Consider the following 72,089-nt stretch of genomic DNA (forward strand, 5'->3'; position numbering starts at 1 on the left):
AGGTATTTATTAAGATGCATGGTGAGGTTTTTGATGTCATTTTTTTCCCACAATTCTTTGCAAAATAAAAATATATATATATATATATTTTTTTTTTCACAAAATTGTCATTGTAATAGGTTATTTCTCTCACATGGCACGTGTATACCACAAATGACATACATTCTACTACTCTTCCCGAGTATGGCGATACCACGTGTGGGACTTTTCCACAGCCTAGCCACTTAGAGAGGCCCAACATGCAGGGAGCACCGTCACGTGTTCTAGGAGCATAAATTACAACTAACTTCTTCACTACCTATTACACTTTTGAAGGCCCTGGAGCACCAGGACAATGACATGTGGCACTGATGACAGATGCCACTGATACATGGCACTAATATGTGGCACTGACAGATGGCACTAATATGTGGCACTAGATGGCAGCGGGGACAGATGGCACTGGCACAGACAGTGGAGACATGTGGGCACTTCATTTTTCATTCTTTTTTTTACTTACGCTGCAGCATTCATCTCTCCCTCCGTCTCTGTGTGAGGCGGGAGAGCCGGCTATGAGAGATGATCTCATATGTTTACGTATGAGATAATCTCTCATTGGACACGCCGATAGCGCTGTAAGCGCCCGCTATGATTGGCCATTTACTGCAATCTGTGACTGGCTGTGTGTGTGTGTGTGTGTGTGTGTGTGTGTGTATATATATATATATAAATAAATCTAGCTCTCTATCTATTCAAACACATCCATATACACTGACCCAAATGCTTTTATGCATATTTTAGTCAGATTTCTCTAACATTTTAAGACCTTCTTGGCATGGTTTTTATGCTTTTTTTTGTGTCCTTTGAGAAGGGGCATACTGAGATGCCAATATGTGTTTGGCATTTCAAGAAAATTTTACAAAGATATTTCACTTGGTCATTGACTTTTTATTCAAACACTTTCAGTTTTTCTTCAGTTACCATTGTAGCCAAAAGGTTCCCAAACACATTACAGGTCCCAGTTTAAGAGCAGCATACTTTATCCATTTACAATAAGGGGAAAAAAGTATTTGTTCTACTGCCGATTTTGTATGCTTGCCCACTGACAAAGAAATGATCAGTCTATAATTTTAATGGTAGGTTTATTTGAACGAGGAGAAACAGAATAAAAAGAACATCCAGATAAATGCATATAAAAAAAAAAAAAAAAAAAAAAAAGTTATAAATTCATTTGCATTTTAACCACTTGCCAACCAGGTCACATCGATATACGTAAGTAGAATGGCTCTCCTGTACATCAGTCCATAAAAGCAGGATAGCGGACTCGATGTCCGCCAGTGGCCCACGATTGCGGCAAGGAGAGGCAGAATGAGTTACTGACCATGTAAACAAGGCATTTCCCTGTTCTGCCTAGTGACATGACAGGGATCTACTGCTCCCAGTGATCGGAAACAGTGATCTCTGTCATGTTTCAGTAAGCCCATTACCTCCAACGTTGGAACACACTTAACCCCTTGATCGCCCCCTAGCTTTAACCCCTTGCCTGCCAGTGTCATTTTTACATTGATCAGTGCATTTTTATAGTGATCAATATCACTGGTCCCCAAAAAGTTTAATTTGGGGTCAGATTTGTCCGCCGCAATGTTGCAATCCCAAAGAAAAAAAATTAATAAATAATAATAATATCCCAGATCACCGCCATTACCAGTAAAAACGAAAAAATAAACAAAAGTCCCTAAATCGATACCGTAGTTTGTAGACGTGATAACTTTTGCGCAAACCAATCAATATACATCTATTGTGATTTTTGTTTTACCAAAAATATGTAGAATATATAAAATCTGCCTAAACTGATGAATACATTTTTTTTATATATTTTTTTTGGATATGTATTATAGCAAAAAAATATTTTGTCAAATTTGATGCTTTTTTGTTTATAGCACAAAAAAAAAAAAAAAAATGTAATACCACAGAGGCGATCAAATACCACCAAAAGAAAAAAAAAAAAAAATTGTGGGAAGAAAAGGACTTCAATTTTGTTTGGTTACAGCTTCGCACAACCACGCAATGGTCATTTAAAGCGACGCAATGCCGTATCTCAAAAAAAATGTATCTTTTTTTTTTTTTTTCCATCGTACTTAGCTATGTGAATGCAGAATCAGACTGGGATGATGCACTGCCGAGACTGATGGCAGCGACGTCAGCATAGAGCGGATCTCTGCTGAAAATGGGTCACAGGAGCACAAAAACGAATTGCACTCCTGTGACCCAGAGGAGAAGCCCAGCTTAAAAAGCTCAGGCTGGACTTCTCCTTTAAAGGGGGCAAATTCTTCCGGGACTGAAGTGGTTAATGAGTATTGGACCCCCTTCGCAATACATTACTTAGTATTTGGTGGCAAAACCCTTGTTAACAAATCACAGAGGTCAGATGTTTCTTGTAGTTGGCCACCAGGTTTGCACACATCTCAGGAAAAATTGTCCCACTCCTCTATGCAGATCATCTCCAAGTCATTAAGGTTTTGAGGCTGACGTTTGGCAAGTCGAACCTTCCGCTCCCTCCGCATATTTTCTATGGAATAAAGATCTGGAGACTGGCTAGGCCACTTCAGGACCTTAAGGTGCTTCTTCTTGAGCCACTCCTTTGTTGCCTTGGCTGTTTGTTTTGGGTCAAAAAAAATAATAATCTGAATCTCAGTATATGGAGGACATGCACAAAAGGCTGGAAGTCAAGTATTTTTATTTACTTGTCCCCTCTTCCTAATGAGTGCCTTCTGTGCCTGTTTGTTAACTCTTGTCACTTCTGGTCAATTGCTCATATTTGATTTACATTTTCTAGGAGCAGATCTGTAATTTATTATGCTCTTACATTGGCCAAATATACATAGTAATGATGGCACATGTATATATTTTTTTCCTTCTTCCTTTTATTTTGGAAGAATAATGCTCAACATCTCATGCAATAAATTTCCATAATTTTTTTTTCCCCACACTTTTTTCTATTTTTGGCTTAAAATTTGAAATCCCTTTTCTTTTTTGGCACAGGTGTAGTCACCATCCACTTTAATAATGTGGTATCAATTAAATATGGCAATTGTTTAAAACAGGGATGTCCAAACTTTTTTCAAAGAGGGCCAGATTTGATGATCTGAACATATGCGAGGGCCGACCATTTTGCCTGACATTCTTTGAACCATTAAAATTTGGTCTAAGTGTGTTCGTCCAAGCACTAATACACTGCCCAACAAGAATTCTCTTGCCTTTATGGCTGTGTGTGGTGAAGAGATGAACTCAAGTGTATTATTTGGATACACCGTATTTATTGGCATATAACACGCACCTTCACTTTAAGAGGGAAGCTTCAGGAAAAAAAAATAATTTAAATTTTAAATAAAGAACTGAAGCAAAATAATGGTCAGTGCCCATCTGCAGACCCACAATTGCCAGGAACGCAGCGCCCACCATTGATAGGAATGCAGCGCCCACCATTGCCAGGAAGGCAGCCACCATTGCCAGGAAGGCAGCCACGGAGGGCAGGACGAGCGCCAAAGACATCCTACAGGAGAATTTCCTGTTTACACAACGGCCTCTTTAAGAGAAAGTCCCGCCTCCTCTGATGGACAGAACAGAACAGTCATCCAATGGCAGAGATGGGACTTCCTATTACAGCTGCCGTGTAAAAAGGAAATTCTCCTCCTGTGTGCACAGCACTCGTCCCGCCTCCTCCCTCCGAGGCAGCCGGATTATATATATCTTTTGCGATCTGCCAGCGTCGGGGGCCACAAAAGATGTATATGTTTAAATAACCAGGCGGGCCGTTCAAAACCGGACCGCGGGCCGGACTTTGGACATGCCTGGTTTAAAAAAGGTGGAATTTTTTTTTTCTTTTATATATAAATTAAAAAAAAAAAAAAAACAACACACACACCAAAAAACACAAAAAACAAAACAAAAAAAAAACAAAAAAAAAACAAAAAAAAAAAAAAAAGGGACAAGTTACTTACCGGTAACTGTCTTTCTGGGAAATCTTCCTGGACGGCACACCTGAGAGATGAGAGGCTCCTCCCTACAGGAAACACAATCAATCGACAGCTGTTTTAAGTCCCCACCCTTCCCCTTGATCCTCAGTTTGTAGAGAAGTAACTCCTGAACCAGGTTCACAAGGGAAATCATTCCTCATAGGTACTCACCTTCTAGTGTTCTAGAATTTTCCCTCCTCCAACGGGCGGGAAGTAGGCCTGCCGACCTGGAAGATTTCCCAGAAAGACAGTTACCGGTAAGTAACTGGTACCTTTCTCAAGTCATCTTCCAGGACGGCACACCTGAGAGGATAAACAAGTACCTCAGGCCTACCTTAGGGTGGGGCCACTGCAAGACCCTCTAGGCCACCCTTGGTTCTGCAGTGAGCTTTACCTCCACTCCATATGCTCATATGCTTGATGAAGGCATCTTAGCTGGATCATGCGGCTGATCTGCAGGTCTGCTCCACAGATGTTCCTGCCTTTTCCGCTTCGGATGCAGTATCTAGGTGAAATGGGCTCTTAAAAATGGAATCAGAAAACATGTTAAACTTGTAGGTTAGCAATGTTGCCTATCTCACACATCTAACAACCATGGCCTATTGTGCCTGTAGGTGCTACTTAGAACCACTAAAAAGATAAATAAGAGACCTGTGTAAGACAAAGACACTACATTAATCAATAAGAGGGCCTGTCTTAACACTACCCTGTTGAGGGAAATAAAACTGCAAAAAAAGGGGGGGCCCCCCCGACAGACAACTTTATTTTTTATTTTTATTTATTTTTGTTCCTTTTTATCTTTATGTCAGCAAAAGACTAAAGGGAAGCCTACTTAAGGGAAATAGATTAACAGAAGCTTGAACCCTGGGTTTAAAGCATGCCCAATCTATGTCCTTACTTACCCCTGAGAGCCTACTTCAGGAGATTAAAGTCCCTAGCAGGAGTAGACTACCCATATTGCTACGTCTAGTTTTGCTAAAAGGGCGAAATGAAGGCCATGCACCGAGCCGAAACCTATTCGATCGGGTATACATCTTTATACTTCATCCTCAGGCCCTAATACTCCTCTGAACAGAACTCTCCAAGTTCTTACTAAACAGGGCGATTCATTATCCCCTTTCTCCAGTGTCCCATAACCCTACAGGGCTTTAACCCTAGGAAATGGTTCTGGCATCCCTGAATGTAAGTGGTCAAGGTTTTCTGACATGTGGCATCTGCAGCCCGAACTCCTGGCCCCTCCATGGAAAAGAAGGCTGAAATACAAAAAGGTGATACATGTATTATTAATATCACAAATAAAATGATCATAGATTGTGGGCACGGCACAATAGATTTAGACAGAAAGGACACAAGCATAGGACAACAATGTTGTGTGCCTGAGTGTGACTAGCTAAACCAATATATCAAATATGGGAAGAGACCCAAATCTGAACCTCAATGTAGACAAACAGTCCTCACAGTCTGGTTTTCTAATGTGCTGCCAAGACGTAAAAACATTAAGACACAAGCAAACCCTAAATGCTGCGTATTTCTTTAGTGCAGCTAGCTAGGTCATAACTGATATATAAATACAGAAAGGACAGGAACCCCCTTTACTGTTGTGTTTTTTTTTTTTTTCCATTCAAAATTTTTATTAGGAAAAGAAAATGGTTACAATAACAGGGCACGTAACGTGCGTGTAAAATCAGTACAGTCCAACACGTAGTACATATTAGAACATAGTACAATTAATCTGCGTCTGAGTATAACATATTTCCATGCTGAAATTCCGATGCAGAACCTACTCACAACATGGGAAGGTTAAACCTCCCGCTATCATGTAATAAACATCTCTTGCCATTCCTTCCAAACAGCTGTCGTAATGCGTTTAACAGGTCGCATTGGAACGGTCTAAGTAAGGGAACGTCTGTTTAGTCTAAGAAATAAAGTAGGGTTCTGTACCCGAGCAAGTCGGTTATCTTACACGTAGTCATTTGTGGGCAAATTGGTAGACCGTCCAAATGAATGTAGTCTATTGGTAGTGAAAGATGAGTAGTTGAGTACGTATGAAGGGTTATCTACACAGGTAGAAGAGAGGAGGGGGGGGGTAAAGAAACAAAGGGGTAAATGAGGGGGGAAGGATGTAGGGAATATGATTGCCTCTCCGGCTTCCGCCGCCCGCGATGTGTGGGCCCAGTTTATCTGGGTCTCTGTATTGTTTGCGCCGTGAATGGGATCTAGTAGATCCCAAACTTTCCTAGTCTAGGAAGAGGAGGGGTAATGTCCATGTGGTTACCTATTAATAGCGTCAGGGTCACCAGAAACTGTCCGTTAATGTGTTTGGTATCTCTCTGAGTTTATGAAATCTCTCCATTGTCCCCAGGTTGTGTTTTACCTATGTACAGCAAAACAAGGCTATAAACATAAAGACAGAAAGATCCAAACTTCTATGTTGTGCATTTCTGACAAACCACCAAATACAGTTATAAAAGAATAATATGAACACCAACTCCCGTGTTGTGCATTTCTGCTATGCCACAGGGAAAAATATGGAACACAAGACAATCCTTTCCGTCACGCACTTCTGTAGTGTAGTTCAGATAGAACCAACACTGAGAAAGGACACAAGCAACCTGCAGCATTGTGTTTTTCTGAAACAGAAAGCACCAACAAGCTTCAATCTTGAGTATTTCTGCTGTGCAACAACATAAAAGCAGACACTGAGGAAAAAGACAGACAGCCTTTACAGCTGCAATCTTCCTGGTCTGCTGAAAATAAAATAACGCCATGATGAGTATTCCTGCTGTGTAGCAAAACCTCAATCAGAAGGGACAGATAAGTTTAGGGTTCCCACACCCGTGCGACCCAACCTGCGACTTGGGACTGCAAGACGCATGAGAAGTCATATACTATGGCTTCCAATGGGTACCATTTGTGTCTGTGCGACACCAGCAGTCCCCGATTCCTGGATCCACAGACCTCAAAATTACACAGGTCGCAGGGAAAAAAAATTGCAATTCTCAGGTCGAACAAGTAAGGGGTCCCCAATGCTGTGACTCCCTGGAGGATTGCAGCCAACAAACCCCTGCTGTGTATCCCTAAGATGCAGAAAGGTAGATCCATGAGAAACACTGCTCACTGCTGTGCCTGATATACAAACGATAAGGCAGTAAATATAGGACATACAGGACACAAACATTCAATCTTTGTGTATGTCTGATGTGTAGCAATATACCAATACTGAGCAGAGATGCCACCATCCTCAATGGGTCTCTCAGCTGAGCAGCAAAAACAAAATCAGAAAAAGACAAGCAACCTTCACTGCTGTGTCCTTTCTGATATGCAGCCAATAAGGCAGTATATGCAAGACATAAAAAGGACAGACAACCTTCAATCTTGTATATGTCTGATGTGCAACAATATAACAATTCTGAATAGAGATAGCACATCCATATTGAAGCGATTTGGCTTTGCGACTAAACATGTCAAATCGCATGGCTAAAATCAGCACACCACCACTTTGTGGTGCTACACGGATTACCAAAGGCAGTATATGTACTACACCTGGCAGGGGTTCAATTTGTATTTCTGTTATGTAGCCCAACAAATTCGAACCATCAATTTTCACTGCTGCCTTTCTGATAAGGCAGTAATACAGGACACAAAACCTCACAGACCTTAATGCTGTATATATCTGATGTGCAACAATAAAACACTCTGAATAGAGATAGCACATCCATATTGAAATGATTTGTCATGCGACTCAACATGTCAAATCCCATGTTTAAACTCGGCAGCCATTGCCGTTCATAGCACAACGCCACGCAAATCAGGACCATCAGACTTCACTGCTGCCTTTCTGATAAGTAACCAACAAGGCAGTAAAACAGGACACAAAGCCCCACAGACAGACCTCAATCTTGTGTATGTCTGATGTGCAGCAATATAACCATGAGCAGAAATGTCACCAGACTCAATGATGTGCATTTCTGCTGTGCAGCACAAAACCAGAAAGTACAGATCACCTTCACTGTTGTACTTTTCTGATCCGTAGCCAAACAAAGCAGTACCTTTAGTATATAAAGGACAGCAAACAAGCTTCAGTGCAGTACATTTCTGATGTACAGCAATACACCCCTTATAAGCAGAGATGTCACAAATCTCAATGTGTATTTCTGCTGTGCCACAAAAACATCCCAGCAAGGACAAACTTTCACTACTGATCTACTGGTGTGCAGCCAATGAGGAGTCATGGTCTATCCCTTTATGAAATAACCAACAGGCAATTTATTTCATAGGCATAGCCTGGGCTGTAGATACTAAACCTCACCACCAGTGAAGGAACAAATCCTAAAATGGTTGGACACCCTACTATTGGTAGTTGTTGTCCTACCTTACCTCCATAGACTGAGAAAACGCTAGCCAGCTCAAACCCAGGTGGTGCTGATTAGCAACTAAAGTCTCAATGAGCCCAGCCCTAGAGACCAATTTAAGACAGCCTCTAGAAGAGGGGGGTTACCAATTTAGCCTGGGGGGGGGGGGGTAAATAGCTATTTGCAGGCTTCAAACAAGCAATTATGTAGCTCTTGCATAGGTTTGCACAGAAAATCCTCAATTAAAAGGATGTAGGAAGCGATCTATGGTGAATTGCCTTTAGATCTGCCACTGAGTGGATTGTAGCCCAAACCAATAAAAAAAAAGTTTCTTCTTACCTCCTACACTATAATATAACCAGTGTAAAGGTGGAGTGGGAGGTTGGAGCTTATGAAAGTTAACTATAGCAAGCAACCCCCAAAAGGAGGATCTGTCATAAGGGAACCCCTACTGTGCCACACAGTAGCTTGGTCTCTGCCCATCCTTGAATGTTAGGTCAGCTTTTAAACATCGTGAAGCAACTTCAGATTCCTAGCAGCTGGGTTAATAGGGCCGGTAACCTAGTGCACCTGCTGACCAGGGGAGCTTCTGAATCCACCAACCACTGCCCAATTAATAACTTGTTCAGTGGTATACCTGGCCTGTAAGTAACTTTGTATCTACCAGGTCCCCTCTGTATGCTATATTCATCCCTACTAATGTACCACAACTGGGCATGTAGGGAGAGGCTGGCAACCTACTGCTGCGATAACCACAGTGTCTCTGCTGTAAGAGGGAGCTGTGGCTGGTGGTTTTAGCAGTGGTGTCTGCGCTATTTGTATCCCGACCCCAGGTTCTGCACTGCACCAGTCAGTATATACACAGGGAAGGGGGGGGGCAATGGCCTACCTACCTCTCTCATCTGAGGTGGTTTAGGCACACTCGTTCCTCTGTACCACCTGTCCACCATACAGCGTCTCTGATGTAAGAGGGAGCTGCAGCTGGTGTTTTTAGCAGAAGCTTAAGGGCTATTTGAATCCAGACCCCAGGTGAGATCTCAAATGCCCAGAAACCCTCTGGCTGGAATTGGGGATTTTGCAGCTAAATTCCCACGGCAAAAGGAAAGTATTCACCGTTGTCGTCTTCCTTTTTGCCACAGCCAGCGGGCTTGCTTTTCCATCCTTATGGTCCACACGCAAGGAGGATAGCCGCCAAGGTGCTCCCCCCCCCCCCCCCCCCCCCCAACTGCTGTCCCCATAAGGAGGTGCCAGGTTAGGCTGTGTCCTGCACTGTACCAGTCAGTCTATATACATGGGGGGGGGCAATGCCTTTTGTTCCTCATTCCCATCTTCCCATCTGAGGTGGTTAAGGCAGACATCCACCGTAGTAAACTGGTGCCTCCTCGCTCTACAGAAAGGAGGATGTGGGCACCTGCTCCTACTGACTCTCAGCCTTCCCTCCTGGGTAAGAACGCCGCCGCCATTTTCCCGAAGTTTGAAAATGACACGGGTGCTTGTTGCCACGCCCTCTCCGGCAGCCCACGCGAGCTACCGGGGACCCAGGAGTCCGGGACATTATCCCCCTGGAAAGAACCGATGGCCAGCACCCCCGTCTAAACAGCCACCTTTACAGGTAAGGAGGGGAGACAGGATAATGGCCCCTGAAGTTCTGGGTACACCACTGTACCCAGGGTCCTTCAGCTCTCAGGGGGGCTCTTCCAATTTCTGCTGCCCCCCCTGAGGAAAAAGATAGGGGAACCCCCCAGGAAGGACAAGAATATCCTACCAGACCCAGAGGCTTCCCAAGCTTGTGGTCCGGCTCCCAGGGGGAGACCACCAGCCCCTGGGAGCCAACTGTTTCGCTGTGTAGGGAGAAACACAATCAAAAACTGAGGATCAAGGGGAAGGGTGGGGACTTAAAACAGCTGTCGATTGATTGTGTTTCCTGTAGGGAGGACCCTCTCATCTCTCAGGTGTGCCGTCCTGGAAGATGACTTGAGAGAAAGAAAAAAAAAAAAAAAAAAAAAACACACCCTCTCTCTTGCCGTATCGGTTTTTAACTAGCTACGACTAAGGCTTCTGCCAAAACATGTCATCACTATTGTTTTATTGTCACTCTAATGTACCAATAAACTACACTTCAAGGATTTCAATGTTGCCAGCTCTTTCTACCGTTTATGACTTTGGCGTGTAATAGGATACATCGAGCACAGGCACCTTCGTGTGGATCTGGTTTATGGATTGTGTTGCCCCTGCAGAAAGCACTGTTACCTTTCTATGTTTTGGGTTATTGTCATGCTGAAATACCCATCCACAACCCATTTTCAATGCCTTGGCTGAGGGGAGGAGGTTCTCACCCAAGATTTGACAGTACATGGCCCTGTCCATCATCCCTTTTAATGCGGCGAAGTGATCATGTCCCCTTAGCAGAAAAACACCCCCAAAAGCATGTTTCCACCTCCATGTTTGACGATGGGGGATGTTGTTCTTGGGGTCATAGGCAGCATTCCTCCTCCTCCAAACATGGTGAGCTGAGCTAATGCCAAAGAACTTGATTTTGGTATCATCTGACCACAACACTTTCACCCAGATCACCTCTGAATCATTCAGATGTTCATTAGCAAACATCAGATGGCCTTTACATGTGCTTTCTTGAGCAGGGGGACCTTGCGGGCACTGCAGGACTTCAGTCCGTCATGGCATAGTGTGTGTAACCACTTGTTTTCTTGGCAACTATAGTCCCAGCTGCCTTGAGATCATTGACAAGATTCTCCCGTGTAGTTCTGGGCTTATTCCTCACCGGTCTCATGACCATTGAAACTCCACGAGGTGAGATCTTGCATGGCGCCCCAGACCGAGGGAGATTGAAAGTTATTTTGAGTTTATTCCATTTGCAATAATCGTACCAACTGTTTTCACCCTCTCACCAAGCTGCTTTGCGATGGTCGTGTAGCCCAGTGTAGGTCTACAATGTTGTCCTTGACATGCTTGGACAGCTCTTTGGTCTTGGCCATGGTGGAGAGATTGGAATGCGATTGATTGCTTCTGTGGACAGGTGTGTTTTTTTACAGATCACAAGCTGAGATTAGGAGCACTCTTAAAAAAGGTAGTGCTCCTAATCTCAGCTCATTACCTGTATAGAAGACAGCTGGGAGCCAGAAATCTTGCTGATTGATAAGAATTTGCTCCCCTATTTGACTCATTAAAATGCAAAATCGATTTATAACTTTTGAAATGTGTTTTTCTGGATATTTTTGTTGTTATTCTGGCTCTCACTGTTCAAATAAACCTACCATTACAATTATAGACTGATAATTTATTTGTCAGCGGGCAGACATACAAAATCAGCAGGGGGGATGAAATACTTTTTTCCTTCACTGTATTAATATTTCACCATAACTTTCCCCTTCATTGACCAGATAAAGCCATTGAGAGTCATGTCCCGATCATTACTTTTGGTAACTTGAATAAGCAAGATGATAGAGGGAAAATAAAATGAATCCAGATGTAATTGCATTATAAATCCAATAAGCAGGTAACTTTGTCTTTACTCAATCACCATACAGGACTGGAAGCTTGAGGACCAAATGTTTTATTCACATACTATATAAAAAGGTTGCATTGAAAAAATAAAGTTTGTTACAAAATATCCTGCACAGGCTACTACAATGAGATGCATATTAATAGCTTCTGCCAGAACTCCTTGGCAAAATGATACAAGATCAAGTTAAAAAGAGAAAAAAAAAAAAAATAAAAAAAAAAAAAATCAGCAAAAGTCCATATTGTGTAAATTGAATGCGTTTTGTGCAAATGTCAGAGAACCATAAGTGCCCTTTATTGTTTTTGTTTTTTTTTAAATTAGCTTTTATCCTCCCAAGAGGTGGCACTCTTGAATTAGTACAATGCAGTTCACATATACTCATGTCCACTCAAAACACAGACCTTGCAGGAATCAGCCTGTGCCATCACAAGGACAGAAGGCTGGGAAGTTGTTAGTAGGCCACGAGGCACAAAGATGTCACTAATCACCTGTCAACAAAAAATTTTTTTTTTTAGAAAACTGCAATGTGAAGTTTTTCCAAATTCCTTAAAAACTGCTAGTGCTTACCTTCTTATGTTTCGGGATTCAAAAATTTTCTCTTCATCACTCTCCATAGATCCCAGCTCCATGTTTTCATCATAGTCCGAAAGAAGTCCATATTTCTTCCTTTGTGGTTTCTTTTTTATACTGTAGAAAGAAATTGTTAAAAAGGCATGCTAAACCCCAAATGTTGTCAAAATAACAAAACAGAAAAATCAGTACAAAAAAGGACATAACTTACAGTCAGTAGGATGTGTCACGTGTGCTGATGCCTTCTCCATATTTATAGAAGTAAGGGGCCCATCACAGACTATCAAGAGTGCACAACTATACCCGATTTTTCTGCCCAGCTCCTCCTTTCATGAATGCTGTACTACAGCACTGGTAGATTATGGTGGAGGGGGTGGGGGGGCTTGGACAAGGAGGATTTCTCCTAAAAGAGGCATCAGCACATCTGACCCATTTGGTTGCACTTAGGCTTTAAAACGTTCCTAACTGCACCTTGTGTTTTTTTTTTTTTTTTTTACTGCATAAGATTTGAATTGATCATGTAGTTTCACTGTGTCATTGTGTTCCTGCAGCACAGCCTATAGAGTAAATCTTCACCTTCTTGTGTGAGCAATTTCTGTGTGTGCTGAAACATGAGGCATAGCAATGCATGAAAGTGGTCTGTAGTCCGAGACCTAACACTTCCTTTGAAGAAACCATATATCCCACAATCCCTGGGGGATCTCAGTCTAGTGCACATGCTGGTGACAGCTACACAGTAAATAGACCTGACACAGACAAGCATACACAGGCTCACAGGGAGCGTACACATGCAGCTGGGAGATGCGTTTCATCATATTAGCACTTCTACATTTGTGTTACAAGACAGAGGGGATGGCTAGGCATACACTATTCTGTGTGCCTCAAACAGGACATTGTCCTGTCCCCTTTGCACAGAAGGACAGGCTAGCTGCAGAAATACATGAACAATGGAATCGATCAGCCATGACACTATAGCCACATGCAAGCTCATTATTGCAAGGTAACTTTTAGGCGATTCCTGGAAAATCTTCTGTTCAGAGAAGCCTATTCTGCCTCCGCCTAACAATTTTTAGTTTCTCCATCAGCACATCCCCCAGTTATTACCTTTTCTATCACTTGACCCTCCCCTTTAGATTGTAGGCTCTAAACGAGCAGGGCCCCCCGATTCCTTCCGTATTGCAGCAATACTGTCTGCCCTCACATTTTAAAGTTGGCACTCTATAAATCCTGAATAATAATAATAATAATAATAATAATAATAATAATAAACGCAAACATCACAGGACTAGAACTAAACTAGTACCTAGTTAAAGCGGGACTGCACTGCGGAAATTATTTTATTTTTTTTTAAAAGCCAGCAGCTACAAATACTGCAGCTGCTGACTTAATAAATGGACACTCACCTGTCCCGGGGTCCAGCGATGCCGGCAGCGGAGGCTGATCGATCGCTCGGCTGCTGCCGCCACCATTCTAGGTGAGGGAATCAGGAAGTGAAGCGAAGCGGCTTCACTTCCCGGTTCCCTACTGCGCATGCGCGAGTGGCGCAGCACAATAGGAATTGTCCACACTGTCTCTGGGACCCGTGTGTGTCCCAGCAGACAGCTCTCAGGAACAGGAAGAGGCATAGACTCCCGTGGGAGTCAATGCATGGAAGTGGGTGTAAATACCTGTCTGACAGGTATCTGCACCCCCTCCCCCCTGAAAGGTGCCAATTGTGACACCGGAGGGGGAGGGTTCCGATCAGCGGAAGTTCCACTGTAGGGTGGAACCCCGCTTTAAAAACAAACACTGGAAAGTGTACAATGTCTTCTAGTGAAAAAGTTATTCAAGGTCATTACGATCTCATGTCTCTTCATGTTGAGCCAAGAAGCCTTTCTACTGGATAAAAAAAAAAAAACGTACCTGGAATTACAGGGCCTGGTGACTGACTCGCACAACTAGTGTGCCATTTCAGATATTTGACTAATCTTTCAAGGGCTTTTCTCCTCACTGACTGACTACCAAACCTGGATGCTTGTTGGTGTAACCAGCTTTATAAAATTTAGGATGCACCTGTGCCAAACACCAGTGGCTCTGGATGCACATTTGGCCACACAGATGGTTAAAAAAAAAAAAAAAAATAAAAAAAAATAAAAAAAAAAGGGACACACGACAGGAGTTACAACCCTCCCTTATTCTATCCAAAAAGGTTTTTTTTGTTTGCTTTATTTCTTTCACAGTAGAACACTGTGTAGAATGGACAGAAGAGTAGCTATACTGGCTCAACATGCACAAATTTATATTATATATATATATATATATATATATATATATATATATATATATATATATATATATATATATATATATATATATATATATATATATATATATATATATATATATATATATATATATATATATATATATATATATATATATATATATCTCTTTTTTTTTTTAAACAAATAGCAAAATTATTTTAACATTAGGTAGCATTCAAACACTTGCCACATTTTAACCCAATTTCTGTTTTGTGTTAGTTTCAGCAAACCTCAGAGCATCACAAGACAAGCTAACCACCAGGGTCGAAGTCAACATATATATCAGCAAGACCTAGATCACATAATAGTTTTCTCACCTACAGGTCCGTATGACAAAGTACAGTACAGCCAAGACGCTGATTCCAATTAGTACATAGAATGCTCTCTGCAACATTTTATAATTGTTAAAAAATGAAAGCTGCACATGGCTTGTAGTAGAAAAGTTGGTAGTGAGAGGTCTTCCTGTTGTGACTGTAACATGTGTAGCGTTAACCTCTTGAGCATTCTCATGGTCTGCTACCTCTTGAGTACTCAAACGGTCAGCCACAAGTAGGATCAAACAACATGCACAAATCCACGTCTGTAGAAACAAAAGAATGGCTATTACTATACATTAGCAAAGCAGACAGATCTGTAGAATCCATTTGTGTCATTCTACTAAAACTGGCTTTTCAGCAAGACGTGAAATTTTGATGAACTGATTATTAGGAGCGTCATAAGAAAAGCAGAAGACCAAAGGGTGGCAGGCATAGTAGAATGGTGGTCATGGAATGCAGCTGTAGAGATCTGACAGCTAGAGTACCCAAGAGATACCAAGAGCTAGCAAGTAATTCTTCTCATTGACATTTACCTAGACCTGAAATATAAGTTGAGGACTGGCCCAATATATCAGATACTTCCAAGCTCTGCACATTCGTTGCAAGATGCAGTACATACAGGCATTGTTTTCCTGCTTTTGAAGCACATGTCAAGAGCAAGTCTATAGATTTTCATTTTCTTCAATGGTGTAGTTGACATGACCATTCTGAGGCAGAGATTGACTAAATTTGCATTGGAGAGACCAAGGCCTATTGATATGTGCTTGCAATGTAGGTCAAATATAGCCATTGTTGGGTGGGTGCATTTAAACACTTGTTTGAGCACAAAAGGAAGTTTTAAAAATGCTAATCAACATGCGTCAGTGGGTTATATGATAGAATTGGGCTTGTCCCCCAACATCAATAACGAATTTTTTTGCATTCTTCTAGACGTGTAGAGTGCCTTGAGGAAAGGTGTCACCATAACCGTTTTTTTCACATAAGATCATTGCCTTTGTCAATGACCTTTGTCATCAGAAATTGAATCAGGGTTAGTGTGTGAAAATCATGCTTAGGGAAGTTCTTTAAATAAACTTGTGTTGCATTTCAGAGTTTAGGTGTAAAGTGTTGCCCAAGAGCAGATACCACAAGATGCTTGCTGTTGAATTTATTGGCCAAAATGGCATCTGCGGTTACCCTCTCCGATTTGGTTTCACTTTGTTACTAGAGCCCGAATTCCTCTGGCTTCATGTCCAAGCTCTGTCAACTACCTCAGTAGCCAGTAAAGTCACTCTAAATAGACAGATGAAAGGCAGTTTGAGGAGCTTAGCCATCAAATCTGGGCAAGTCAGGCCCCAGCAACAAAAAGGAGGCCTTCTGCATACAGGCACTGTGACCCACACAACAAGAATCAGCAGTTTATGTAGCTGGAGCTATGCAACTCTATGGGGGCATGGCAGCTGTACAGGCAATCACACAGTTGGCGTTCAGAGCAGCTCATCTGCCACTGCACATCTGTCAAGTTAGAACAGGTGGTTGTGTCTGTACAGCCTCTGTGTCCCCATAGAGTTACATAGGCTGCCTGCACCCATAACCTAGTTGTCTCACCCGCATAAACACACATCCAGCTCAAGTTGTATGGGCCACAGCAACCGTGTAATTGAGGTCCTGAACCAAAGGAAGGAAGGAAGGAAGGAAGGAAAGAAGATTTTTTTTGTCCATGTACAAATTTATATAGAGGACCACACTCTAATAAAAGCCAACTTCTTTATTGCAACGATTGTTACGTGAATCACAGACGTGCAGCAGAAGTGAACCTGCATGCATTTCACACAGTATAGCACTTGATCATAGATTTTTTTGTCAGCTATAAAGGAGGTAGTAGCAGGCATTTTTTTGCTCTTAGGCAAGATGTTTGTCATTAAACTTCACCTTTCTCAGAAAATAGTCTTTGCAGTCAAGGGGTCCCAGCAGATAAATGGTCATAAGTTGAGCCTTACTGGAAGCCTGGCTGAAAAACTTCCAGTTAGCAATCTCCATATCCTGCCTTGTTGCTAGGATGTGAAACCTGTTCGGACACACATTACAGGAACTAAAACCCATCAAGCAAGCAACAAGGCAAGACATGGGGGGTTGCTAATGGGAGGTCATGTTCAAATGGCCTACAGGTAGAACAGCAAAATGAAAAAATTTTTTTACAAACCTGCACCATTTTAATACCTACTGGGGTCCTTTACCCACATAGGCCATTTTCTGTTAAAGGTGAACTTAGCCTTTATCCTTAAGGTTCACCTTATAAAAAAAAATATATATCTCAGTGTTCAAATCAAAGTAAACCTAGGCAAAATGACATACTCACAAGACTACCCTTAAGCATTCGTTTTAGTGAATTTTTCCCCTTGCAACTCAGTTCTGTTACTCGTTGGTCCTGCCAGTAGATCAGTTATTCCTCCCCCCCCCCCCCCCACAGGTTTGAAATCACGCAAGGTCAAGCCTACGTTCAGTGTGACGAGGGCTAGTGGTAGATCTAAAAGAGATTGTACAATCAAGATTGTATAGTGTATGGCCCCATTTACATTATTAAAATACAGACTTTATACAATGCCAACAGTTTACCCAGTGCTTTACAATGAAGGGGGGGGGGGGGACAGTACAATTACAATGCAGAAGGAATAGGAGGGCCCTGCTCATGTAGCTTACATTCTAAAAAGTAAGAGAGAGGTGGTACAAAAAGGTAATAGCTGCAGGGGATGATCTGATGGAGGTGACATGGGTACAGTTCTCAGATAGAGGTGAGGGTAGGCTTCCCTGAATTGGTGAGCTTTCAGGGATCGCCTAAAGGTGGACAGGGTAGGGCATGACTGGACTTTCCAGGGCAGGGAATTACAGAGGATGGGAGAGGCTCTGGAGAAGTCCTAGAGGCGAGCATGGGAGGAGGTAAGAAGGAAGCAGAGGATTTACCGATCAGTTAGTGAGGTGTATTAAACTAGCAGCAGTGGCATTCGTAGCAGACTGAAGGGGGGGGGGGGGGTGTAGCCTGTGTAAAAGTAGGTTGGTGAGGAGGGAGTTGCAATCAAGTCGTAAAATAACCAAGGATTGAAAAAGTTGTTTTGTGGTGTCATTAGTCAGGAAGGGATAATTATGGAAATGTTGCAGAGGTTAAGGCGGCAAGATGTAGCCAGTGATTGGATGTGAGGGGCTGTAGGAGAGGCCTTCTTCAATTTCCACATATACAAACCTCCATATCACACTGCAGATGATATCTCTGCCTTGAGGCAGCAGCAGGTCAATGAAAACAACAGGTAAAACAGTAGCCCTTGTAGATTTAGGGTTTTGCAATATTCAGGTCACTAAAAGAGAGATTCAAATAGAAAAAAGGTCAATGCAAACATCTGAAAGAGAAACTATTTAGCATGTTCAAATCAAGAACGAGAGAAAAAAAAAAAAAAAAAGAGAGAGAGAGAAAAAGAGAGAGAGAGAGAGAGAGAAAAAGAGAGAGAGAGAGAGAGAGAGAAAAGGAGAGAGAGAGAGAGAGAGAAAAGGAGAGAGAGAGAGAAAAGGAGAGAGAGAGAGAGAGAGAGAAAAGGAGAGAGAGAGAGAGAGAGAGAAAAGGAGAGAGAGAGAGAGAGAGAGAGAGAGAGAGAAAAGGAGAGAGAGAGAGAGAGAGAGAGAGAGAGAGAGAAAAGGAGAGAGAGAGAGAGAGAGAGAGAGAAAAGGAGAGAGAGAGAGAGAGAAAAGGAGAGGGAGAGGGAGAAAAGGAGAGGGAGAGGGAGAAAAGGAGAGGGAGAGGGAGAAAAGGAGAGGGAGAGGGAGAGAGAGAGGGAGAGAGAGGGGGAGAGAGAGGGAGAGAGAGAAAAAAAGAGAGAAAAAAAAAAAAAAAAAAGAGAGAGAGAGAAAAAAAAAGAGAGAGAGAAAGAAAGGAGAGAGAGAGAGAGAATTTGTTGAAATAAAGGAACAGAGATAATAGCATTGCTCACACTGACTGAACAGACGTTACACCATCGCTCTCCCCCTACCCCCAATCATCTAGTGTAAGCTACTGCAGTTGATCCATCCTGGCAGTCTGTACCGCGAAATATTGTACTAATAGGATGAATGTGCACAGAGAAGCTAGGAGTTGTGTACACGTCAGGCTCCTCTAACTTCCTCCTATAACATCCGGTACAACTGACTCCCCCTTCCCCTCATACCAAACAACGGCATTAGCCAGCCTCCAGGCTGCTTTACTGAACACCACCGGCGGTTTATATTCGGTAACCGGCCACTTAGTACCTGACAAATCCACTTCCTCCCTCGATTTCCGTCTCAGTACACGTCATCGTCCAGCCATTGTTCCTATTGGTAGGATGGTAAGCTTTAGAGGCGGGTTCCACGTGCGCGTGACCGTTCGTCGCCGAATAAGGGACGGGGGCGGTGTTTCTTAAACTTTATGTGTGTCATGTGATAACGTAATTCGTTGCTTCAGTGTGAGGTACATAACCGCATAAGCAGTTAATAGACTGCGTATGGTAACGTATTTTTCCGCTTGAGGTGGTGTAGTGTCACAGTTTGCTGCCTATCACAGGATGCTGCGGAAGTGACGTTGTTGCGTACTGCGCATGCGCGATGCGTTCCAAACACTCGCGCCGTGCGTTCCAACATAGTTTCGGCAATACAGTTCAGCAAAACTATCACATAATGTTACGGAAGTGAAGTTACACACAACACAAACACTGGGCCGTTCGTTACAACACTAATACTTCCCTTGTTACCTAGTAGGTTTTGCATTGCTGGGACTTGTAGTGCCTATCCTGAGCTACATGCTTCAATGTTCAGTGTCCTCATCCCTATCCCCATGCTTCAATGTTCAGTGTCCTCATCCTTATCCCCCAGCTTCAATGTTCAGTGTCCATCCTTATCCCCGTGCTTCAATGTTCAGTGTCCTCATCCTTATCCTCGAGCTTCAATGTTCAGTGTCCATCCTTATCCCCGTGCTTCAATGTTCAGTGTCCTCATCCCTATCCGCGAGCTTCAATGTTCAGTGTCCATCCTTATCCCTGTGCTTCAATGTTCAGTGTCCTCATCCCTATCCGCAAGCTTCAATGTTCAGTGTTCTCATCCTTATCCCCATGCTTCGATGTTCAGTGTCCTCATCTCATCCGTTTGTAGTTGTGAACAGGCAACCTATACAAGGCTTCATTTGCATACCTCCCAACTTTTTGAGATGGGAACTGAGGGACACTTATTAGTAAAAGTATGTAGGCATAGGACATAAAGGAGAATTGTACAAAAAAATTAAAGCGGTAGTAAACCCGCATTTTATTTTTATTTTTTTTTAAACCTGCAAAGCAAAAGGCATAATGAGCTAGTATGCACCGCATACTAGCTCATTATGAAATACTTACCTTAGAACGAGGCCCCGACATCTCGCCCGATCCACGCCGAGGAAGCCGACATGCTCCCTCGGCGTCTCTTCCGGGTATCGCGGCTCCGGCGCTGTGAGTGGCCGGAGCCGCGATATCGTCACTCCCGCGCATGCGCGCGGGAGATTTAAATCCGGCCGGACGAGCGCTGCCGGATTTTCGCGGAGAGAACCCCCTTGTGCGCATGCGCCGCTGCAGTCAGCGGCGCATACCGAGGGGAATATCTCCTAAACCGTACAGGTTTAGGAGATATTTTTTTTACCTACAGGTAAGCCTTATTATAGGCTTTCCTGTAGGTAAAAGTTAAAAAAGTGGGTTTACTTCCACTTTAACCACTTTAAAGTGGTTGTAAACTAGGATTGCCACCTGTCCGGGATTCACCCGGACAGTATGGGTTTTGAAACGTGCCCGGGACTCTGACCACCTGAGACCTGGGCACATTATTCATTTCAGACCCGCCAGTGGCTCCCTGTGTCATTAGTGCGTGTCTCGTGGACAAGAGTCTCCATGGTGCTCTATATATACACCCCCCTCCCCCCACCATACACTATACACCCCCTCCCCCACCATACACTATATATACACCCCTCTCCCACCACCATACACTATACACCCCCTCCACCCGCCATACACTATACATACACCCCCCCCACCATACACTATACATACACTCCCCCATACACTATATATACACCCCCTCCCCCCACCATACACTATATATACACCCCTCTCCCACCACCATACACTATACACCCCCTCCACCCGCCATACACTATACATACACCCCCCCACCATACACTATACATACACCCCCCATACACTATATATACACCCCTCCCCCCACCATACACTATACATACACCCCCCATACACTATATATACACCCCCCCATACACTATATATACACCCCCTCCCCCCACCATACATACACCCCTCTTCCCCCATACACTATATATACACCCCCTCCCCCACCATACATACACCCCCCTCCCCCCACCATACACTATACATACACCCCCTCCCCCCACCATACACTATACATATACCCAGCTCCCCCCACCATACACTATACATTCACCCCCCCCCACCATACAAAATACATACACCCCCCTCCCCATACACCATCCATATGTACAGTTCTCACTGGGTGACACCATCCTCTGCCCTACTGACACCGTCCTCTGCCCTACTGACACCGTCCTCTGCCCTACTGACACCGTCCACTGCCCTACTGACACGGTCCACTGCCCTACTGACACGGTCCACTGCCCTACTGACACCGTCCACTGCCCTACTGACACCGTCCACTGCCCTACTGACACCATCATCTGCCCTACTGACACCATCATCTGCTCTACTGCTGACACCATCATCTGCTCTACTGCTGACACCATCATCTGCTCTACTGCTGACACCGTCCAGTTCTCTACTGCTGACTCCGTCCACTTCTCTACTGCTGACTCCGTCCACTTCTCTACTGCTGACACCGTCCACTTCACTACTGCTGACACCATCCACTTCTCTACTGCTGACACCGTCCACTTCTCTACTGCTGACACCGTCCACTTCTCTACTGCTGACACCGTCCACTTCTCTACTGCTGACTCCGTCCACTTCTCTACTGCTGACTCCGTCCACTTCTCTACTGCTGACTCCGTCCACTTCTCTACTACTGACTCCGTCCACTTCTCTACTGCTGACTCCGTCCACTTCTCTACTGCTGACTCCGTCCACTTCTCTACTACTGACTCCGTCCACTTCTCTACTACTGACTCCGTCCACTTCTCTACTGCTGACACCATCCACTTCTCTACTGCTGACTCCGTCCACTTCTCTACTAGCCGACAGTGTCCACTTTTAAGGTAGGATATTTTCATTGACAGTTCTTTTATTAACCAAATAATATTTTATGGATACACTAATGCTTTTGTTTTGTTTAACCATGCCCCTTTAAGTCTTCCCCCCACTGTTAATGCAATTTGGCCACAGCCACTGTTCACCGTAGCATACCTCATTACTACTCTTTTTGGGTAACCCAAGGTATTTTACAATCCTATATCATGTACTACAAAAAATATTGCTGTACGCAGCAAAAATGTTCGAGTTTGGCTTGAAGAAAAGGTGGCAACCCTTTTGTAAACCCTTACAAACCACTTTGACCTACAGGAAAACCTAGATTAATGCCGCGTACACACGAGAGGACTTATGTCCGACAGACCTCCAAAGGAGTTCCGCCGGAGTTCCGCCGGAGTTCTGGCGGAGTTCTGGCGGACTTTTCGACCGAACGGACTTGGACACACACCATCACACCAAACTCCGACGGAGTCGAACGTGATGACGTACGACTGGATTCGAATAAGGAAGTTCATAGCCAGTAGCCAATAGCTGCCCTAGCGTCGGTTTTAGTCCGTCGGAGTAGCATACACACGAGCGGATTTTTCGAAGGGGACCGGGTCCGGCGGAGTTCCGTCGGGAAAATTTGAAGCATGCTTCATTTCTAAAGTCCGTCAGACTTTGGCGAATCAAAAGTCCGTTGCAGCCCACACACGATCGAATAGTCTGACGGACTCAGTCCGTCGGAGTTTGGATGTTGAAAAGTCCGCTCGTGTGTACGGGGCATAAGGCTTACCTGTAGGTCCAAGAAATATCTCCTAAACCTATACGGTTTAGGAGATATTTCTTAAAAGACAGTCACAGCGGCGCGCAGGCTATATGCCGTTAGTGGCGGCTCCCGTGGCTCCTGTGTCAGGTAAGTGACACATAATGTGCTACTATGCGATGTATAGTAGCCCATTATGCTTTACCTTTGCAGGGAGACAGAGAGGAAGTAATGCCATCAGGGTTTACTTCCTCTTTAAGACCGAGCCTCTTTTTTTAGATGCAGTGTTTACAAGTTAAAAACAGTTTTTGTTTGCTTGAAAATTACTTAGAACCCCATACATTATACATTTTTTTTTTCTAACATACTAGAGAATAAAATGGCGGTCGTTGCAATACTTTCTGTCACACCGTATTTGTGCAACAGTCTTATAAGCGCACTCTGCCACAACTGAGGAATCCATCTCTTCAGGAGCCAGTCGTGTTTACGATTATGGTGGTCTCTGTGGCAGATTCGATGCAAGATCACTTGCTATCGGCGGCGGGAGAGGTGCCCCGCACCCTCCGCCGCTTACAGGAGCCGCCTGCAACGGCGGAGGCGATTGGGACCTTTCCGTGGCCGGGTATGGAGATGAAATGAGGGCAAGATGGCCCCCACCCATCTCCATACTATAGCAGGGTGGAAGCAACGTCAAAACGGGACTTCCGCCCATACGTCTGTAGCGGCGACACTTTTGACAAAGTGTCCGCTATGTGCAAATTTAGTTTTTTCCCTCAGAACAGTAAAGGGGTTCTGAGGGTTGATTGTGCAGGTTTAACTTTGGCCCCATTTTTTGCTGGGCTGTGTTAGGGTTCTGCCTGGTCACGTGTACATGACAGGACCAGAACCAGGCCTGGTTGGACGCTTTTGGGTATCAGCGTTCCTCGGAAACCAATCGGTGGGTGAGTCTGGCCCCGCTGAGAAATCTGGGGAAGGGTATTTAAGAGGCTGAAGTCTCGTGTTCGCAGTTCGTTCGTTAGGCCAGAGCTGCCTGTTCCTGAAGCTGGACTCTCTGGTAGCCCCACGAAGGGTCCGGTCACGGGATCGTATGCCGCTCTGCAACATGGTCAGTTTGACTAGCCCAATTAGACCCGCATGGTCTGGGGTAAGGATCCATCTCTTCCCGAGTCTCGGAATCCGGCTGGTCCGAGGCGCAGTAACTGAGGGAGGATTCAAGGCATCCGGGTGTGCTCTCAACTTGGAGTGGCACCGCAGCTCGTGTAAGCGACCGGGGGAGGACTCTTCGGAGGAGGGCTAACAAGCTGGCATCCCAAGAAGTGCCCGGTTGCTGGGTTGTCACGGATCCATGCTTTTCCAGTACTGCCAAGGAGACAGAGAACGTTCCAGGTACTGAGGAAAGGTTCCTATTCACTTTCGATTGCAAATTTGTTCAAGGTTAGAGACTTTGCAAGTTCTGGATTAAAGTGCTGACTGCCATAATCTCTGGCTAGAGATTTGTTCAGCTTTGAAACGCCCAGCTGTGAGTGGCTACACTCTGTGTTGTCTTAGAGACTTTCTAGTGATTAGCAGTTCAAGGTGCCTGCGTTTCTTTACCCTTGCCCTCTGTTCCCATACGAGATACGTGTTTGTTGGATGTTACCCTTGCAAATAAAAACCTTTCTAAAGGACTTAAATGGTGTCAGCGTCCAAGTTTGTTGGGTACTAACCCTGTGAACCCCTAGACATGGAAGAACAAGCCAAGCGGAGGTAACCGGTAAGCCCAAAAGTCAAGGCTGCCCCATTGAGGGTTATGGCCGCTACACGTCTTAAAGGGCCATTTTTTCAATGTCATTTTTTCAAATGACAACATTTTCCCAAGTTCGTCTTTCAGGACAGCCACCTTAGAGAGACCCTGGCTCCTCCCCTCTTAGGAAACACCGCCTTCAATTTCACAATTTAAGCCTCATCCTCCCTCCGTCCCTCAGTTATGGTGTTTCCTCCGGTGGGGAGACACCGCTAAGGAACCTTAGCTAAATCAGTTGGCGAGACTGAGGCTACGTATCTGGAGTGGAGCTCTGACTCCGCTAGGCAGTCCGATCATCTATCGGACCACTTCGGCAGTCCGGTCGGCTGGGGAGCTGGATTTTCATACTGACCGTTTTACATGCACTCTAAACTTCGCTTGGGGAAAGCAGGAAGTTTGGGAGGTCCATCCGTTCGTTCGCCAAGGCCTCTCTAGGTCGGGTGTTACAACAGGATCAGCAGTCCGGTCGGCTGGGGAGCTGGACTTTCGTACTGAACGTCTTACACGCACTCTAAACTTCGCTTGGGGAAAGCAGGAAGTTTGGGGGAGGTCCATCCCTTCGTTTCGCCCAGTGGGGCGCTGCAACAGGATGTCCTAGGTCCCCCTGTGTTTGCAGTCGACTTGGAGCTGGAGGCCGGACCAGATGATGGGCGACGTCAGTTCTGGTGGGGGTGGACATCTTCGTTGGATCCGCGTCTTCTGGTTCCGTACGCGGTCGTGAATGGGGACCAAGCGATCGGCTGGTGCAGCCTCTCTTTCTAAGTTGTACAGGCAGCTGTCGGAGGCACGTTCGTAGCACTCTTCCTCAACAGGAGAATGTCCGAAGCAGAGGCTTCAAGAGCTCCTGGAGTTAACGGCACCAGCCACTCAAAGGTAAGGGGAACCCTGGGGAGGTGTTCCCTTACTTTATAACCAGTAGCTCCACTGGTGTTTTTTCCCCCTAGGTGGTCGGGGGGGAAGGGCAGTGTGTCTGGGATCCAGGTGGTGATTGATCCTAGGGGGGGGGGGCACTCCCGGTGGTCCTCTGAGTAGTGCTGGTGTTTCTTTTCTTTTTAAATTTTATGCTGCCCTCTCTTTTATTTCTGTGTTTCAGAAAGCCACGAGTAAGTCCCCCCATGTTTCTAGGAGGGAGTGTCCTTCATGTAGAGCCTCTATGGGGAATTCCTGGTTCAAGGCACATTGTAAGGAGTGTATTGAAGGGTTGGTTAGGGAGCAGGCAGCAGAACAGGGTGCAGATCTGGCGGCTTCTGTGAAGGAACTCTCTAGTACTTTCCAGTCCTTCAAAACGCCTTTCTTTAGTTTCCAGTGGCCTCAGCCCCAGAGCACTCTTTCACCAGCGCAGCAGAGTGTTCCACCTAGCCCAGTGGATGTTCCTCCTGCGGATAGGGAGAAACCAGAGGGTTCCAGAGAGGAAGTTGAGGAAGAAGTTGACAGTGCCGTCTCAGACTCCCAAGGGGAATCTGACGGTGAGGGCTTGGAAAGAACCTCACGGTATAAACTTCCCCCTGGATGAAGTGGATAAGCTCTTGGGAGCTATTCATACCACTTTAGGCATACAAGAGAAAAAGAAGGCATTGTCACTCCACGATCAGATGTACTAGGGCCTGGGGGAAGCGGGTGTTCCCGGTTCATGACATCTTGATCGATGCCATCAGGAATGTCAGGATCCCGAAAGAAAACCTTTCTTTTCTGGTGCATTAAAACAAAGGTTTCCTTTGGCGGAAGAGGAGGCTCTTGTCTGGAATAAATCTCCCAGGTTAGATGCTGCCTTTTCTCAGGTGTCCAGGCATACTGATCTGGCCTTTGAGGACATGGGGGTACTTTCAGACCCTATGGATTGAAGGATGGATTCACTTCTGAAGAAAGCCTGGGATTCATTATAAGGAAATCTTAAGCCTGCCATGGCAGCCACAGTGGTGGCTCGTAATATGGAGTATTGGCTTACCCAGATGAATGCGCACATTGAAGCAGGGATGGCAAAGGAGACTATTCTATCCTCCTTTCCCATGCTGCTTAAGGAGATAGCATACACTGCGGATGCTTCGGCTCAATCCATGCGAATGTATGCAAGGTCCTCGGCTCTGACCAACTCAACCTGGAGGGCCTTAAGGCTGAAGACATGGCAGGGGGACAATGCGTCCAAAGCAAAGCTCTGTGGAATCCCTTTTACAGGAGACTTGCTGTTTGGGCCAGGTCTTGAAGCAGCGCTAGATCGCACAGCTGATAAGAAAAAGGCCTTTCCCGTGAAGAGGAAATATGGGGAGCAGTCAAAAAAGGGGCCTTCCTCCCACAGTGGGAGATGATCACCTCCAATCAGTTTGTGTTTTTGGGATCATCAGAAGAGGTTACCATTTGGAGTTTTCAGAGCTCCCCCCTTTGAGACTCCTTGTCACCGAGCTGCCAAAATGTGCCCTTCTTTCCTCTCTTCAGGAGTTAGAGGAACAGGAAGTGGTAGTACAGGTCCCAGCAGGAGAGACAGGCAAAGGCTTCTATTCTCACATTTTTGTGGTTCGCAAGCCTTCGGGAAAGTTCAGGCTCATCCTGAACCTGAAGCTTCTGTGTGTCTTAGTCACTGTCACGTACCTTAAAGCAGAGCCCGGAATGCAGGGAGCGGCTTCTCGTGGACCTCTGACTCGGGAGACCCTGGTAGTGATGACAGGGGCTCGGGAGCGCAGAGGGGCACAAGTGCCTGACTGGACAGTTGGAGTAAGAGCAGCAGACCGAAGATGGTGGAGGTGTTCTGTAGTCCAGCAGCGGAATGTAGACAATGGAAGGTACAGCAGACAGCAGAAGGATTCCTGTAGTTTGACAACGGGATACAAGTGGTCGCAGGGTACAATGAACAACGGGAGGAGTTCTGTAGTCCGGCAGTGAATGCTGGTGCAAACTGAATACAGCGGGAAGTGGGAAGAGTCCAGTAGTCTGCAGCAAGAGGTAGAAGACAACAAGCGCAGAGGGAGTAACAGCCGGGTATGGTGGAAGACTGGGAGGTGTCCTGTAGTACAGCAGCGGTGAACAGGCAACTTACAGATGACGGATGGTGTAACAGTACAGGTCAGGCACAGGCGAGCAGATCAGGTACAGAAACGGAATCCAGAAGAGTAGTCGGGTACAAAGCCAAAGTCGGGGGGCAGGCAGCAAACAGCAGAGTCGGGAACAAGCCGGGTTTAATACGGATGCAGGTTCAGGTTCAGATACAGGTTACCAGGAAACACGGGAACGCTGTTGATCAGGCAGCAAGGCAGTGAAGCAAGGATCCACTTTAAATAGCGCTATTGGCGCCAATTGCGTCAAACGGCCGCACGCGCGCACCGCTGATAGCGGTAACGCTCTTGAAACTGCACAGAAGATCTCCTGCGACTTACGCCACTCGGACGCCTGTGAGAAGGATCTTCCTGACATTGCCCCCCTCCAATGGGCAGCCTCCGGATGCCCAACTGGGACATCTTACCTGGGTGAGATCTTTTGAATGCCAGAACCAACCTCTTGGCGTGGATACCAGTCTCTGGTTCCCAGGAGTTTTCTTCTGGCCCATACCTCTTCCACTTCACCAGATATTGGACCTGGTTGCGTCTCTTTCTGCAATCTAAAATCGCTTCAACTTCAAATTCCTCCTCACCGTTAATAAGCACAGGTTCAGGAGGACCAACATTCCGATCAGTGAAGGGATCCTGGATTGACGGTTTTAGAAGGGACACATGAAACACTGGGTGGATACGCAGCGATTCCGGTAATTTCAGTTCGTAAGCCACATTATTAACTTTCCTGGTTACTGGGAAGGGACCCACAAATCTTGGGCCCAGTTTCTTAGATGGACATGCCAATTTTAAATTCAGGGTAGATAGCCAAACCAAATCCCCGGGTTTCAAATCGAGCTCACCTCTCCTCTTCTTGTCAAAAACCGCCTTGTTGCGCTCTTGGGTCCTTGCCATCGTTTCTTGAAGCAGTTTGTTATTGGTGCAGAAAAAGTCCAAAATTTCTTGAGCCGCCGGAACCGTACATTCAGGAAGTTTGGTTGATAAGAACAGAGGGTGAAAACCATAGTTCGCAAAAAAGGGATATTGATTTGTAGCAGAATGAACAGAGTTATTGTAGGCGAACTCGGCAAGTGGTAAAAGGGATACCCAATCGTTTTGCGAAAAAGAAGAATAACAACGCAAATATTGCTTGAGGGTCTGGTTTGTTCGTTCGGTCTGACCATTGGTCTGGGGATGGTAGGCATAAGAGAACGAAAGGTCAATCTTCAGGGACTCACACAAAGCTCTCCAAAACTTTGATGTAAATTGCACCCCACGATCGGAAACAATGTTTGCGGGTATTGCGTGGAGCCTTACTATTTCCTTGATGAAGATCCTTGCGGTCTCAGGAGCAGAAGGTGTACCCTTCATGGGCAGAAAGTGAGCCATCTTGGAGAATCTGTCAACCACCACAAAGATAGTGGTATGGCCTTCTGATGGTGGTAACTCCACAATAAAGTCTATGGAAATCATTCTCCAAGGTCTCTCCGGAATAGGGAGTGGTTTCAGCAAGCCCCAGGCTTTGGTCTTGCTACCCTTGTTCTGGGCACAGGTGATGCATGATTCTACGTAAAGTTTGCAATCTCTTAGCAACTGAGGCCACCAGAAGGTGCGTTGGAGGAGGTCAGCGGTCTTGTGTACCCCAAAGTGGCCGGGCAATTTGTGGTCGTGGCAAGATTTGAGAATAGCAAACCGTAGTGGTTGGGGCACGTAGATTTTATTTTCATGCCATAACAAACCATTGCTGGGGTGTAGGGTGGTATTTGATGGGAGCGGAGCTGATGATGACGCCTGCTTGAGTTGGGACAAAAGATCCTCCTGGAGCATAAGGAAGTTTCCGGGTGCAAGGATGGTGTCTGTTGATTGAAGGACTTCGAGTTCGCTGAACATCCGGGACAGTGCGTCGGGTTTGGTGTTTTTTGATCCAGGCCTATACGTGATATGAAAGGAAAATCTTGTAAAGAAAAGTGCCCATCTGGCCTGACGCGGTTTCAGCCTCTTAGCAGTCTTCAAGTACTCTAAGTTCTTGTGGTCAGTATATACCAGAATGGGATGAGCTGCTCCCTCCAGTAGATAGCGCCATTCCTCAAGTGCAGCTTTGATAGCGAGTAGCTCCCTGTCCCCGACGTCATAATTTCTCTCTGCTTCAGACAACTTGCGCGAGAAGAACGCCACCGGATGCAATAAGGCCTTGGGGCCCTGTCTCTGAGAGAGAACTGCCCCCACTGCAATTTCGGATGCATCCACCTTGAGGATGTAGGGTAGCGCAGAATTGGGATGCTTCAAGACAGAAGCTGACACAAATTGTTCTTTAAGGGAGGTGAACGCAGCTTGAGCCTCCGGAGTCCACTGAAATTTGATACCCTGCCTGGTTAATCTTGTGATCGGGGCGATGATCGTAGAGGAACCCTTGATGAACTTGCGATAAAAATTCGCAAACCCCACAAAACGTTGAATTCCTCTCTTATCAGTAGGAGCAGGCCAGTCCAGGATAGCGGAAACTTTTTGCGGATCCATCTTGATTCCATCCACCGAAATGATCAGCCCCAGAAACTGAATGCTGCGACGTTCGAACTCGCACGTCTCAGGTTTCGCATACAGGCCGTGTTGACGAAGCCGAGTAAGAACTTTTTTAACGCGTTCCCTGTGAGCGGGCAGAGAGGGGGAGAAAATTAGAATGTCGTCCAGGTACACTATGACAAACAGGTCGAGATAGTCTCTGAAAATATCATTTACAAAATGCTGGAAAGTCGCAGGAGCGTTACATAGCCCAAATGGCATTACGAGATATTCAAAATGTCCGAAGCGGGTGCGGAAAGCAGTCTTCCATTCGTCCCCGCTTCGGATACGGACCAAATTATAGGCTCCACGAAGATCCAGTTTTGTGAAGATAGTGGCTGATCCGAGGCGCTGAAATAATTTGGGCACCAAAGGCAGTGGGTACCGGTTTTTGACTGTAACTTTATTTAAATCCCGATAGTCGACACAAGGGCGCAGGGAATGGTCCTTCTTTTCTACAAAAAAGATTCCTGCTCCTGCTGGGGAAGTAGAAGGGCATATGAACCCCTTTTTCAGATTGTCATCAATGTAAGTCCTGAGAGTCTCCAATTCCACTTCAGTTAAAGGGAAAATCCTCCCGAATGGGATTTCAGCTCCAGGGAGGACCTCAATCGGGCAATCATAGGGTCTATGAGGGGGAAGTGTTTCCGCCCCCTTCTTGCTGAACACGTCCAAGAAACCATGGTAGACCTCAGGAACACACTGGCGAGTCTCGATATCGGTTTCCAGGCACATTAAATGGGGCAAGACATTAATAGTTTCCTGGAGGCAGTGCTGACGGCAATAGGGAGAGGAAAAATTCATGTTTTCGGTGGACCAGTCAATTTTCGGGTTGTGTGCCCGAAGCCAGGGCATGCCCAGTATGATAGGGAAAAGGGGAGATTCAATAATGTCCAGGCAGAGTTGTTCCTGATGGTTACCGGAAATAGTAGCAGTCAAAGGAAGGGTCTCTTGTGTCACCGGCCCAGATTTGATAGCCGATCCATCGGCAAGGTGTACAGTCAATCCCTTCGCCCTGGGCCGTAAGGGCACTTGGAATTTTCGGGCAACGACAAGTCCATTAACCCACTACACGCTCCGGAATCAATTATCGCGGTGACTTGAATGTTCCCTCCTGGAAGCTGAAGAGAAACAGGAACAGCCAGGTGAGAAGTATTACTAGGCGCAGCAGGTAAAACATGAGTAGACAAAGAAGAGTGCTTACGGAGTTTGGCAGGACAGGATCTCACGTAGTGTCCAGGCTCCCCACAGTAAAGACACAGATTGTTGAGCTGCCGGCGTTGTCGTTCTTCGGTAGTGAGAGTTGGTCTAAGTAAGCCCAGTTGCATGGGTTCAGAAGTGTCAGCAACAGGATGTGTAGGAGGGTTGGGAACACGGGGTAACATCCAGACTGGTCGGTAAGGCCCGGCAGTGCGTTCTGCTCTCCGTTATCTCAGACGTCGGTCGATCTGGATGGATAGATTAATAAGGGCCTCAAGTGTTGCTGGAATACCAACCCGGGCCAATTCATCTTTTAAAGGTTCGGAGAGTCCCATGCGAAACTGATATCGTAGAGCGGCATCGTTCCAGGTGGTATCGGAACTCCAGCGCCGGAATTCAGACGCATAATCCTCTGCCGCTCTACGGCCTTGCTGAAGAGAATATAACGCAGCTTCCGCAGTGGCCGCTTGTTGTGGATCCTCGTAGAGCAGACCCATTGCTTGGAAGAAAGTATTCAGGTTGTTAAGGTATGTATCCTTTTGCTCCAAGAGGCGGTGGGCCCATGCCTGGGGCTCACCCAATAGGAGGGAGATGACAAAACCCACCTTAGTGGATTCAAGGGAAAAAGTTCTGGGTTGAAGTGCAAAAAATAGTTCACAGGCATTGCGGAAAGCTCTATACTTGCTGCGATTTCCCGAAAACCTCTCCGGAGTTGGAACCTTAGGCTCAGGGGGCATCATGACTACAGATGGTGCAGAAGAAGCTCCCGGTACGGTAGGGCCTGTAGTAGATAAGACCTGGACGCGCTCTTCCAACCGGGAATAACCCTCTTGTAGGGATTTAACAGCCTGGGTAAGTCCAGCAAGATGACGGCATAAATCATCCATAGCCGAATCTCCCTGCGTGGGCTCAGACATGGCTGCCTGATACTGTCACGTACCTTAAAGCAGAGCCCGGAATGCAGGGAGCGGCTTCTCGTGGACCTCTGAATTGGGAGACCCTGGTAGTGATGACAGGGGCTCGGGAGCGCAGAGGGGCACAAGTGCCTGACTGGACAGTTGGAGTAAGAGCAGCAGACTGAAGATGGTGGAGGTGTCCTGTAGTCCAGCAGCGGAATGTAGACAATGGAAGGTACAGCAGACAGCAGAAGGATTCCTGTAGTTTGACAACGGGATACAAGTGGTCGCAGGGTACAATGAACAACGGGAGGAGTTCTGTAGTCCGGCAGTGAATGCTGGTGCAAACTGAATACAGCGGGAAGTGGAAGAGTCCAGTAGTCTGCAGCAAGAGGTAGAAGACAACAAGCGCAGAGGGAGTAACAGCCGGGTATGGTGGAAGACTGGGAGGTGTCCTGTAGTACAGCAGCGGTGAACAGGCAACTTACAGATGACGGATGGTGTAACAGTCCAGGTCAGGCACAGGCGAGCAGATCAGGTACAGAAACGGAATCCAGAAGAGTAGTCGGGTACAAAGCCAAAGTCGGGGGGCAGGCAGCAAACAGCAGAGTCGGGAACAAGCCGGGTTCAATACGGATCAGGATACGGATGCAGGTTCAGGTTCAGATACAGGTTACCAGGAAACACTGGAACGCTGTTGATCAGGCAGCAAGGCAGTGAAGCAAGGATCCACTTTAAATAGCGCTATTGGCGCCAATTGCTGATGGCGGTAACGCTCTTGAAACTGCACAGAAGATCTCCTGCGACTTACGCCGCTCGGACGCCTGTGAGAAGGATCTTCCTGACAGTCACCTACAGAAGGTTTCGGATGCTTTCAGTTACTTGGTGAGGGCACCTCTTCCACCAAACTGTTTCAGGGCATCGATAGTTTTCAGGATGCATACCTGCAAATTCCCATCGCAGAGAGCCACCAGCGTTTCCTCAGGCTGGCAGTGAGAACCTCAGTAGGGGTGCTACACCTTCAGTTCAAAGCACTTCCCTTTGGGCTATCCCCTTCCCCCCGTATCTTCACCAAAGTGATGGTAGAAGTTCTGGCATTCTTGCGTCTCAGGGGAGTCTCGGTGATCATGTATCTTGACGATCTTCTCCTGTTTGCCCCTTCTCCGACGCAGTTGATTCGGGATCCTCAGGTAACAAAAGACCTGTTAGTGAGCCTGGGTTGCCCTCTGAACCTAGAGAAATCCAACTTAATTCCTTCCCAAGGGGTCACTTTATTGGGGTATGTGTTGGACTCAACAGAACAAAAGGTCTTCCCTCCCTTGGAGAAAATCCAGAAGGTAGACAAAGCACTGTTGTTTCTCCAGGGCAACCGTCAGATCTCAGTGAGGAAGGTCAGATTGGGCTTACTGACATCCACGCTCCCAGCAGTTCAGTGGGCAGGGTTACTTTACCGTCCCCTGCAACTATTCATCTTGAAGGTTTGGGACCACAGCCAGGGGTCTCTGGACTCTGGTTTCGGTTCCAACTCAGGTAAAGAGGTCCCTTTGGTGGGAAAGGGAGCAAGTTTGTCACAAGGTCTAGAATGGATTTTACCAATATCCAGGATGGTTACAACTGATGCGAACGGCTCAGGTTGGGGTGCACACCTAGACTCCCGTTTGGTACATTGTACCTGGGAGAGGAAGGAGTCAAAGAGATCCTCGTATTGGAGGGAGCTGAGAGCAGTAGATCTGGTTCTCAGGACCTTTCAGAGAGTGCTCCGAGGACATCATGTAAGAGTCAGGTCAGACAATTCCTTGGCAGTGGCTTACGTCAACAAGACGGGGGCACCTGGAGGGGATCCTTATGGGCCCTAGCAAAAGCCATCCTCAGATGGACTGAAGCAAAAGTCCTGTCCCTTCCAGCGATCCATTTGAAAGGAGAGCAAATTCAGGTATTAGATTTCCTCAGCAGGAGAACACTGAGAGAAGGCAACCAGGTTTTCAAGCAGGAAGTTTTCGAAATGATCACCCAAAGGTGAGGGATTCCTTCGATAGACCTCTTTTGCCTCGAGGGAAAACGTGAAAGTAGCCATTTTCTGTTCCATAAACAGGGGAGATGAGACGTTGGGAGTAGACGCACTAGCACAGAGTTAAGGATTCTCTAGGTGCTATGCTTTCCCCCCTCCCGTTCGGATTCCTGCAGGGTTAAGGAAGTTTCAGGTGGAGAATACTACCCTTATTCTAATCGCACCTCATTGGCCCAGGAGGCCGTGGTTCTCCATTCTGAAGGGCCTGTCTGTGGAACCCCCCCTGGATTTTCCCAGTCCAGGAGTTTTTCCTTTCCCAGGGTCCAATCTGCTGTCCTCAGGTGGAACTTTGCAGCTTGGCTACTGAGGAGGAATTGCTGAAGGGCAAAGGGGTCTCAGATCGTTTAGTAGCCACTCTCCTAAATTGCAAGTAAACGGAAACTCAGACCATTTACTTGAAGGTATGGGGGCGGTTCAATAGCTGGTGCTCAGAGAACTCCTTCGATGTGCACAGCTCGGTAGCCGTTCTAGAGTTCCTGGAGGCAGGGGCAGATAAAGGTTTAGCCCTTGAAACATTGAAGAGTCAGGTATCCGCTTTAAGCGTATTTCTGGAAAGGCATCTAATATCAGACCCTTGGATAGTAAGGTTCTTTAGAGCCTTAAGTAGGCAAAGACCAAGCCTTTGGTCGCCCCCTTCCCAGTTTGGGATCTTTCATTAGTTTTACAGGTTCTCACAGGAGAACCTTTTGAGCCATTGGAATCTTGCTCGTTAAGTTTGATCACTCTCAAAACGGTGTTTGTTGTGGCGATCACTACGGCAAGGAGAGTGAGTGAACTCAAAGCCATTTCTGTTAGGGCACCCCTTTTTTTCCGGACCGTACGGTTTTTAAGACGGATCCGGCCTTTTTACCTAAGGTAGCCTCTAGTCTTCATAGAGTCCAGGAGATTGTGCTGCCTACTTTTTGTTCAAATCCAGTGAGAGAACAGGAACATATCTTTCATAGATTGGATGTTAGAAGATGTGTCCTTCATTATTTAGATTGCACAAGTCAGTTCAGGAAGTCTGATTCACTTTTTGTGTTATTTTCAGGGGCTAGGAATGGTTCCAAAGCCTCTAGACGTACGATAGCCAGATGGTTAAAGAGGAAGTAAACCCTGATGAGTTTACTTCCTCTTTCATTCCCTGCAAAGGCAAAGCATAATGGACTACTATGCATCGCATAGTAGCCCATTATGTGTCACTTACCTGACACAGGAGCCAGCGAAGTCGCTGCTGTCCCCTGTAGTCCGCCGCATCCATCTTGCTGGTGGCGTCTCGCAGCTCCGCCGCTGTCATTCGGCGAAGCCACGATGACGTCACTCCCGCGCATGCGTACGGGAGTCGACACGCGCGGCAGCTCCATTCTTGGAAATGCCACGCTCAGTGCGCCTGCGCGCCGCTGTGTACGGCGCATGCGTCGTAGACAGCGGTGCCCGTTTTCGGGCAAATATCTCCAAACCATATAGGTTTAGGAGATATTGCTTGGACCTACAGGTAAGCCTTAATCTAGGCTTACCTGTAGGTCAAAGTGGTTTGTAAGGGTTTACAACCACTTTAACCAGTTGCCGACCGCCGCACGCCGATGTACGTCGGTAGAATGGCACGGGCAGGCATAAGGACATACATGTACGTCCCTTGCCTCCCGCGGGTCGGGGGCCCGATCGGGCCCCCGCCCGGTGCCTGCGGCGGTCGGTTTTCGTCCGGGAGCGATCCGGGACGAGGGGGCGGCCATTCATTCATGGCCACCCCCTCGCGATCGCTCCCGACGAATAGAAATCCCCGGTGACATCACTTCCTCTCCTGTAATGTAAACACAGGAGAGGAAGTGATGTATTCTCTCCTCCGTGTCGGTATTTTTCGTTCCGACACGGAGGAGAGCGGATCGGTGAGTTGCACCAACACTCTACACACACAGTAGAACATGCCAGGCACACTCACACCCCCCCTTTACCCCCCGATCACCCCCCCAATTACCCCTGCCCCCCAGTCACAGTGACACCAATGTCATTTTTTTTTTTTTTTTTTTTGCATTGGTGTCATTTGTGACTGTAATAACTGTTAGGGCAGTTAGGGTTAGCCCCCTTTAGTTCTAATGTACCCCCCTAACCCCCCCAATAAAGGTTTAACCCTGTGATCACCCCCCGTCGCCAGTGTCACTAAGGCTGGGTTCACATTGCAGCGGTTTATGAGAACGAATGTGATTCGCACCGCACTGCAGTGCAAATCACATCCGATCTCTGTGCGATTCGAGTTCAGCCATTCGCCGCACCCGCCACACCCGCTGCACCCGCCGCAAATTCGCACGGGACCCTTTTTTTGGCCCGCAGCAGAATCGGATCGCATGGGTGTTCACACCATGCGATCCGAGTTTGCAGATCGCACTGCGATATGCGAACTGATCTGGGGGTGTCAGTAACATTTCACTGACACTCCCAGCAGTTCGCATAGGGCAGTGTGAACTGCCGCCGGGAGGCATGCGATGTGGGAACCCGCCGCGGATTCGCGGCGTTTCCGCATCGCTCCAGTGTGAACCCAGCCTAATAAGCGATCATTTTTCTGATCGCCGTATTAGTGTCACAGGTGACGCTAGTTAGGCAGGTAGGTATTTAGGTTCGCCGCAGCTTTTTATAGCGCCAGGGACCCCCATATACTACCGCATAAAGCCCCCTGATTGCCCCCTAGTTAACCCTTTCACCAGTGATCACCATATAACTGTTACAGGTGACGCTGGTTGGTTAGTTATTTTTTTATAGTTTCAGGGCACCCGCCATTTATTACCTAATAAAGGTTTAACCCCCTGATCACCCGGCGGGTGTCATTTGTGACTAATAACTGTTAGGGCAGTTAGGGTTAGCCCCCTTTAGTTCTAAGGTACCCCCCTAACCCCCCCAATAAAGGTTTAACCCCGTGATCACCCCCCGTCGCCAGTGTCACTAAGGCTGGGTTCACATTGCAGCGGTTTATGAGAACGGATGTGATTCGCACTGCACTGCAGTGCAAATCACATCCGATCTCTGTGCGATTCGAGTTCAGCCATTCGCCGCACCCGCCGCACCCGCCGCAAATTCGCACGGGACCCTTTTTTTGGCCCGCAGCAGAATCGGATCGCATGGGTGTTCACACCATGCGATCCGAGTTTGCAGATCGCACTGCGATATGCGAACTGATCTGGGGGTGTCAGTAACATTTCACTGACACTCCCAGCAGTTCGCATAGGGCAGTGTGAACTGCCGCCGGGAGGCATGCGATGCGGGAACCCGCCGCGCATTCGTGGCGTTCCCGCATCGCTCCAGTGTGAACCCAGCCTAATAAGCGATCGTTTTTCTGATCGCTGTATTAGTGTCACAGGTGACGCTAGTTAGGCAGGTAGGTATTTAGGTTCGCTGCAGCTTTTTATAGCGCCAGGGACCCCCATATACTACCGCATAAAGCCCCCTAATTGCCCCCTAGTTAACCCTTTCACCAGTGATCACCATATAACTGTTACAGGTGACGCTGGTTGGTTAGTTATTTTTTTATAGTTTCAGGGCACCCGCCATTTATTACCTAGTCTCACTAGTGTACCCCTAAATTTAGGGGTGTCTACTTTCCAAAATGGGGTCATTTGGGGGGGGGTTTGTGCCATCTTGGCATTTTATGGCCTTCAAAACTGTAACGCCCTTAGAAAGCCTGAAGGCGGTGCTTGGTTTTCGGGGCCCCGTACGCGGCTAGGCTCCCAAAAAGTCCCACATATGTGGTATCCCCGTACTCAGGAGAAGCAGCAGAATTTATTTTGGGGTGTCATTTCACATATGCCCATGGCATGCGTGAGCAATATATCATTTAGTGACAACTTTGTGAAAAAAAAAAAAAAAAAGTTTGTAATTTTCCCGCAACTTGTGGCAAAATATAAAATATTCCATGGACTCAACATGCCTCTCAGCAAATAGCTTGGGGTGTCTACTTTCTAAAATGGGGTCATTTGTGGGGGTTTTGTGCCATCTTGGCATTTTATGGCCTTCAAAACTGTAATAGGTAGTGAGAAGTGAACTCAAAAATTTACGCCCTTAGAAAGCCTGAAGGCGGTGCTTGGTTTTCGGGGCCCCGTACGCGGCTAGGCTCCCAAAAAGTCCCACATATGTGGTATCCCCGTACTCAGGAGAAGCAGCAGAATTTATTTTGGGGTGTCATTTCACATATGCCCATGGCATGCATGAGCAATATATCATTTAGTGACAACTTTGTTAAAAAAAAAAATAAAATAAAAAGTTTGTAATTTTCCCGCAACTTGTGGCAAAATATAAAATATTCCATGAACTCAACATGCCTCTCAGCAAATAGCTTGGGGTGTCTACTTTCTAAAATGGGGTCATTTGTGGGGGTTTTGTGCCATCTTGGCATTTTATGGCCTTCAAAACTGTAATAGGTAGTGAGAAGTGAACTCAAAAATTTACGCCCTTAGAAAGCCTGAAGGCGGTGCTTGGTTTTCGGGGCCCCGTACGCGGCTAGGCTCCCAAAAAGTCCCACATATGTGGTATCCCCATACTCAGGAGAAGCAGCAGAATTTATTTTGGGGTGTCATTTCACATACGCCCATAGCATGTGTGAGCAATATATCATTTAGTGACAACTTTGTGTAAAAAAAAAAAAAAATTTTTTTTTTTGTCATTATTCAATCGCTTGAGGCAAAAAAATAAAATATTCAATGGGCTCAACATGCCTCTTATCAATTTCCTTAGGGGGTCTACTTTCCAAAATGGGGTCATTTGGGGGGGTTTTGTACTGCCCTGCCATTTTAGCACCTCAAGAAATGAGATAGGCAGTCGTAAACTAAAAGCTGCGTAAATTCCAGAAAACGTACCTTAGTTTGTAGATGTGACAACTTTTGCGCAAACCAATAAATATACAATTATTGACTTTTTTTTTACCAAAGACATGTGGCTGAATACATTTTGGCCTAAATGTATGACTAAAATTGAGTTTATTGGATTTTTCTAATAACAAAAAGTAGAAAATATCATTTTTTTTCAAAATTTGCGGTCTTTTTACGTTTATATCGCAAAAAATAAAAATCGCAGAGGCAATCAAATACCATCAAAAGAAAGCTCTATTTGTGGGAAGAAAAGGACGCAAATTTTGTTTGGGTACAACATTGCATGACCGCGCAATTACCAGTTAAAGCAGCGCAGTGCCAAAGTGTAAAAAGACCTCTGGTCATTTACCAGCAAAATGGTCCGGTCTGAAAGTGGTTAAGGTCAGCCATTGGGCAGGCTTACGTGGTAGGGGGGTTAGAGCCCCCAGTTGGGATTAGAGCACACTCAAACAGGGCAGTGGCAACTTCTCAGGCAAAGTGGGCTGGTGCGTCTCCTGAACAGATCTGTAGAGCTGCAACATGGTCCAGTTTTTCTACGTTCGTGAAGCACTATAGATTGGATCTTCTGTCAGCCAAAGACCAAGTTTTTAATTTTTTTTATTTTTAATTGCATTTTAGTCTAAATATGAGATCTGAGGACTTTCACCCCAGCTCTCATATTTAAGAGGACCTGTCATGCTTTTTTTCTATTACAAGTGATGTTTACATTCCTTGTAATAGGAGTAAAAGTGACCCAAATTTTTATTTATTTTTTAAAAACAGTGAAAAAAATAAATAAAATCAAGTAAAATAAATGTAAAATTTTTTAAAGCGCCCCTTCCCGATGAGCTCCTGCGCAGAAGCGAACGCATACGTAAGTAGCTTCCGCATATAAAAACATTGGTCAAACCACACTTGAGGTATTGCCGCAGTCGTTAGGGCAAGAGCAATAATTCTAGCCTTAGACCTCCTCTGTAACTCAAAACATGCAACCTGTAGAATTTTTTTAAACGTCGCCTATGGAGATTTTTAGGGGTAAGCCATTCCATGTGCGGGTGCAATTTTGAAGCATGACATGTTGGGTATCAATTTACTCGGCGTAACATTATCTTTCACAATATAAAAAAAATTGGGCTAAATTTACTGTTGTCTTATTTTTTTATTAAAAAAAGTGAATTTTTCCCCAAAAAAAGTGTACTTGTAAGACTGCTGCGCAAATACCGTGTGAAAAAAAGTATTTCAATGACCACCATTTTAGAGTGTTAGAAAAAAAAACAATATATAAGGTTTGGGGGTTCTAAGTAATTTTCTAGTAAGAAAAACTGTTTTAAACTTGTAAACACCAAAATCTCAAAACGAGGCTAGTCCTTAAGTGGTTAAAAAATAAGACAACAGTAAAGTTAGCCCAATTTTTTTATATTGTGAAAGATAATTTAATACCCAACATGTCACGTTTCAAAATTGCGCCTGCACGTGGAATGGCGGCAAACTTTTACCCTAAAAATCTCCATTGGTGGCATTTAAAAAATTCCTACAGAGGAGGTCTAGGGCTAGAATTATTGCTCTCGCTCTACCAATTGTGTCGGTACCTCACATGTGTGATTTGAACACAGTTTTCATATGCAGGCGCTACTCACGTGTGCGTTTGCTTCTGCACACGAGCTCAGTGGGACGGGGCGCATTGAAAATTAAAAAGCATGACAGGACCTCTTAAATATGAGATCTGGGGTCAAAAAAACCTCAGATCTCATATTTACACTAAAATGCAATTTAAAAAAAAAATTGTCATTTAAAAAAAATAAAATGGCCCTTTAAGAGCTATGGGTGGAAGTGAAGTTTTTACGTCGCTTCCGCCCTGCAGTATCATGGAGATGGGTGGGGCCATCTTCCCCTCACTCGTCTCCATGTCAGCCCAGGGGGCAGATGCGATTGCCTCTGTGGACGGCTCCAGTAAGCAGCGGAGGGCACCAGATTGCGGCGGGAGGGGGGCCCCCTCTCCCGCCGCTGATAACATTAAACCCACAAGTTTCTTTTTTTTTTTTACCACTACTATTCCTTTATATTGGCTTTTGAAACTTGCTTGTGTAGCAATTTAGAAATTGGATGAAAGGTTTAGCAATGGGAAACACTTTTTGAAAGATAAAAACTGATAAAAATTGCATAGAAACAAAACCGAAAAAGAGGAGCCAAAAATAAAAAAAACACCACATCCCAATAGCAAAATTGAAGAAAAGGGGGGGGACTAGAGGTCACAAACCTCGGGACGTTTTAGGTATTTGTTATATTTAAATTCATAGAGACAAATACCATTGTTTTTGGTTAAAAATTAAATATATAAATTTTATTACAAAATTCATTGAATAAACATGAGACAATTTCAAATTTACATAATCTACTGTTGCATTTTCAAATTTAATCAATAGTTTTTATTAAAGTTTAAATTTTTATCAAGACAAATGACAGAAATTATGACTAAATAACAGATCAGTTACAGTATTTAGATACATAGATAATAGTATCCAAAAATAATAAAAAATATAATATAAAGAAAACCATATTAACTATCTCAATTATAATCGGGATAATAAAGATAACGATCGGGAGGTTATTAATACATCCATTATGGAGACAATACACAAAAGTAATATAAATATTATCTTCATATATTTATATACTGCCAATTTAAGTAATTCAAAGATGATGAACCTAAATATATTCCCGAACACCCCTATGGGTGCTAAACTGTGTTCGGGACAGTAATAGTAACCTGTCATTTAATAGATACAAAACAAAGATTAAAATATTAGAGCGGGGTAAGTAATTTTTTAATTCAAGTTATCTAGGAACAAAGAACTTGTGCAATGTTTTGGGGACTAGCCCATTTTAACCATGGCTGCCATATTATATGAGTATGTTCTTTTTTGTGAGGTGGAAGAGCTAGAATTGATTCATAAATGTAATGAGTTTGTTTTGATTCTATCACTTCTTTTATGGAAGGAGGATCAGGATTTTTCCAGTTCCTCGTTATACTGATCCTGGCTGACAGCAAAATATGTGTAAACACATTTCTAAATTGTATAGGATATCGATCAAGATCAATGGATAATAGAGCCAGTGAGGGATTTGGAGGAATGACTGTTTTGGTAATTTCAGACATAACTTGAAAGATTTGTTACCAATACTTCCCAAGTTTAGGGCATGTCCAAAATGTATGCAACATATCACCTTTTTTGCCGCACAATCTCCAACATTTGTGGTCAAATGTGCCGTTGAATTTAGATATTTTCTCAGGAGTAAGATACCAGCGTTGAGTCAATTTAATGGATACTTCCCATAATGTAGAGCAGAATGTGGCTTTATATGTGGTGTTACAAGCTTTTTCCCATTGGTCAACTGTATAGGTGTATCCTAAGTCTTCTTCCCATCTAATTAAAGGGATAGTCTTTGTAAACACACTTTTTTGTTGAAGAAGATTATAGAAAAGAGAGATCCCTTTTTGTTGATGTATGGGGATCTTAAGGAAGGACCAAGCCGATTGGGGAACATTATAGGTCCATGATGGGAGGTTGGAAATGCAATTCTTAGTTCGGATGTAGAGGAATAAATCTGAATTTGGCAATTGAAATTTCTTTTGAAGTGTAGGTGTTACGTACCTGGGATATGAGCCTGACGTGCAGAGGAAGGCCTCTCGTACAACTCCGGCTCACAGACCACTGGTATTGATACAGGAGCCACAGGAGCACGGTGGGGTATGAGTGCCTGTAAACAGTTCAATAGTCCCTGTAGTAGTGGTGATCAGCAGGCAGGTAGTGGATGAACTCACACGAGCAGGACCAGATGCTTGTTTGCAGGGCTGGGAGCTGAAGCAGGCTGGATGAACGAGATGCAGGGTCAGACAGGCCGGGTCGGTAATAATCAGGCAGATCAGGCATAGACAGTAGGCAGAAGAGTGGTCAGGTCACAAGCCAAGTAGTACCGGAAGATCAACAGACAGAATCAGCAGGCAGGATCAGAGTCAAAGGGAAGCCGGGATCAGAACAGGCAGCAGGCAATCACAGGTAACGACAAGCTGGATCAGATTCAGAGGTCACACAGGAAACAGGATACAACACAGAAGCTGCAGACCAAACAGCAATGAACCTCTGTAGGAGCCCTGTTTAAATAGCCCGCCTGACTTCAGTATTAGTGACAGGTGTGTGTCTTAAAGTGCTAGTACCCATGCGTGCACGCCGGGATCTTACATGGAAAGCCCGTCTTCCCTGACAGTAGGAAATGGTTTGATCACCCTATTATCAAGTAGATCAGATAGATATTTAATTCCCTTCTCTATCCATGGTGTAAATGAGGTTGTCTTCATGAAATTATGTAGAGTATTTAGCGGAATTTGGACTTTGGTAGGAAGAGGGTGTGAGGAAGTTAGATGCAGAAATCGAACCCAGGATTTAAGTGTCGCTAATATTGTTGGGGAGATGCGAGAAGGTATCTTGGCTCCAAGTGCCATGAAAGGAATCCAAATTGATAGATTATTTCCTTAGCAGTTTCCATCTTCCCCCAAATTGTAGATGGAGGAGATAGAAACCATTCCTTAGACTGTGTAAGAACCGAGGCTAAATAATAATCTTGGAAATCCACATACCCTGTTCCCCCAGCTTGACGTTTCTTCACTAAGTTTGAATGAGCACATCTAGATTTTTTACCCTGCCAGATGAATCTAGAAAACAGAGTCTGAAGGGATTGGAAATATTTTAACGGAATTGGAATCGGGAGAGTTCTAAAAAAGTATAAAATTTGTGGAAGGTGAAGCATTTTAAATGCTGCCAAACATCCCATCCATGAAAATTCATGGGATGCTAGTTTAGTGAGATTTTCCTGTAATGCATTACGAAGTGGAATATAATTATATTGGAACAGTGTTTTACATGAATTTGATAATTGAATACCCAAATATTTAATTGTACTTTCAATCCATGTATAAGGGAATTTTCATTTAAGATGTTTAGTAGTATTTTCATCAATCCCCAAGTTCAATATACAAGATTTATTCGCGTTAAGCCTGTAATAAGAAACTTTGCTGAACATATTTAGTGTTTCCTGAATTTCCGGTAAGGATTTCTCAGGATCAGTAATCATAAGAACAACATCATCTGCAAAAAGGTTGATTTTATGTTCTTGTTCAGCAATGGTAACTCCTAGAATTTTTTTGTTGGACCTAATACTCTCAGCTAGGGGTTCAATAACAAGGTTAAAAATTAGGGGGGATAAGGGGCATCCTTGTTGTGTACCATTTGTTATTGGGAATAGAGGTGATAAAGAATCCGTAGTATACACTCGAGCCGAGGGGACAGAGTACAGGGCTAATATTGCTTTGTTGATTTGACCTGTTAAGCCAAATTTAGTCAGAACGGATGACAGGTATCCCCAATGAACTCTATAAAAACGCCTTTTCAGCGTCAAGCGACAGAAACAGGGATGGCGATTTGGTGAGTTCTACATGGTGTTTTATATTTATCATTTTTCTAGTAACATCCGATGCTTGTCTTCCTTTGGTGAAAACCTGATTGATCTCTATGGATAAGAGAGGGTAACAAACTATCTAGTGTTTTGGCTAGAAGTTTCGCATAAATTTTAACATCTAAATTGAGTAAGGAAATTGGTCTAAAATTTTTAGGTGAAGATGGTTCCTTATCTGGTTTTGGAAGAGTTACAACAAGAGCATTCAGCATTTCATTGGGAAATGATGAAGAATTGGCTGCTAAATTATAAATGTCACATAGTATAGGTGCTAGAGTACTTTGACATTTTTTTAAATATTCCCCTGTAAAGCCATCTGGACCAGGTGATTTCAAGTTAGGAAGAATACGGATAGTTTGTAGAATTTCAGGGATAGTAAAGGGAGAATTGAGAATTCAAATTGTTGTGGGGAAATAGATGGAAGTTTGACACTCTCCAAAAAGGTGTCAATCTCTTCCTGAGAAGGTTGATGGTTATCGCCATCATTCTTAATGTTATATAAATCATTATAATATGAGCTAAATGCTTCAGCTATTGAAGAAGGCTTAAGCAACTTTTTTTTTTGTTGTTGTAAAGTTTTTATTAAAGTTTTCTTTAAACATATTACAGAATAAGCAAATGCGGGTGCAGCCGCTACATTAACCAGATTCATCATTCAAAACAGGAGAATGTAAACTACAAGGAATCATTTAACCTTAACCTAAGGTCAAAGGACCTTTCTTATGGTAAATTGAACAGTTGAAACTGTGATGATTGCAGTATTCATGGCTATATCTATTATGCATCTATCATTTTTACATGGAAGTGCTGCAGATCATCACCCTGCGAGCATAACATAAACCTAGCTTGTGAAAATATGTATATACCCAGGGATGGCGTATCATTAGAGAAATATATGTGCTGTGTAATGGACGCCGTGGCTGGGTCCTGGAAGGACGCTATATTTCCCCTCTGTTTGGGTTGTGCTCTCTTTAGGGAATGAAAATTGATTAACCCACCTGTTAGAGGAAGTGTCTTTAAAAGGCAAGACAGGAAGTTGTAGGTGGGTGTGGAGGAGTGGAGAACACATGGTGGATGGTGTTTGGCGTTTGTTTTGGGTTGCAGCAAATGAAGTGGACAGCAGTGTCCTGTTTGGAAGGCTCCTGGTAGGAGAAGCTACCTGCCATCAAGACCAAGCTCTGTTTCTGATAAGGACAGCTGTTCTGGACTTTGCAAGTCGGTGAGACTACAAATCTTTTTCCTTTTGTTTTTGGCTGCTGTAAAGCTATTTAAGTTAATAAACCCTTTGTTGTATGAAAAGCCTGTGTCCTGCGGTCTACCTGGTCCCCCGAACATTACAAGTGGTGCTCGAATGCGGGCAGGACAAAGTAACAGGCATTTTTTTCTTGCTATTTTTTTTTTGTGAATTTGAACTGACATTTAAAGGGACAGTACAGTGAATTTATGTCCTGGGTTAAAGCTGCACAACTGCGGAAAGCTGAAACCATGGAGGAGCTAATTAAACAGCTGTCCTTGGCAAATATACAAGCGCAGACCCGCCATGAGGAAGCTAATCAGCGCTTAGCAACGCAGCACAACGAGGCACTGGCTTTGCAGCAAGAAAATACTCGCCTGTTGGTGGCCCAGTTAGCAGCCCAGCAAGCGACCCAACAAGGGGTTATGCAGGATCAGATGGCGGCCTTAAAAGAAGCAGTGCAGCAGCTTTCTCAGGTCCGTGAACAAGTGGCCGTTGCCCCTGGCAACCAGGTGACCATAAGGGCAAGCCATTTCTTGCAGAAGTTGTCCCCGAGTGATGACGTAGAGGCGTTTCTGGCAACATTTGAGAGGACGGCAGAGAGAGAAGGGTGGCCCCAGGACCAGTGGGCTGGCTTAATTGCTCACTTCCTCACCGGAGATTCTCAAAAAGCCTATTTTGACCTACCACCAGAAGATGCTAAAAATTATCAAAAACTAAAGGCCGAAATACTGGCTCGGTTGGGGGTGACTACGGCCGTTCGGGCCCAACGAGTGCACCAATGGAAGTATCATTCAAACCGGCCACCGCGATCTCAAATGCATGACCTGGTGCAACTAGTAAAAAAATGGCTGCAGCCCGAAGTGTTGTCTGGCCCCCAAATTGTGGAGCGGATCGTGCTGGACCGGTACTTAAGGTCACTGCCAGATGACCTTCAATGGTGGGTCAGTCATGGAGACCCCAAAACCGCGAACGGCCTTGTTGAGATGGTTGAACGATATACGGTGGTGGAGGATCTGCTTGGCCCCACCAAGCGTCAAGGGCCCAGTCGGCCACGGCCCTTCCGACCAACTGCCGCCCTTCGAACGGATGTCCCCAGGAGCCCTGGAACCAACACCCCGGAAGGCCAAGAGTCACACCCGTTAACCCCTCAGCGACCTGTTCCTGATCGGAGAGGAGGGGATGTACAATGTTGGCGATGTCATGCCTGGGGCCATACCCGGGCCCACTGCCCATTGCAGGAAGAACCCATGGAATGCGGGGTTCTTCGGAGGGGGTCTTTTTATGCCCATAAATCGTGTACAACACATCTTGACCTTGGAGAGAGGAATTTTGAGTGTGAAGTCCAAGTGAACCACCACCCTGCATGGGCCTTGCTGGACTCTGGAAGCATGGTAACCCTGGTTCACCCTAGAGTAATTGGGAAGATCGGTCCGGTAAGCAAAATTTTGCGGGTTGTGTGCATTCATGGGGACACTAGAGAGTACCCTCTCATCTCGGTGTCCATCTCCACAGCATGTGGCACTGGTACTCAAGAGGTGGGGGTGGTAAAGAACTTGGTACATGACGTTATCATAGGACGAGACTGTCCATTATTTGCAAAACTTTGGAGACAAGGAGAACTATCTGAAAGGTCCAGAGACTGGGAAGAAACTAGTTCCTCTGTTCCTGTTGTAGAGGGTAATAACCCTGAGATGCCACATGTTCATAATATGGACCCAGTTGATAAAAACGCCAAGACTTTGGTTAATAATGATGAAAATAGTGCTGATACTGTTAAAGATGTCAATATGTGGGGTTCTCAGACCTACCTGAACACTGAGGGGGGGGAACCTTCCCCGCTTCAGGTAATGCTGGGGGAAGACGATGAGGAAATGGCCTCTACCCCTGACTTGCCAGATTTGGGTGTTCCCCAGGGGGCATTTGGTACTGCCCAGATGCAGGACCCCACTTTGGCCAGGGCACGGGAACAGGTTGTAGTAATAAATGGGGAGCCCCAAGAGCCAGGTGCTAATGAGCGGTGGCCACATTTTTCAATACGTAATGAATTGCTTTATCGGGTTACTAAAGTGAGAGAAAATGTGGTAGAACAATTATTGGTACCCCAACAATATAGACGCAAGGTCCTGGACCTGGCCCATGATGATGTGTTAGGGGGACACCTGGGAGTTGAAAAGACGGAGGCACGGATCGCCGACCGGTTTTACTGGCCAGGCTTGAAAGCAGAGGTAAGGAGATACTGTACCTCTTGTCCCACCTGTCAGTTGACCACTCCGGCGACCCATTTCCGGAGCCCGTTGGTCCCTCTACACATAATTGAGGTCCCATTCGAGAGGATAGCCATGGATATAGTGGGTCCCTTGGTAAAGTCGGCTCGAGGTCATTCTTACATACTAGTGATCCTTGACTATGCCACTCGATATCCTGAGGCGCTACCCCTGCGGAATACCTCCTCTAAGGCTATTGCACGGGAGTTATTCCAGTTGTTTACACGGACAGGTTTTCCCAAGGAAATACTCACAGACCAGGGCACCCCGTTTATGTCGAAGGTTATGGCTGATGTATGCAAACTGTTCCGGATTAAACAGCTGCGCACATCGGTCTACCATCCCCAAACAGATGGATTGGTAGAACGTTTTAATAAGACCCTTAAGTCTATGCTCAAGAGAGTGGTACAAAGGGATGGGAAAGACTGGGACTGCCTGTTACCAGCTCTCCTGTTCGCTATCCGAGAAGTGCCCCAGGCCTCCACTGGGTTTTCGCCCTTTGAATTGGTATATGGGCGGAGACCTCGCGGACTACTGGACTTTGTTACAGAAGAATGGGAAAGTGAACCAATCCAGCATAAAAGTGTTCTTGAATATGTCTCTCAAATGCAGGAGAGGATCCGAACTGTGATGCCGCTAGTTAAGGAACACTTACAAAAAGCCCAGGAGGCTCAACGACAGGTCTATAATAGGGCAGCCAAAATTAGGAACTTTCAAGTGGGGGATCGAGTAGCAGTGTTGATTCCCACTGTGGAAAGTAAATTCTTGGCCAGATGGCAAGGCCCTTTCGAGGCTGTGGAAAAAATGGGAGAGGTAAATTATAGAGTCCACCAACCAGGCAAGAGGAAACCCTTCCAGATATATCATGTAAACTTGTTAAAGCCCTGGACAGACAGGGAACCAGCGACCTCCCTGGCTAGTACAAAACTTGAGCCTCGGGTTGGGGTGGAGAGTGTCCAAATAGCAAATACCCTGTCTAAAACCCAAAGTCAGCAGGCAAAGGAGTTCTTGCAGAGAAATAAAGAAAAAATTTCAGACTTGCCCGGGCTCACTAGTGTCGTAGAGCATGATATTGTCACAGAACCAGGAGTCAAAGTTTTTGTCCGGCCCTACCGCATCCCAGAGGCTCAAAGGAAGGCCGTTTCAGAGGAAGTAAAAAAGATGTTAGACCTAGGGATTATTGAGGAATCGCAGAGTGAGTGGTCGAGCCCGATTGTGTTGGTACCGAAGCCCAACGGGACTCTGCGATTCTGCAATGATTTCCGGAAACTTAATGAAGTTTCCCGGTTTGATGCCTACCAGGGGAGGGCTGGCAGCCTTAAGCCTGGGGGGCAAGTCCAGTCAAGTGGCCCATTGAACCCTAGAATCAGCTGACCATCCATCTACACCACTATTCCCGTACAGAGAGGGAGGGAGACTGCTCCACATTGCCCCAGAGAGAGAGAGACTGCTTGACACTGCCGGTCACTCTCTGTGCAGGCAGTGTGAAGCGGTCTCTCTCTCTGTGCAGGCAGTGTGAAGCGGTCACTCTCTCTGTGCAGGCAGTGTGAAGCGGTCACTCTCTCTGTGCAGGCAGTGTGAAGCGGTCACTCTCTCTGTGCAGGCAGTGTGAAGCGGTCACTCTCTCTGTGCAGGCAGTGTGAAGCGGTCACTCTCTCTGTGCAGGCAGTGTGAAGCAGTCTTATTCTGTGTGGGCAGTGTGAAGCAGTCACTCTCTATGCGGGCAGTGTAAAGCGGTCACTTTCTGTGTAGGCAGTGTGAAGCGGTCACTCTCTCTGTGCAGGCAGTGTGAAGCAGTCACTCTCTCTGTGCAGGCAGTGTGAAGCGGTCACTCTCTCTGTGCAGGCAGTATGAAGCGGTCACTCTCTCTGTGCAGGCAGTGTGAAGCGGTCACTCTCTCTGTGCAGGCAGTATGAAGCGGTCACTCTCTCTGTGCAGGCAGTGTGAAGCGGTCACTTTCTGTGCAGGCAGTGTGAAGCGGTCACTCTCTGTGCAGGCAGTGTGAAGCGGTCACTCTCTGTGCAGGCAGTGTGAAGCGGTCTCTCTCTGTGCAGGCAGTGTGAAGCGGTCACTCTCTCTGTGCAGGCAGTGTGGAGCGGTCACTCCCTGTGGGGGCAATCATTTTGGAGCAGTCTCCCAGAGAGAGACTGCATGATTGCCCCAGAGAGACTGAGAAAAAGAGCTTGCCCCTTCCCCACACCCAGTACAAAGACCAATAAGACTGCAGGAAGGTGAAGACTAAAGACTGTTCTGTCACTGCCGCCACACTAAGTGCTACCTGTGGAGTCTGGAGCTTCTCTGGTGAGTGAGCACCACACCACTGGGCAAGCAAAGCCAGCAGAGTAGCCGAGAGTCACAGCAAGTTCAGCAGGCTAAACATGCAAGTCCTGCTTTCTCCCTGGCATGACCACCATATTCACCAGGGTGCAGGCTCCTCCTGTGTCAATTGCGGGTAGTGAGAAAAGCACATGCAGGTGCACACCCTGGGGCACCAGCCAGATTAAGGGCATTGTGGACCTGGTGCTGCAGTGGAGCAGGTTTAGGAGTGGCAGGGATATGAGGCAAGTAATGTCATTTCCCAGCTCTCCTCTTACTGGCCACCCTTCCCATGTTCCCAGGAGCCTGTGCTAGCTTGTGTCCAGACTTTTGGTTGCAGTCACACAGGTGTAATGATAGGGAAGCCTGGCACTTGATTCATTAAGCATCCATAAGAGCCGTGTGTGGGTGTGTGCTCTGAGGTGAAAGTTTTCAAGCCATCAGAATACAGTGATTGCTGCTGGCCGCTTAGCAGCCAGCAGTGATCACAAAAAAAAGAAATAAAGACAAGCTGGTTGTATTGTCAGTTGATAGATCGAATTCTGTGCAGCCAGTTTGCACATAGATTGATTGAAATTTCTGCTGAACCGGCAGAATTTCAACCCGTCTATGGTGGCCTAAGTCCACCAGTCTCTGTTTAATAATATCCTCAAATCTTCTGAAAGGAGCGCTCCACTTAGGTGTAGAAATTCCCTTTGAACTCCACCTTATTTCCAGAACTCTTTTTAGGGTCCTTTCACACTGAAGTCTCTTTACAGGCGTTTTAGTGCTAAAAATAGCGCCTGTAAACTGCCTCTCATGCCACCCCAGTGTGAAAGCCCCGAGTGCCCTCACAATGGGGCGGTGCGCTTGTAGGACATTCTGAAAAGTCCGGCAAGCAGCATTATTGGGGCAGTTTGGGAGAGGTGCCCTGCCTACTGAAATGAGCAACACATGCGGTTTTAACTCTTTCTTGAGCTGCTAGTGGGTTTTAAAAGTGCCCCGCTAGCGCTGCTAAAACGAGCAATGCTTTACCACTACTGCCCACACCGCCCCAGTGTGAAAGTACCCTTGGATATTAGATGTGCAAACAATAAGGTGAGAGCACATCTAATACCTACAGAGAGTAATGGAAATGAGGTGGAGATTAAAGTGAACCGTATAATTACCTGCAGGGATTGGCATTTAGAGGGTTAAAACAGGCAGGGATAAAATGTAATATCAACTCCTCACTGCCTGTCAAATGCCTCTGAAAAGTGACCTGAGCATGGATCACTTTTTAGAGGAGTGGCTGCTGCATGTGAATACAAGCCTTGACCAGTGTAGTTCAGAGGTACCCAACTTGCCTCTTACTGCTATACCACTTGTACTCCACCATCCCCATTTCTTACCCTTCTAAAATGATGAGACCACACCTTCATTTTGGAGTATAAATGGCCATAGCAGCCTATTTATTATTCACACCATATAAATAACTCCAATATCAAATATATACCAAAATATCACCTCCGTAACAACTTGTTCAACTCCAGTCTGTTGGTCTTTGACAGCACCCCGGAACTCCAACACATATTCCACCAATACACTGCGGGACCTTTTTCCACACGATAGGCCTCCAGCGGATAACCTGCTCGGAGACAACCCCCTTCCCGCAGTGCAACCATTACAGTATTCCAGCTAACCTTTCGCTGGAATACACCGGAGGGGCACATACTACCGATGAGCCCCCCACCCCTTTCCATCACATATGTTTACTGCCACCGTCAAAGACCAACAAAACACCGCCACAGCCCGCAAGGATGACACCTTACCCTTAAGGGCTCCCCCACACTCCCGGGGCCCACTGGATCCCATTTTTGAGTCCCAGGGCCCAGAAAACTATCCCCACTACCTAGAGGTGTATTCTAACACCCTCAATTACAGGCCCACATTAGTTTCCACCTCTACTTTCCTGATCACCAGGCCCCCCATTCTGAGCCACAACCTCCCGACCACCTGAGTGTTAGACAACTGTACGAAGTCGTAAAATATCTGACTTAACGTCCGAGATCAGCTCCCTGATCATTCGAACCCAAAAGCATTACCCCTTGCATGCATAACCCAAATGGCCGGCGGTTTATCCCGCCGCGCCTAACGTTCCACTTCCCATATCACCTTGCTCCACCTCAACCCCCATACACCTAGCCAGCGAACACATGCCTCCCTCCTCTAACTACCCAACTGTCTGCCAACCGATCTCACATCTGCTCTCCTGGCCCCCCAACAAACATACAGATAACAAAGAAAATCCAGACAAGGCGTATAAGTCCTCCATCTGGACAAAAACAAAACAAAAACGGCAAAGGTAGCACCAACTTTAAAGTAAACCAATGTAACCCCATACCACAAACAACACAGCTCGTATGTACAGACTACTCCCCCATTCATGTGTTTTTTTTTTTTTTATTATTATTATTTATTCCACCACCACATGAAGGCATAGGTAAGTGCGTAATCGCTTTGCTTCCCACCTACCATTCCTCCTTACCGCCGCCTCATCCAACCCATATCTGGCAGCTTCTAAAGCTGCCCCGATGTGGAAGGAGTGTGAAGCGTATTCTGCACCATCCAACCTTGCATCCCAGTGGCATTTTCAGAACACCCACCCAAATTGGAACCTCGACCAATACTTCCCAGCCTTGTGCCACATGAACTGCCCCCCATGCCATCTGTTCCAAACCCTAGAAACTCCCTAACCGTTTTATCCCTTTTTTTTATTTTATTTTTTTTATTATTTGATGATTTATTTATTTTATTTTTATTTATTTTTTATTACTCCGAATCCTGGTAACACAAACAGCAGCACCTCCACCCCTCTAACCCTTTGATCATTTTTTTTTATTGTCCAACCCAAACTCCTTTTTGCAATCCACCCTGCACAGCAGGTTAAACAAAAGCCAAAAACCCACCAGTTTCCGCTCGATGGCAGATACCAACCCCGTTTACCAAGTTCCTGGAACCACAGTACCACCAACAACCTTAGCCCCCACACAGCCATGTTCGACCTCAGACTCCTGCACCGAACAACCCACCCTTCTTTTCATACCTTTACATAAGCCGCCCATGTGGACTCACTGGCTGACTGCCCTGTTACCTCCCGTGGTGACTCCAATGCCATCTCCCCTATCCAGCCCGAGTAGGGAACTCCTCCCCCTCTGTGTCCGGCTAACTCTCTGAACCTATCCCACCGAAAATAGATGCACGAGTAAGCCCCCCGTGTTTCCGAAGCCTGCAAGATGAATAGCATATAGAAAATGTTTAACTGCACCTAACGCAACACAAAATGGCATAGCCACCGTATGACCAGTTGTGACAATGCGGACATGTGGTTGACCACGCAACCACACTCACATAATCACAATTCAACTCCGTGTCAGGTTCCTGCATGACCCTTACCCCAGCTCCATAGCCGCAACCACTGGAAAAATTCCAATAGCACAAATTTACGAATGAACACCCCACTTCCACCCAACAAACTTGGGGCCAAATACCTCACTCTACTGCCCCTGAAAGAGAAATTTCCCCCAAACCTGTTTACCCCGCCGTGTTCGTGACCTCTTTTCCCATCGACCCGGCATCCACCCATCGTCCGTTATATGTGGCCAAGAACTCGTACCAAACCTTCGAACCCTCCCCGTGTTCCGCATTTAACTGTTTAAATTATCCAGGGCCTGAAACCCCCACTGTAGCAGACGGCAGCCGTCGGCCAAAACCCGCTCATTGGAATAAAACCGGCAGGTGAAATTGAACTTACCCAGCAATGAATGCAAAGTCCTCAACTGTACCTCACGCCGTCCCTGGGCCTCACACACCCCCTTCTATAGTACCTCCAACTTGGTCACTGACAGATGACCCTCCGTAACCCCTGAAACAAGCACAATGCCAGAACAAAATAGTACAATATCCCTCGTCGGCCCCCTGTGTTTTGCAGCCAATGGCACTAATGAACCTACCTGCAATGTGCTGCAATGTATAAAGTATAATCGCACACACATCGGAGGAAGGCGGCCCAACACACAAACGTCCAAGCCATGTATGATTGAATCAGGGACCGACACGTCTCTACCCCCCCCCCACTCCGGTAAAGAACTAAACATCTAACCATAGCCCACTAAATTGAGAAACCCATGGGCAGGCATCGTTCCAAGTAAAAAACTCCTCTTGCCAGCATCTATCCAGCAGCCAAAGCTCTCCGAATAAACTGGAAGCAAGTGGAACACGGATTCCTAGTTTGCCATAGGCGCCCCTTTTCCGTCACACCTAACCCACCTTATAGCTGTGTACGTGAAGTATCGGACACAGTGCACCGCATCGGATTATGACAGAACTTTTTTTTTTTTTTTTTGACAGATAAGTGGGGAAACGAGGCGAAACTTGTCTGGTTCCTTCTCAGGCACCACCCCCGCTGTAGACCCCATTAAAAACCCCGGAGGCAAGCAGCCTCGCTATTTCCGTATCTACTTACGAAAGGCTGCAACCTTTGCACCCCTTTCCAAAAGTCATCCCTTGTGTGACTAGGCTCGCCTGTACATTGTCCTCACATGAAGCCACAATACAATGGATGGGTCCCCCCACCCTTTTAACACTCGTGTTTAACTGAACTGACAGGAGCTCACATTGCACTGCCAACCCACCCCTTTCTTTTCAGCCGAGGGGGGTATAGTTGCCTCTACTACTACAGAAACAGCATCCAGAAGCCGCTATCCTTTGATCCCCATTAAGAAACGGCCATACCGACCTGCGCGGTCTAAACCGCTCATCATCCCGTAGCCAGATCCCCTTTTTAACATGTGCACCTACCAATGGCCTACATATAACAGAACAACGCCGAACCATGTTCGGGTTCTTCTCCCCATGACAATCGCATAATGGCGACTGCCTTCGGCAAAAGCGATCGGTACCTCCTCTTACCTTCATCCTTTTTCCCTTGACCTTCCTGCTTGACCCTATACACTTAAAATGTAAATTCCCCCCTTTTTTTTTTTTTTTTTTTTAAAGGTGGCCATAACGAGAAGATCTCCACACACTTGCCTTTTCAAATCGTATCCCGGACCCCCTATTTAATTGTGTTCCCAGGGGACCCTCAAAGCACCCGTACATCTCACATTTTTATTTATTTATTTATTTTATATTTATTTATTTATTTATTTATTTTGCATCTGCAATCCTTACCATCTCCATCCTACCATTACCTGACAACCCCACCACTGCACCACTGTCCCCAAACTGGCAGGTGCATCGCCCGCCACTTGTGGGCCAGCATCCACCAACTCTGTTCAAGGAGGAGCAACTACTGCCGACATTGCACCCCCCTTTCCAACCCCCCAACAAATCCTGCAATGCAACTTAAACGAAAAACATTTAGACATTATTTGACTTACCAGGCTGACTGGAACCCCAACAGCCGCCTCGCTTGCCTCCATCGCTGGCTTGCATTCCTGCGGCTCCTCCTCCTCGCACACTGACAGCTCGCCTTCCGCCCTGCGGTCCCAGACCAGGACCGGTGGTGTCATAAGCCCCCCAGGCAAAGAGGTCCTGGGGGCCGTGGAGTCCCTCCGTTGTACTGCCTGTCTCACCCCTGAAGCTCCGCCTCCTGCCACAGTTCCACACATGCCCTCACATACTATGACCTGGAAGGTCAACCTCGTCCTTCCACCACCATCTTGTGCCATCTCGAGCCGCCGGTATAGGCCACGCCCCCCCCCCCCCCCGCGGACCCCCGCCCCCTTAAAAACCCTTTTTTTTTTTTTTTTTTGTATAAGCAGCCTGATGGCCATACTAATAAGTCTCCCTCCTAAGCCTTCCTCCCCGCGCAGCGATGCAGGCAGAGGAGGTAGTAGTCCTGCGATTCATAGGCGGGGAAGCGGCACCATAACGGCCCGTGGCCCCGCCCACCGAGCTGGGCTGGTGGTGTGGAGTCCACCCAGACCCTGTTCAGGCAGACGGCTGGCTATGCTTTGCTGGGGGACCGGATTGTTCCCCCCAGAGGGCTCCTTGCCTGGCGCATGGTCCCAGATGAGGGCCCTGGTGAAAACAGAGTGCCAGAGGCTGCAAACTCTGCATGCACAGCAACCCTCACCTCCCAGCCACGATCAGCTCACCTGGTCATCCATAAAGGCCCTCATCCGAGTGACATCTCAGCCATGTTGGAGGAGCAGAGCAAAAAACTGCCGCCTCATTTCTTTCTCCACAACTTTCTGTTTTCCAGCCCAGCCCCGCCTCCTCCTTATATATTACCACTCCCCCTTGGACTTTTCTCACTTTCCCCTCCCCTCTAATCTCTTCATATTAACCCATGCATTGTCTCCCCTAAACACATGGTCATGCCCGGCCCTGCACTACTTTTTCTTTTCTGTCTTTTCCGTTCCGGGCCTCACTTTAGTGTGCTGCAGTGCGAGTGTACTGGCGGCTTTCACAGTCCCCCAGACTTCTTTTAGGTTGCACATTTTTGCTGCATTTTCTGGAATTGCACCAAAGATGCAGCATGCAGGACGTTTTGTGCACTTTCAGAACATGTAGTAAAAATGTGCAACCTCTATGGGACCAGGGACAACATGCAGGAAGACTGCCAGGACACCAGCACTGCAGCCAAACTGCAGCATTCCAGTGTGAGCCCACATCATACCACCTAGAAGGTACTGCTCAGGCTGCTAGAAAAAAAAAAAAAAACTCTTTGGCTGCAGAGTGGGGGAGGGAGGAGGAGTTCACTTACTTGGATGGTCCCAGCCTCCCAGGAGCCTCACTGGATTCCAGCCGACTGCTCAGATTGAACTTTCCTGCCCACACACATCCTCCTCACAGACAGCACACGGGCTGCCCCGGAGTGTGGGCGGGTAAAGAAGCAGGTCCTGCCTCTGCCAGCCAATGGTGTGGAGGAGGGAGGGGCTGGGCGGGGCTGTGCTGTGTAACACAGACTGTCAGCCCTGAAATGAAGACATCGCTGGATCACAGTACTGGACTCGGCCAGCTCAAGATCTGCGCATGTGTGCTCTTGAGCTGATGGCACAGCAGCCTTTGCCACAGCATATCAGAGCAGCCCAGGGGGCAATTGCATCCCTGCCCCCCAGCCCAGCCCTCCCCTGATGCCTACCCTATGCCCCGGGTAGATGAGCTTATCGAGAGACTAGGTCCAGCCAGGTATATCACTACGTTAGACCTTACCAAGGGGTATTGGCAAATACCGTTGACTAAGGCTGCTAGAGAGAAAACTGCTTTTTCTACCCCAGAGGGGAGTTTTCAGTACAAAAGGATGCCTTTTGGATTGCAAACTGCTCCAGCCACTTTCCAGAGAGCAATGGATAGGATTTTACGACCTCACCGGAAGTATGCCTCAGTATACTTGGACGATATAGTCATTTTTAGCAAAGACTGGGAATCACATTTGCCCAAAGTGCAGGCAGTGCTGGACTCTCTTTGGAAGGAGGGGTTTACAATAAACCCTGAAAAATGTGCTTTGGGAATGGAGGAGGTGAAATACCTGGGTTATATCGTGGGTAGAGGGGTAGTGAAACCTCAGGTCAACAAGATAGAGGCTATACAGAATTGGCCCCGCCCCCTTACAAAAAAGCAGGTACGTGCATTCCTGGGCATGGTGGGATACTACAGGAGGTTTGTACCCAACTTTGCCACGTTGGCGGCTCCGTTGACCGATCTGACTAAGGGTCGGAAATCGGTCATGGTGGAGTGGAATGCAGACGCTGAGAAGGCTTTTTTGGAGCTCAAGTCGGCGCTGTGCCAACACCCTGTCCTTGTAGCACCCAATTTTTCAAAAGAATTTATTGTCCAGACTGATGCTTCCGATGTAGGATTGGGAGCGGTGTTGTCACAGGTTATTCATGGCGAGGAACACCCGATAGTCTTCCTCAGCAGGAAGTTAACACCAGCGGAGAAAAACTATGCCATAATTGAACGAGAGTGTCTGGCCATTAAGTGGGCTCTGGAATCCCTCAGATATTACCTTTTGGGGAGGAAGTTTAGGTTGATTTCTGACCATGCCCCTTTAACATGGCTGAGACAGGGAAAAGGGACTAATGCCAGGGTTACCCGGTGGTTCCTGGCACTCCAGGAATTTAAGTTTGTAGTGGAGCATAGGCCCGGGAGACTGCATCAAAACGCAGATGCCCTCTCCCGAGTCCATTGTTTGAGCTCCACTGTTGCCTCCACCTCCTTGGCGTTGGGGCACAGGGGGGGGATATGTAATGGACGCCGTGGCTGGGTCCTGGAAGGACGCTATATTTCCCCTCTGTTTGGGTTGTGCTCTCTTTAGGGAATGAAAATTGATTAACCCACCTGTTAGAGGAAGTGTCTTTAAAAGGCAAGACAGGAAGTTGTAGGTGGGTGTGGAGGAGTGGAGAACACATGGTGGATGGTGTTTGGCATTTGTTTTGGGTTGCAGCAAATGAAGTGGACAGCAGTGTCCTGTTTGGAAGGCTCCTGGTAGGAGAAGCTACCTGCCATCAAGACCAAGCTCTGTTTCTGATAAGGACAGCTGTTCTGGACTTTGCAAGTCGGTGAGACTACAAATCTTTTTCCTTTTGTTTTTGGCTGCTGTAAAGCTATTTAAGTTAATAAACCCTTTGTTGTATGAAAAGTCTACCTGGTCCCCCGAACATTACAGCTGATATATATTATCGGGGGTATCTAAGTGCATGCACTGTAACGGGGACATAAAGGTGAACAAGCAAATGGATAACTCAGGAAGAGGGTGGAGGTAGGGATGTACAGGTAGTATCCGATCAGCCATACCCATCAAGATTTATTTATTTTTTTCCTGTTTTTAGGTATTCAATTGTTTGTATTTATGTGTTGTACGGAAATGTATCCAGCAAGACCAAGTGCTTGTGAATTTAGAGGGCGTATCTCTAGCTTGGTGTATTAGTTCTTCCATGTCCGCCGTTCTTTGGATTCTGTGGAACCATTCTTTGAGTTCCGGTGGCGAGGTCGAGCGCCACCTGATAGGGACGCACAAGTTGGCTGCCATTACCATGTGCATGGCTAGTGATCGGTAGTATGTATGTTGTGGTATGGAGGGGAAATGCAGTAGAAACTGAGCCGGTGTGAATTCTAAATCGTGCGTGGTTATTTGACGAATAAGTCGGTGTACTTCTTTCCAGAACGGTTGAATTATGGAACATGACCACCAGATATGAAGGAATGTTCCAGGTTCCTGCTCACATCTCCAGCATGTTGGGGAGACAGCCGGGTATATGCGGTGTAGTTTGCTGGGTGTTCTGTACCACCTAGTGAGAAGCTTAAACGCGTTTTCTTGTGTGTTAACGTTGATGGACCCTTTATGAGTGATTCTGTAGATTGTTTCCCACTCAGATTCTGAAAAATGTCGTGAAAGATCTTGTTCCCATTTGTTGGTGTTACATGCCACTTTTGGGGATTGTTCTGCAAATAGCAAGGCGTAAGTTTGAGATATAATGTGTCTTTGAGGCTCTGTTTTCATACACAGGTGCTCAAATGGGGTGCGTTGTCTATACCAGTCTGATGGGGGCGTGGGAGCCCCAAAAAATGTCTGAGTTGGACATAAGTCCAGAATGGAAAAGATTGGTTGGTCGTTTTCGCTATTAGATTGGCGTAGGAGGTAAGGTTACCGCTGTCAAAGAATTGGTCTGCTGTTATCGTTGGGTGTGGCCATACATCTGCAAGGAAAGCGTTGTGACAGCCCGGGGTAAAGTGCGGGTTACGTCTAAGCGGTGTTATGGGGCTTTTGTTGGATGATATATTGTATTTACTACAAGCACTTCGAAAGCCCATGAGCGTGGGGTGAATCAATGGGTGTGCATTGCAGCGAGGGGGTATGTGTTCAGTTTGTAACCATGGAATTTGAGCTAGGGGGGTGGGAGAGAAAGAATGTTCCAGTTGGACCCAATTTTTGGAAGTGGAATGAACATTCCAGTCGATAATTTGGGTTAGGTGGCAGGCCTGTTGGTACTTCCTAATATCAGGTAAGCCTAGGCCTCCCTTAAGCTTTGGAAGAGAAAGCCTAGCGAAACTCAATCTGGGTTGTCGTGAGTTCCATACAAAATGTGTAAATAGTCTTTGCAGTGATTGAAAGAAAGCAGCAGGGAGTTTGATCGGGATAGTTTGAAGTATATATAACACTCTGGGTAAGATATTCATTTTGATGATTGCCGCTCTCCCAAACCAGGAGAATAATCCGGAAGACCATTTCTTTAGGTCCTGTGTTATGGTCTGTAATAGAGGCTGGTAATTTGCTGTATAAAGATCTGGGAGGGCGGCAGTGAGTTGTATACCTAAATAGGTGATTTTGTGCTTAGCCCATTTAAAGGGGAAATTGTGTTGACATAGGTTGCCGAGCTCTGCAGGTAGAGTAATGTTCAAGGCGGTTGATTTTGAAAAATTAATTTGGAGGTTGGAGATCAATTTAAATTTGTCAAGGATTTTAAGTAAGTTCGGAATGGTTGTCAGTGGTTCGGATAGGAAAAGGAGAATATCATCCGCGTATGCGGCTATTTTGTAAGTATGCTCTGATACATTTATGCCCTTAATGTTTGGGTTTTCCCTAATGCATGTCAGAAGCGGTTCCAGTGTGAGGATAAAAATTAATGGCGATAGGGGACGTCCCTGGCGGGTACCGTTGGAGATGGAGAAGGCATTCGACAGATGACCGTTGACTCGTACTCTTGCGGTTGGGTTGGAATATAGCATGAGTATAAAGTTCAGCATGCGGGTGGGAAGGCCTAAATGTTTCAATGTTTCAGTCATGTAGTCCCAGGCCACTCTATCGAACGCCTTCTCCGCATCCAGGGATAGTAGAAATCCCTGGTGTTTTTTGGAAATAAGCCAGTGTTGTAGATTGATGGCTTTGAGAGTTTTATCTCTCGCTTCTCTGCCAGGTATGAAGCCCACCTGGTCGAGGTGTATGACATTAGGGATTATGTGAAGGAGGCAGTTCACAAGTATTTTGGCATACCATTTAAGATCCACGTTAAGTAATGAGATCGGTCTGTAATTCGTTACCAGGGATGGGTCTTTGTCAGGCTTGGGGATGACTGCAATATGGGCTGTCAGAAGATCTCGTGGGGGTGTAAGGGGAGAATCACACGCATTAAATGTGGAAACAAAAATGGGGGTCAGTGTTTCCTCATAAGTTTTGTAATAACTTACGGTAAGTCCATCAGGGCCTGGGCTTTTGCCCGTCTTCATCTGTTTGAGTGCTAATTTGCTAATTTGGTTTCCTCCATGGTCACGGGTCTATCCAGGTCTCGAGAAACGGTGTCTGAAATTGGAGTAGGACCATATTGGTTCAAGAACTCTGTGATCATCTGGTGTCTTGTCATTTTGGTATTCTCTGGGTGCAGTGATGGTAGATTGTATAATTTGGAATAGTATTGAACGAATTGGTGAGCTATGTCTGGAGCCGCGTTTAGTTTGCGGCCTGTTTTATCTACTAGTGAGTGTATGGTTGCAGATGCTTTTTTTGGCCTGTAAGGCTCTGGCCAATAGTTTACTGGCCTTATTACTAAACTCGAAAATATCTTCTGCGACAGGACATATTTACGTCAGATTTTTTTGCCCAATAACTCCAACATTTCATGTCTAGCTTTAGTTAACATATCGAGAGTGTCAATTGCTCTTGCGCGTTTATGTGCTTTTTCTAGCGCGTGAATCCGGTTGGCTAGTGTATTGAAATGCTGTTGTCTTTCCTTTCTGCGTTTGGCAGCCGCTGCAATGAGAATTCCCCGTATGACACTTTTGTGAGCTTCCCAATTGACAAGCGGGGATGTATCGAGGGGATTATTTTCTGAGAAGTACTGTTTGATATGTGTATAAACTTCAGTCGCAATTACAGGGTCTGAAAGAAGTGAGGGATCTAGTCTCTAAGACTGCGGTCGTGGTTGTGTGTCTGGGAGCTTCATGGTCACTGAGATGGGGTGATGATCAGAGAGGAACATCGGGTCAATGGTGGAACGGTTAATGCTGGGAAGGTCATTTTGCGAGATCCTGAGATAGTCAATTCTCGAGTATTTATTGTGTGTCAGTGAGTAGAAGGTAAAGTCCTTGCCATGAGGGTTGAGAGTACGCCACATGTCATGTAATAGTAAGGAATGTAATTGGGAGTTGATACATCGTAGAGCTGCGTAAGGGAGGGAGGAGGTGCCATTGGAGGTGTCTAGGCGGGGGTTGAGGGGGATGTTGAAGTCCCCTCCCAGGACCAGGGTACCCTCCTGGAAGACTGAGAGCAGCTGAACTATTTCCTTGAAGAAAGTAACTTGTTTGGAATTGGGGGCATACATATTGGCTATCGTAATCGTTTTACCCTGGTACTTTCCTTTTAAGAATAGGTATCTACCGTGCTCATCAGCAAGTGCATCAGTTACATGGAGAGGACAATGTTTTGCCAGTAAAGTGGAAATCCCTTTAGATTTGGATTCCGCATTTGTAGAGCGGTAACTTGTGGGATAGTGATAGTTTTGCAATTTCGGTACAGCCTCAGTACGAAAATGGGTTTCTTGGAGAAGTATAATATCGGCTTTGTTCCGGTGCATAGATGAAAGCAATCGAGATATCTTTTTTCGGGGATATTTAGGCCTTTTACGTTCAATGAGATGATTTTAAGTGAAGTCATAGTGGTCGTGGGGGTTGGTGCGGGTCGGGACGACGGAGTTGGAGAGTTCAGGCAGTGGATGTGAAGCTAGAAACGGTGGGTAGCTTGGTCTTGAGCTGCAATAGCCCCTGAGATTGATATGTGTTTGCTAGGTATGGCTGATGGGAAAGTACGAAGTAAGTGGATTGTTTAAGTAGTTAATGTGAGGAGTTAATTGGTGGTGGGTAGAAGAAGACCAAGGGGATGGTCTTGAACAGTCTGGCAACAGATAAGGACCTGCTTAACTGTCTAGTCGTGGGGATAAAACTCCCGGATATGGTCAGGGGTTGTAGAAAAGGTATGTTTCATACAATGAACAATATCAGTAAGAAACCCCTGTTCGGGGATTTGGTCGAAGTGAGAGAGGTGACGTGTAGGAAGCGTCGCCAGCCTCCCAACCTCAAAAACTTTTGTAGCTATGTTGTAGGGGGATATATAGGGTAGCGCTAGGGAAGGTGTGCGTTGAGTGATCTGCGTGTCTATATGCCAAATGCCTTTCAGCCACGTATTGCATTGCTGCGCTTTGTACCGCCAAACGGTTCGGGGATTGCACTTTCACGTGATGGATATACTTGTCTCAATGTTGGTCTCAGAGAGTCGCTGGTGTGGTAATCGCGGGGAAGCCGGCTAACTGTTGTGTTAGATCCAATTGATGTTTCCTCTAACCTTGTCTTTTTTATATTTTCTCTTATTTCTGTTTCTTATCAGTTTATCAGTGTCTGCCATTCCCCTCTCCTCTGCCTTCCTATCTTTTCCTCTCAGCCTACTTCTCTTATCCTGTGTATTTCTCACTCCCTACTCTTCTTCTTCCTGTCCTACGGTTTCTCACTCATCCTTCCTTGTGTCAGAACGAGAAACAATGTTTACTCTCTATGTGCAGTGTGATCAAGTAATAATTGAGTATGATAGTGAAGAATTGACTGGTCAATTGTCACCTTATTTAAACTGTAGTAAATTAGCAAATATAACATTGTGTAACAAAACCTAGGTGCCATGGGAGGCACACACTATACCTATCTAGCCTATTACACCAGTGGAGTCAACCACTCCGCTATCCAGACTGGCGTTAACAAGAGGCAAACCTCATGAAGCATATGTGTCCGGAAGAACCCGTGTGCTTCTGAAGTATCACATTTTTCTTAGGCATAGGTACCTTTCAGACTATCGCTGCTGGTCTTAGTATAATAGCCCAAGTGTTAGTGATTGGCTCAGTCACTATGTATGATAGAGGCACAGCTTCCTTATGTGACACATATTGAATATCTGATGCCTAATAAGTGCATCAGCAAGGATATAGAGTGCGTGCTTTATCGTCTGGAAGGTATGTATGGCCCTTGTTATTACTGAATGTATTGTTCGTAGGTTATAAACCCCAACAGGTATATTAAGGGCGCCCTATCGTACCTATACCTCCATTGTGACTGGGGTAAGAATATTAAAGTTTAGAAACATTCACTGCGGCTGGGTCTCTGCAAGGTCCTCGCCATTCCGGTTTATCAAAGTACACCTGAAAGAAGGTCCAAAGGTAGGTAAATACTGAATGGCAGTGTTTGACATTCAACATTCATTTGACATTCAACATTGCGACCCGCAGTAGATGGAAACAGCCATATGGTACTTTAACGTAGGTGCTCCATAGGTAGGTATATTTCATACCGCCATCTGAAAGCCTGTCTGCCAATGTGGTGCAGTTTTCTTAGCAGTCTGGGAGCGGTGCTGGGAAGTTTGAGACAACTTGAGAGAATAGATATACAGGTTGAAGGGGGGGGGGGAAAAAAAAGAGAGAAAAAAAAATATATATATACCACCTGAAGAAATGCAGTTGACAGTTTCTGGAGTAAGTCGCCCCTGATTTCAGGGGGTCAGCGATGGAACTGTGGAATTTCTGACCGTGCTTATCTTGTTAGTGAATTATGCCAGCCATCCGTAAAGGGTCGTGGGGAAGGAGGGGTGCATCAGAGTCACTGGAGGAAATTGTAGATCACCAGTTAACGGTCCCTACGTGCCCGTCGAGGAAAGGGAGCAGCAGTCGGGCTGTGTACCTGTTGGTAAGACATCCTGTTCGGGGTGGATCTTGAGGTCGATGGCGATCATTGTCTCCTGAAGTGTGTGGTCTGGGCCTCCATCGGTTCTTCTCCGTGCGTTCCAGTGCCTGTGCCTAGGACAGTGAAGTCTGCATGCCAGTTGGGGACCTCTACAAGTGGTATGTCCAGGGTCTGACAGAAGGGTTTCAAATCCTCTGGAATTCGGAGTAAGGCGGAGTGTCCACGATGTGAAGCTGAGAGCCCGAACGGAAATCTCCATCTGTATGGAATGCCTCTATTGATGAGTACATCCAGTAGAAGGCGCAGGTCCTTGCGGTGTTTGAGTGTGATGGCGGAAAGATCTTGATAAATGTGAACGACAGAGCCCTCATGTTCCAAATGCCGTTTAATCCTCGCCTTCCTGAAGATATCTTCTTTTATTTTGTAGTCCGTGAGGCAGCAAATAACGTCCCTCGGTGGCTCAGACTCTTTGCCTCGCGGCCTAAGCGCTCTATGTACACGATCCATAGAGATAGGTGACTGTGGCGGTTTGTCCAGGACTTGATTAAATAAAGCCGTAATAGCGGGAATAAGTCTGTCTGCACCTACTTTCTCATCGAGAACTCTGACCCTTAGGTTGTGCCTGCGTCCGCGATTGTCCAGATCCTCGATATGTCTCTGGAAATCGCGGAGCTGGTAGGTGTGAGTATCTGTTGTGTGATGCAGGTGTTTAATGGCGGACTGCTGGTGAGCTGCATTCCTCTCAATGGCCTGAACTTTTCCTGTTATAGCTTGCAATTCATGTCGAAGGTCTGCTATTGCGGTGGATAGAGTGTCTTTTATATCCGCTGCCACAGTGCGGAGATCGTGTAAGCTAAGTAGTTGTTGTTCAGTACGTTGTTCCGCCATAGGAGGTGCAGGTGAATCAGCGGGAGTTAGCACAATCCCGTCAGTAGCCTGTGAGGGAGCTGTGGAGGACGCCGCCATATTCGTCCTATGTGTCCTGTATATTCCTCGCTCAGCGGCCGGTTTGTTCCCTCGGCGAGCACGATCTGGAAGCCGAAGCGTTGCGGGATGATGTTCCCATAGCTTAGGGGCTGAACAGCGTGGTTGTTCCCCGTTTCTAGCTATCTAGAGGTCGGAGGCTGACGGAACAGGGAAGTTAAGCGTCCATCTTCTCTCACGTCCAGGCCACGCCTTAAGCAACTTTTCATTAGTGTGAGGAGGGTAGAGGAAGGGAATTTTAGTCTTAGATCGATAACCTTTAATGCGTAATGCCATTGTTTTCCCTGCTTTGTTCCCTGTTGCATAAGTGGTAGCTCTGAATTTTTTTATAGGATTTCTCATGTGTCTCTAGAAGTAGGGTTCTTAATTCATTACGTAACTGGAAAATTTGTGTTTTAATGAAAGGAGAAGGATCATTTTTATTGTGTTCCTCAGCTTTGGCTATCTCCTTAGTAAGTTCATCCATTCTCTGAGTTCTCTTTCTTTTAGCTTTAGAACCTAATTGCATAAACACCCCTCTCATAACAGCTTTATGAGCATTCCATAATATCATTGGGTCAGATATAGACATCGAATTAATTGAAAATAATTCAGTAAGGTGTTGTTGGAGTGTTGTGGAGTAATTTTCATTTTGGAGAATATAGTTATTAGCTCTCCATATATATGAATTTGGTTGGGATGATGTGGTTGTTATAGACATGCTAATGGGAGCGTGATCTGACCACGTGGCCGTATGTATATGGGAGGATGAAATCTTGTCAAGCAGCCATTTATCTGTCAAGAATAAGTCAATTCTGGAGTAGGTATTGTGCCGTGGTGACAAATATGTGTAATCCCTTTCATTAGCATGTCCACATCTCCACACATCAAATAAGTCGTTTGAAGTTATGAACTTATCAAGGGGAGAAGCATAGCGTTTGGACTTAGCAGAAGAATCCACATCATTGTTTGGAATCAAATTGAAATCTCCACATATCAGGAGGTGTCCTTTTTGAACTTTCTTCGCCTCCTCTATAGTTTTTTTTATGAAATGCATTTGCCTCATATTCGGAGCATAAATAGATACAAGGGTGTATTGAATATTGTTAATGGTACAAATCAAAAAAATATAGCGACCTTCAGGGTCAGTGATACAATTATCTAATTGAAATGTAATAGTATCTCTAATAGCTATTAACACCCCTCTTTGTTTTTTGGAGAATTTTGTTTGAAAAATATGAGGAAAATGTTTATGTTGACATTTGGGAGATGCATCTTTAGCAAAATGTGTCTCTTGAACACATAATATGTCACAATTAAAGGATAAGGCAGACCTCCACATAGAGGTTCATTTCGCTGGGTGATTCAGTCCCCTTGCATTTAGGGACAATATTTTGAAAGACATATTAATATATATCAAAATTAGATGTTACTATAATTCTATATATTCCTAAAAGAATATTCTGTAGTTTCTATAACGCTTAAACTAAATATCTATGTATTTGTTATATGATCAGTTCACAGTTACTATTAAATCATGCACACAACAATAAATTAAGAAATAAATAAAAAAAAGGAGAGAATAAAAAATAAAAGAGTAAAGAAAAAAATATTTTCCAAGACTCAGCAGTAATCCACTCAAAGGAATGCTTACCAAGATAGGGGGTGAAGTTCAAGTAGTAAGATATTGAGCATCAAACCAGACCGTATATGTCAGTAATGCATTTAACAGTCAGGAGTAGTTCATTTGTATTTAATTCTATTTTGTTCACGTTTTCGTCCAAAGTGGAACAAATTAGGTTTTTCCTTCAAGGCAGGGGTGTTATGTGGAAGATCAACTATAATACCCCATGTTTGGAGTAATTGCATGCCATCTTCAATGGTAGACATAGCAAAATGTTTCCCGTTGTAAGTGGTCAAGATAGTGGCTGGATGTCTCCATTTGTATGTGATCTTATGATTAGATAATGCCTTTGTTACAGTTTTGAGCTGTCTTCTCATTTGTAGTGTAAATTGCGAGAGATCGGCAAATAATTGTATATCTGAGAAAAACGGGGGGTAGGGTGCGATATGGGGACAAAATGTTTTAGGAAAAAATGTACTTAAGTCGCTTAAAGTCGCTTAGGATTAATTAAGTCGCATGTAAGGGGCTGCCACTACCAAAAAAAACAACCTGAAAGGTTGGAGAAACATATAAATATCAAGGTGATAGTTATGGCGCTCTTCTATGGCTATGCAAGAAATCGCATACTAAAATATTATCTTAAAGTGCCAGTGTTGCATGTTCTAATATGTTAGATCACAATTCAAAATACTGAAAATATAAAGGAAACATTTGAAAATTAATAAAATTGATAACTGTGCAAAAAAAGGTGCTTGCGTGCTATAGTGCAAGATACGTGCATTTACAGCCTATACTTTTTAAATCATCTTAATCCAACAGCCATTTCAAAGTCAAAGAAAATATATACATATTAAGAAAATTTCTTTGAAAATCACAAGATGCAAAAAATTTAAAAACACAAAGTAAAACAAAAATGTTCAAAATTACTTTCGTGCAAAAAGGAGTTTGGTTAAAGGATTTTTTCAAAAGTTCAAATAGGAGTGACTTGTGCCCAGTGCCTGGTGTGTTTTGAGTCTCAACCGGTGCGTTTTTCCATGCCTAAAGCAAATTGCCGCACTCACCAGCTCCCCCGCCCCTGCAGGGGTTAACTTGCATTCACAGTGTGAGCCCCTGTGTCGCTGTGTGGAGCTGGTCCGGTTGGTATTCAATTCCTCATTTCCTCGTTTTTATAAAAAATATATAGAACATCCATAGTGCAGTATTGTTTTTAAAATTAGCGCCTTTATTTTATGTAAACGGATGGCTACTCACTTAAACACGGAATAAAAATTGTTCGTAAGCATCACAAACAACCGCCGCCGCCTTGTGGGAGAGAGTGTGTACGTTAGGCCACGCCCTACGCGTTTCTCCATTGGACGTCGTCTGGAGCGGCCATCTTGGTGCACCTCTCTCTTAATATAGGGTGTAATGCCTGTACTGCGCAGGCGCGAGCGCAAAGGCGCCATATTAGTGTCTGGAATCAAACTTCAACACGGAAGGTTTTGTATTACAGCATGCCAGCACTTAGAACATTACATACGCCCTTGTTGTTTACTCTAAGGCTGCATTCACACCTGAGCATAGCTTTTTCAAGCGTTTTTTGCTGCGTTTTTTACCGCGTTTTGCGGCGTTTTTTACCGCGATTCGCGGCGTTTTTACCGCGATTGCGGCGTTTTTTACCGCGATTTGCAGCGTTTTTTGCCGCGTTTTGTCGCGAATTTGTGCAGGGCAAAAGGTCACCAATGTTAAGCATTGAGCAGATACAGCGTCAAAACGCCCATAGAAACGCTCGTTGTCGCGCTAAACCCTCGAATCGAGCGTTTCCATTAGTTTCTATGGGAATGAAAACGCCCAAATCAGCCCGATTTGCGCGACAAAAAAGGGTCCGGAACTTGTTTGAGCTTCAGGCGTAGGGCTTCAGGCGACTTGGAGTGGAGATGTGAACCATCTCCATTGAGAATAATGTATTTTTTCCCCTCCAGCGTTTTGTAGCTTCAGGCGTAGGGCTACAAAACGCTCAGGTGTGAATGGGGTCTAAAACCTATTACACAGCGGCTCATTACACTCATATATGTCCGCGCGGCAGTGAATAAAGCAATGCATGTATTTTGTATATTATGTTCCATCCATTATATATTGTTCATCTCTGGGACTCTTTATATTAATTTAGGTGACCATAACTTAATAATTTCTCTACAAAAATGTGACTAGGAATTTCGTTCACCATTAGTGAGTATAAGGTAAGTAAATAAGTGGATATAGAGTCCAGAGAGGGTAAATTAAATAGAACAATATCATGGATGGAACAATGAAATTAAAAGATTAAAAAATGGACAAGCATGGAAAAAATAACATTAGAATATATAAAAGGAACCTGAATTATAAAAATCTGTAAAAAATATGTAGGAGAGACAAAAATATGAAAAAAATATGAAAAAATATATAAAAACAATAAAAATAAAAAAAAGGACAAAAATATTGAAAAATATATTTAAAAATATATATAAAAATTAGAATAAAATGAGTTACAAGTGATATGTGTACTATATTTTGGGGGAATATTTTGGGGAATATTTAACAACTATTAACCTTCCGCGTTGAAGTTTGATTCCAGACACTAATATGGCGCCTTTGCGCTCGCGCATGCGCAGTACAGGCATTACACCCTATATTGAGAGAGAGGTGCACCAAGATGGCCGCTCCAGACGACGTCCAATGGAGAAACGCGTAGGGCGTGGCCTAACATACACACTCTCTCCCACAAGGCGGCGGCGGTGGTTTGTGATGCTTACGAACTATTTTTATTCTGTGTTTATGTGAGTAGCCATCTGTTTACATACAATAAAGGCTCTAATTTTAAAAACAATACTGCACTATGGATGTTCTATATATTTTTTATAAAAATTAGGAAACGAGGAATTGAATACCAACCGGACCAGCTCCACACAGTGACACAGGGGCTCACACTGTGAATGCAAGTTAACCCCTGAAGGGGCAGGGGAGCTGGTGAGTGCGGCAATTTGCTTTAGGCACGGAAAAATGCACCGGTTGAGACTCAAAACACACCAGGCACTGGGCACAAGTCACTCCTATTTGAACTTTTGAAAAAATCCTTTAACCAAACTCCTTTTTGCACGAAAGTCATTTTGAACATTTTTGTTTTACTTTTTTTGCATCTTGTGATTTTCAAAGAAATTTTCTTAATGTGTATATATTTTCTTTGACTTTTATTAATTTTCAAATGTTTCCTTTATATTTTCAGTATTATGAATTGTGATCTAACATATTAGAACATGCAACACTAGCACTTTAAGATAATATTTTAGGATGCGATTTCTTGCATAGCCATAGGAGAGCGCCATAACTATCACCTTGATATTTAATTGTATATCTGAGTATGGTGGTGGCAGAGTAGTTAGCTCCCTCGCTTTGGAGAGAATTTGCTCTTTAGCTTGATAAAAATGAATTCGCAGAATAACATCTCTGGGAATTGATTCTTCTAGATGTTTTGGTTTGGGAATTCTATGAATACGATCGATTGTAAGTTCAATCGACGATAATTCTGGCAATAATGTAGAAAATAGTGTATTTGCATAGTTACGTAAGTCCATAGGTAGAACTGACTCTGGTATTCCTCTCATTTTAATGTTGTTTCGACGTGAGTGGTCCTCGAGATCTGCCAGTTTCATCTTGACCCACATGGAATCATCTTTTTGTTCTGTACATGCATCCACTAGCTCATTCACTGTTTCAGTGCATTCCTCCATTTTGTTTTCAACATATTGCAGTCTACCATCCATATGTTTCATATCAAGAGAGAATTTATGAATCATGGAGGATAGATTAGATATAATAGATGATTGTAATGACACAAGCATTTCTTTCATTGTGGTATCTAGTACTGGCTGACCTGATGTTGGGAAAGCAGCTATAGATGTCTGTAATGAGGACATAGCATTATCACTATGCAGAGCTGTGTTCACAGTATCAGCTGCCTGACAAGATAAATCCAGCTTCATCCGCGATTTTGCGGGTCCCTGAGATGTTGGGGATAGTTGAGAGGAGCCATTAGAATATGAGGATGATAATTCTTCATCCATTTCAGGTGGATGGCTAGCAGAAAGGTTTGTGTGAGTTTTATTATT

The 72,089-nt window shown here is 45.4% G+C and overlaps 1 protein-coding gene and 1 long non-coding RNA gene across 4 annotated transcripts; both read right to left on the minus strand.

The window, feature by feature from the left end:
- Window positions 1-1,104: 1,104 nt before the first annotated feature.
- On the minus strand, window positions 1,105-9,564 carry LOC143974531 (uncharacterized). The gene is made up of 2 exons (XR_013272239.1): window positions 3,981-9,564; window positions 1,105-2,632 (listed from the first exon to the last, which is right to left on the minus strand). It is a non-coding gene; the product is annotated as an uncharacterized LOC143974531 (long non-coding RNA).
- A 2,338-nt stretch (window positions 9,565-11,902) lies between these two features.
- FAM174C (family with sequence similarity 174 member C) lies at window positions 11,903-19,464 on the minus strand. Of its 3 annotated transcripts, none has more exons than XM_077476032.1 (5): window positions 19,309-19,464; window positions 18,275-18,386; window positions 15,058-15,320; window positions 12,435-12,554; window positions 11,903-12,355 (listed from the first exon to the last, which is right to left on the minus strand). In XM_077476032.1, the coding sequence occupies exons 2-5, from the start codon at window positions 18,278-18,280 to the stop codon at window positions 12,352-12,354; spliced, it is 393 nt and encodes a 130-aa protein (XP_077332158.1). In that variant the 5' UTR covers window positions 18,281-18,386; window positions 19,309-19,464; the 3' UTR covers window positions 11,903-12,351. The 3 variants fall into 3 exon arrangements, with proteins under 3 accessions (XP_077332158.1, XP_077332156.1, XP_077332159.1); XM_077476030.1 differs by having other exon boundaries at window positions 19,227-19,350; XM_077476033.1 differs by lacking the exon at window positions 19,309-19,464 and adding an exon at window positions 19,014-19,218.
- Between the last annotated feature and the right edge of the window lie 52,625 nt (window positions 19,465-72,089).

The sequence above is a fragment of the Lithobates pipiens genome, unplaced genomic scaffold, assembly GCF_037356315.1.
Source record: "Lithobates pipiens isolate NorthernLeopardFrog02 unplaced genomic scaffold, aLitPip1_a1.2 Scaffold_13, whole genome shotgun sequence".
NCBI lineage: Eukaryota > Metazoa > Chordata > Amphibia > Anura > Ranidae > Lithobates > Lithobates pipiens.

Excerpts from the sequence above, each read along its gene's own strand:
- FAM174C (XM_077476032.1), bottom strand. Across the intron at positions 12,555-15,057 it reads TTTGTCATACGGACCTGTAG|TATAAAAAAGAAACCACAAA; the intron begins GTGAGAAAACTA and ends TTCTTTCTACAG.